This window comes from Canis aureus, chromosome 26, assembly GCF_053574225.1.
Source record: "Canis aureus isolate CA01 chromosome 26, VMU_Caureus_v.1.0, whole genome shotgun sequence".
Taxonomy (NCBI): Eukaryota; Metazoa; Chordata; class Mammalia; order Carnivora; family Canidae; genus Canis; species Canis aureus.
In genome coordinates, this window is record NC_135636.1 from 3,621,200 (window position 1) to 3,692,777 (window position 71,578).

The window sequence follows — 71,578 nt, forward strand, 5'->3', positions numbered from 1 at the left end:
ATAGGTCCTGCTGGGTCACTGTTAGTGAAGAGTGTAACCATATCCTGATGCTACCCAGGTGGGTACCAGAGACACCAGGTCCTGGTGAGGCCCAGGTGGGACCAGAGACTTGAGGTCCAGGTTAGGTCTCGATGGGAACCACAGTCACCAGGTCAGGTGTGGCCATGCTTAGGATCATAGTCACCAGTTACAGGTGAGGCCCAGGTGGAGCCAGAGTCACCTGGTAGAGAAGACGCCAAAGTCAGGACCACAGTTACAAGGATCAGTTCAGTCCCAGTGGGGCATAGAGTAACCATGTCCCGATGATGCCCAGGTAGAACCCGAGTCACCACGTCCAGATGAGTCGCAGGTGGGGAGTATATACACTAGGTCCCGGTGAGGCCCAGTTGAGGACCAGATCACCCGGTCTAGTTGAGGCCTAGATGGGTACCAGATTCACCTGGTCCAGGTGACATCCAGATGGAGACCAGAGTCACCAGGTCAGGGTTAGTCCCAGAGTGGTTCCAGAGTCATCATGTCCAGGTGAGGCTCAGGTGTGGAACAGAGTCACCAGGTACCAATGATGCCCAGGTGACCACCAGAGTCACCAGGTCTGGGTGACGAGCAGATAGGATCAGAGTCACCAGTTCCAGGTGAGGCCAAGAAAGAGTCCACAGCAATCAGGTCCAGGTGGGGAACAAAGTCACCAGGACTGGGTGAGGCCCAGATGGGGAACAGATTCATTCACCAGGACCAGGTGAGGCCCAGGTTGTGACCAGATTCCCCGGGTCTGGGAGAGGACCAGGTACGGAACAGATTCACCAGGTCCAAGTGAGGCCCACGTAGGGGCCTGTGTCACCAGGTATGGGTGAGGCCCAAGTGGCAACCCCACTCACCAGGTTCAGGTGAGGCCTACCTGCAGGCCAGAGTCACCAGATCCAGGTGAGGCCCTAGTGGGGACAGGAGTCACCAGGTAAATGTGAGTCTACAAGAACACCACAGTCACCAGTTCCAGGTGTGGTTCATGTGGGAACTTAGTCACCAGGTCCAGGTGAGACCCAGTGGGGACCACAGTCACCAGGTCCAAATTGAGTACAAGGTGGGGCGACCAGTGTCATCAGAACCAGTTGAGGCCAAACTGTGGAGCAACGTTATAATGTCCAGGTGAGGCCCAGGTGTGGAACAGAGTAACAACGTCCCATTGATCCCAGGTGAGAAAAGAGTCACAAGGTCCAGACGAGGCCTAAGTGAGGAGTAGATTCACCAGGTCCTGTTGAGACCCAGTTGAAGACCAGTGTCCCCAGGTCCGGGAGATCCCAGAGGGGGCGAGTCATCCGATACTGGTGATATCCAGGTGCGACCAGAGTCACCATGTCAGAGTGAGGCCCACAGGGGGTCGAGAATCACTAGGTCCAGGTGAGGCCCCGATGTATAACAAAGAAACCAGGTCCCATGATGCCCATAGGAGGACCTGAGTCACCAGGTCCAGTTGAGGTCCCTGTGGGAACCAGTCACCTCGTCCAGGTGAGGCCCAGGTGGGACCACAGTCACCAGGTCCAGGTGAGGCCCAGGTATATAAGAGAGTATCCAGGTCCCAATGATGCCCAGGTAAGGACCAGAGTCAACAGGTCTAGGAGAGGCCCAAATATGGATCAGAGTCATTGTGTTCCAGGTGAGGCCAGATGGAGACCACAGGAACCAGGTCCAGGAGAGCCCCATACGGGAACCAGAGCCACCAGATCCAGGTGAGGTCCAGGTGGGACCACAGTAACAAGGTCCAGGTGAGGCGCAGGTGGCAACAGGATTCACCAAGTCCAGGTGAGGCGGAGGTGGCGACCAGTCACCAGATCCAGGTGAGGACCAGCTAAGGACCAGATTCACCAGGCCCAGGTGAAGCCCAAGGGGTGACCAGCGTCACCAGGTAAGGGTGAGGCCCAGAGGGGGAACCAGAATAACCAGTTTAGTTTGAGGCCCAGAATGGGACCAGAGGTCCCTGGTCAAAGTGAGGCCCAGGTGTGGAATAGAGTATCAAGGTCCCAATGATGCCTGGGCGAGGACCAGAGTCACTAGGGCCATGCAGGCCCAGATGGGGAACAGAATCACTTGGTCCTGGTGAGGCATAGAATAAGACCACAGTCACCAGTATCAGGTGAGCCCCTTCTGGGAACCAGAGCCCCTCTATCCAGCTAAGTCCCAGGTCCATGTAAGGCCCACGTGAGGACCAGATTCATCAGATCGAATTGAGGCATAGCTTGGGACAAGAGTCACCAGGTCTGGGTGCGGCCTAGGTGGGGGAAGATTCAGCAGTTCTGAGTTAGGTCCAAGTAGGGACGAGAGACACCAGTTCCATGTGAGGCCAAACAGAGGACCAGAGTAAACAGATCCAGGTGAGGTCCATGTTGGAAAGAGAGTCACCAGGTCCAGGAGATGTCCAGGTGGGTACCAGAATCACCAGATCCAGGTGAAGTCCCGGTGGGGACCAGAGTCACCAGATCCAAGTGAAGCCCAGGTGGGGACCAGAGTCACTAGGTCCAGATGAGGCCAACCTGCAGGCCATGCAGTGGAACCAGGTCCCCATGATGCCCAGGTAGGGACCAGAGTAACCAGTTCCAAATGAGGCCAAGATGGAGCATATTCACTAGGTACAGCCGAGGCCCATTTGAGGACCAGAGACACCAGATCTGGTTGAGGCCTAGAGGGGTACCAGAATCACCTGGTGCAGGTTACATCCAGATGGGAACCAGAGTCACCAGGTCAGGGTGAGGCCCAGAGAGGTTCCAGAGTCATCATGTCCAGGTGAGACTCAGGTGTGGAACAGAGTCACCAGGTACCAATGATGCCCAGTTGAGGACCAGAGTCACCAGGTCTGAGTCACGCACAGAGAGGATAAGAGTCACCAGATCCAGGTGAGGCCAAGAAAGAGTCCAAAGCAATCAGGTCCAGGTGGGGAACAAAGTCAATAGGACTGGGTGAGGCCCAGAAGTGGAACAGGTGAGGCCAACCTGCAGGCACAGCCAGCAGATCCAGGTGAGGCCCTAGTGGGGACCGGTGTCACCAGGTAAATGTGAGTCTACAAGAACACCACAGTCACCAGGTCCAGGTGTGGTTCATGTGGGAACGAGAGTCACCAGGTCCAGGTGAGACCCAGGTGGGGACCACAGTCACCAGGTCCAGATTGAGGCCGAGTTGGGGGGACGAGAGTCATCAGGAGCATTTGAGGCCAATGTGTGGATCAAAGTTATCATTTTCAGGTGAGGCCCAGGTGGGGAACAGAGTAACCATGTCCCATTAATGCCAGGTGGGAAAAGAGTCACAAGGTCCAGACGAGGCCTAAGTGAGTAGTAGATTCACCAGGTCCTGTTGATGATCAGCCGAGGACCAGTGTCCCCAGCTCCGGGTGAGTCCCAGAGGGGGACCAGAGTCACCCGGTTCTGGTGATATCCAGGTGGGGACCAGAGTCACCACGTCAGGGTGAGGCCCAGAGGGGGACAAGAATCACTAGGTCCAGGTGATGCCCCGATGTGGAACTGAGAAACCAGGTCCCATGATGCCAATATGAGGACCTGAGTCACCAGGTCCAGGTGAGGTCCCTGTGGGAACCAGTCACCTCGTCCAGGTGAGGTCCAGGTGGGACCAGAGTCACAAGGTTCAGGTGAGGCGCAGTTGGCAACAGGATTCACCAAGTCCAGGTGAGGCCCAGGTGGCGACCAGTCACCAGATCCAGGTGCGGACCAGCTAAGGACCAGATTCTCCAGGCCCAAGTAGCCCAACGGGTGACCAGAGTCACCAGGTCAGGGTGAGGCCCAGAGGGGGAACCAGAGTAACCAGTTTAGTTTGAGGCCCAGAATGGGACCAGAGGTCCCTGGTCAAAGTGAGGCCCAGGTGTGGAATAGAGTATCCAGGTCCCAATGACCCTGGGTGAGGCCCAGAGTCACTAGGTCCATGCAGGCGCAGATGGGGAACAGAATCACTAGGTCCTGGTGAGGCATAGAATAAGACCACATTCAGCAGTGTCAGGTGAGCTCCTTGTGAGAACCAGAGCCACTCTATCCAGCTGAGTCCCAGGACCAGGTGAGGCCCACTTGAGGACCAGATTCTTCAGGTTGAATTGAGGCATAGCTGGGGACAAGCGTCACCAGGTCTGGGTGCGGCCTAGGTTGGGATAGATTCAGCAGTTCTGAGTTAGGTCAAAGTGGGGACGAGAGACACCAGGTACAGGTGAGGCCAAACTGAGGACCAGAGTCACCAGATACATGTGAAGCCCAGGTGGGGACCAGAGTCACTAGGTCCAGATGAGGCCCAGGTGAGGACCAGAGTTACCAGGTATACGTGAGGACCCGGTGGGGATCAGAGGCAACAGGTCCATGTGAGGCCGGCTTGGGGACCATGGTCAACAGGTCTACTTGAGGCCCAGGTGTGGAACACAGTAAGCAGGTCCAGGTGAGTCCCCCGTGGTGAGAAGAGTCACCACGTCCAGGTGTGGCCCAGGTCCGACCAGGATCACCAGGTCCAGGGAAGGCCCTTGAAAGAACCAGAGTTAACAGTTCGAGGTCAGGCGCAGGTGGCAACCAGGGTCAGCAGGTCCAAGTCAGGCCAAAGTGGGGTTCACAGTCACTAGGGCAAGGTGAGACCCAGAGTGGGACCAGAGTCACCTGGTCCAGGTGAGGTCCAGTTGTGGAACACAGTCACCGGGTCCCAATTTTGCCCAGTTGAGGACCATGGTCAACAGGGCCAGGTGAGGCCCAGATGGGGACCGGAGTCCCCAAATACAGGTGAAGCCCCGGTGGGGACCACAGTCACCAGTTCCAGGGTGGTCTCAGGTGCAGACCAGAATCACCAGGTCCATGTGAGGTGCAGGTGCCAACCACACTCACCCTGTCCCGGTGAGGCCCCGGTGGGGACCAGAGACACGAGGTACATGAGAAGCTAGAAACACTGCAGCCACCAGGTCCACATGATGTCCATGTGGGAACGAAAATCATCAGTTACAAGTGAGGACCTGGTGGGGATCCGACTCACCATGTCCAGGTGAGACCCAGGTGGGAACCAGTGTCACCATGTCCTGGTGTGCCCCAGGTGAAGGCCAGAGTTATTAGGTCCGGCTAGATGAGTGTTAGTGAACAGTGTAACCATATCCTGATGCTACCCAGGTGGGTACCAGAGACACCAGGTCCTGGTGAGGCCCAGGTGTAACCGGAGACATGAGGTCCAGGTGAGGTCCCGATGGGAACCACAGTCACTAGGTCAGGTGAGACCATGCTTAGGATCAGAGTCACCAGATACAGGTGAGGCCCAGGTGGAGCCAGAGACACCTGGTACAGAAGAGGCCAAAGTCAGGACCAGAGTTATCAGGATCAGGTCAGTCCCAGTGTGTAATACAGTAACTATGTCCCAATGATTCCCAGGTAGAACCAGAGTCACCAGGTCAAGCGAGGCGCAGGTGGGGAGAAAATTCACTAGGTCCAGGTGAGGCCCAGGTGAGGACCAGAGTCACCAGGTCTAGTTGACGCCTAGAGGGGTACCAGATTCACCTGGTCTAGGGGACATCCAGATGGGAACCAGAGTCACCATGTCAGGGTGAGGCCCAAGGGGATCGAGAGTCATCATGTCCAGGTGAGGTTCAGGTGTGGAACAGAGTATCCAGGTCATAATGGTCCACAGGTGAGGACCAGAGTCACCAGATCTGGGTGAGGCCCAGTTAGGAGCAGAGACACAATTTCCAGGTGAGGCCAAAAGGAGTCCACAGCAATCAGGTCCAGGTGGGGAACAAAGTCACCAGGACTGGGTGAGGCCTAGATGGGGTCCAGATTCACCAGGTCCAGGTGATTCCCAGGTGGTGACAAGGGTTACCAGTTCCGGTTGAGGACCAGGTAAGGACCAGATTCACCAGGTCCAAGTGAGGCCCACGTGAGACCTGTGACACCAGGTATGGGTGAGGCCCAGGTGCAAAGCCCACTCACCAGGTCCAGGTGAGGCCAACCTGCAGGCCATGCAGAGGAACCGTGTCCCGATGATGCCCACGTAGGGACCAGAGTTACCAGGTCAATAAGAGAGCAACCTGCACACCATTATGTGGAACCATGTCCCGATGTTGCCCACGTAGGGACCAGAGTCACCAGGTCAAAATGAAGTCCACATGGAGCATATTCACTAGGTCCAGGTGAGGCCCAGTTGAGGTCCAGAGTCACCAGATCTGGTTGAGGCCCAGAGGGGTACCATAATCCCCTGGTCCAGTTGAGATCCATATTGGGACCAGAGTCACCAGGTCAGGTTGATAGCCAGAGAGGTTCCAGAGTCATCATGTCCAGGGGAGCCTCAGGTGTGGAACAGTGTCACCAGGACCAATGATGCCCAGGTGACCAGAGTAACCAGGTACACGTGAGGCCCCGGTGGGGATCAGAGGCAACAGGTCCATGTGAGGCCGGCCTGGGGACCATGGTCAACAAGTCTATTGAGGCCCAGGTGTGGAACACAGTAAGCATGTCCAGGTGAGTCCCCAGTGGTGACAAGAGTCACGACGTCCAGGTGAGGCCCGGAGGGGACCAGGATCACCAGGTACAGGGGAAGCCCTTGAAAGAACCAGAGTCAACTGTTCGACGTCAGGCGCAGGTTCCAACCAGGGTCAGCAGGTCCAATTCTGTCCAAAGTGGGTTTCACAGTCACTAGGACACGGTGAGACCCAGTTGGGAACCAGAGTCACGTGGTCCAGGTGAGTTCCAGTAGTGGAACACAGTCACCGCGTCGCAATTTTGCCCAGTTGAGGACCATGGTCAACAGGGCCAGGTGAGGCCCAGATGGGGACCGGAGTCCCCAAATCCAGGTGAAGCCCAGGTGGGGACCACAGTCACTAGATCCAGGGTAGTCTCAGGTGCAGACCAGAATCACCAGGTCCAGGTGAGGTGCAGGTGGCAACCACACTCACCAGATCCCGGTGAGGCCCTGGTGGGGACCAGAGTCACGAGGTACATGAGAAGCTAGAAACACTGCAACCACCAGGTCCACATGATGTCCATGTGGAAACGACAATCATCAGTTACAGGTGAGGACCAGGTAGGGATCCGAGTCACCATGTCCAGGTGAAACCCAGGTGGGAACCAGTGTCACCATGTCCAGGTGTGGCCCAGGTGAAGACCAGAGTTAATAGGTCCGGCTGGGTCACTGTGAACAGTGTAACCATATCCTGATGCTACCCACGTGGGTACCAGAGACACCAGGCCCTGGTGAGGCCCAGGTGGGACCAGAGACATGAGGTCCAGCTGAGGTCCCGATGGGAACCACAGTCACCAGGTCAGGTGAGGCCATGCTTAGAATCAGAGTCACCAGTTACAGGTGAGGCCCAGTTAGAGCCAGAATCACCTGGTACATAGAGGCCAAAGTCAGGACCAGAGTTACCAGAATCAGGTCAGTCCCAGTGGGGAACAGTGTAACCATGTCCCGATGATGTCCAGATAGAACCAGCGTCACCATGTCCTGATGAGGCGCAGGTGGGGAGCATTTTCACTAGGTCCCGTTGAGGCCCTGTTGAGGACAGGAGTCACCAGGTGTAGTTGAGGCCTAGAGGGGTACCAGATTCACCTGATCTAGGTGACATCCAGATGGGGACCAGAGTCACCATGTCAGGCTGAGGCCCAGAGTGGATCCAGAGTCATCATGTCCAGGTGAGGCTCAGGTAGGTCAGAGTATCCAAGTCATAATGGTCCACAGGTGAGGACCAGAGTCACCAGATCTGGGTGAGGCCCAGTTAGGATCAGAGTCACCAGTTCCAGTTGAGGCCAAGAAGGATTCCAGAGCAATCAGGTCCAGGAGGGAACAAAGTCAACAGGACTGGGTGAGGCCCAGATGGGGACCAGATTCACCAGGCCTAGGTGATTCCCAGGTGGTGACCAGAGTTAGCAGTTCCGGGTGAGGACCAGGTAAGGACCAGATTCCCCAGGTCCAAGTGAGGCCCAAGTGGGCACCTGTGTCACCAGGTATGGATGAGTCCCAAGTGGCAACCCCACTCACCAGGTCCAGGTGAGGCCACCCTGCAGGCAATGCAGAGGAAGAGTGTCCCGATGATGCCCATGTAGGGACCTGAGTTACCAGGTCCAGGTGAGGCCAACCTGCAGGCCTTGCAGTGGAACCATGTCCCGATGATGCCCAGGGGGGTACCAGAATCACCAGGTCCAAATGAGGCCCAGATGGAGCATATTCACTAGGTCCAGGTGAGGCCCAGTTGAGGACCAGAGTCACCAGATCTGGTTGAGTCATAGAGGGGTACCAGAATCACCTGTTCCAGGTGATATCCAGATGGGGACCAGTGTCACCAGGTCAGTGTAGGCCCAAAGAGCTTCCAGAGACATCAGGTCCAGGTGAGGCTCAGGTGTGGAACAGAGTCACCAGGTACCAATGATGCCCAGATGAGGACCAGAGTCACCAGGTCTGGGTGAAGCGCAGATAGGATAAGAGTCACCAGTTCCAGGTGAGGCCAAGAAAGAGTCCACAGCAATCAGGTCCAGGTGGGGAACAAAGTCACCAGGCCTGGGGGAGGCCCAGAAGGGGACCAGATTCACCAGGTCCAGGTGAGGCCCAGGTGGTGACCAGAGTCCCCGGGTCTGGGAGAGGACCAGGTAAGGACCAGATTCACTAGGTCCAAGAGGCCCACGTGGGGACCTGAGGCACCAGGTATGGGTGAGGCCACGTGGCAACCCTAATCACCATGTCCATGTGAGACCAACCTGCAGGCCAGAGTCACCAGATCCATGTGAGGCCCTAGTGGGGACCGGAGTCACCAGGTAAATGTGAGTCCACAAGGATACCACAGTCACCAGGTCCAGGTATGGTTTATGTGGGAACGAGAGTCACCAGGTCCAGGTGAGAACCATGTGGGGACCACAGTCACCAGGTCAAGATTGAGGCCTAGTTGGGGGGACCAGAGTCAGCAGGACCAGTTGAGGCCAAAGTTTGGAGCAAAGTTATCATGTCCAGGTGAGGCCCAGGTGGGAACAGAGTAACCATGTCCCATTGATGCCAGGTGGGAAAAGATTCACAAGGTCCAGACGAGGCCTAAGTGAAGAGTAGATTCACCATGTCCTGTTGAGGTCCAGTTGAGGACCAGTGTACCCAGCGCCGGGTGAGTCCCAGAGGGGGACCAGAGACATCCGGTTCTGGTGATATCCAGGTGGGGACAAGAGTCACCACGTCAGGGTGAGGCCCAGAGTGGTATGAGAGTCACTAGTTCCAGGTGAGACCCCGATGTGGAACTGAGAAACCAGGTCCCAATATGCCCATATGAGGACCTGAGTCACAAGGTCCAGGTGAGGTCCCTGTGGGAACCAGTCACCTCGTCCAGGTGAGGCCCAGGTGGGGCCACAGTCACAAGGTCCAGGTGAGGCCCAAGTATATAAGAGAGTATCCAGGCCCCAATGATCCCCAGGTAAGGACCAGAGTCAACAGGTCCAGGAGAGGCACAAATATGGATCAGAGTCATTGTGATCCAGGTGAGGCCAGATGGAGACCACAGGAACCAGGTCCAGGGGAGCCCCATATGGGAACCAGAGCAACCAGATCCAGGTGAGGTCCAGGTGGGACCACAGTTACAAGGACCAGGTGAGGCGCAGGTGGCAACAGGATTCACCAATTCCAGGTGAGGCCCAGATGGCGACCAGTCACCATTCAGGTGCGGACCTGCTAAGGATCAGATTCACCAGGCCCAGGTGAAGCCCAAGGGGTGACCAGAGTCACCAGGTAAGGGTGAGGTTCAGAGGGGGAACCAGAGTAACCAGTTTAGTTTGAGGCCCAGAAAGGGACAGCGGTCCCTGGTCAAAGTGAGGCCCAGGTGTGGAATAGTGTATCCAGGTCCCAATGATGCCTGAGTGAAGACCAGATTCACTAAGGCCATGCAGGCCCAGATGGGGAACAGAATCACTAGGTCCTGGTGAGGCATAGAATAAGACCAGAGTCAGCAGTATCAGGTGAGCCCCTTGTGGGAACCAGAGCCACTCTTTCCAGCTGAGTCCCAGGTACATGTGAGGTCCATGTGAGGACCAGATTCATCAGGTTGAATTGAGGAATAGCTAGGGACAAGAGTCACCACGTCTGGGTGCGTAATAGGTGGGGCAAGATTCAGCAATTCTGAGTTAGGTCAAAGTGGGCAAGAGAGGGGTTCCCTAGGTGGCGCAGTGGTTTGGCGCCTGCCTTTGGCCCAGGGCGCGATCCTGGAGACCTGGGATCGAATCCCACATCAGGCTCCCGGTGCATGGAGCCTGCTTCTCCCTCTGCCTGTGTCTCTGCCTCTCTCTCTCTCTGTGACTATCATAAATAAAAAAAATTAAAAAAAAAAGTGGGCAAGAGAGACTCCAAGCCCAGGAGAGTTCCAATTTGGGACCAGAGTCACCAGATCCAGGTGAAGCCAAATGGGGACCAGAGTCACTAGGTCCAGATGAGGCCCAAATGAGGACCAGTGTTACCAGGTACACGTGATGCCCCGGTGGGAATCAGAGGCAACAGGTCCATATGAGGCCGGCTTCAGTACCATGGTCAACAGGTCTCCTTGAGGCCCAGGTGTGGAACACAGTAGCCAGGTCCAGGTGAGTCCCCGGTGGTGACAAGGGTCCCCACGTCCAGGTGAGTCCCAGGGGGGGACCAGGATCACCAGGTACAGGGGAAGCCCTTGAATGAACCAGAGTCAACAGTTCGAGGTCAGGCACAGGTGGCAACCAGGGTCAGCAGGTCCAAGTCAGGCCAAAGTGGGGTTCACAGTCACTAGGGCACGGTGAGACCCAGAGGGGGACCAGAGTCACCTGGTCCAGGTGAGGTCCAGTTGTGGAACACAGTCACCGGGTCCCAATTTTGCCAGTTTAGGACCATGGTTGACAGGGCCAGGTGAGCCCAGATTGGGGATCCTCAATCTGGATCATGGTAACCAGTTCCAGTTGAGGCTAAGAAGGAGTCCACAGCAATCAGGTCCAGATTGACGCCTAGGTCGGGGGAACAGTCATCAGGACCAGTTGAGTCCAAAGTGTGGAGCAAAGTTATCATGTCCAGGTGAGGCCCAGGTGGGGAACAGACTAACCATGTCCCATTGATGCCAGGTGGGAAAACAGTCACAAGGTCCAGACGAGGCCTAAGTGAGGAGTAGATTCACCAGGTCGTGTTGAGGCCCAGGTGAGGACCAGTGTCCCCAGCTCCGGGTGAGTCCCAGAGGGGGACCAGAGTCACCCGGTTCTGGTGATATCCAAGTGGGGACCAGAGTCACCACGTCAGGGTGAGAACCATAATGGGACGAGAATCACTAGGTCAAGGTGAGGCCCCGATGAGGAACTGAGAAACCACGTCCCATGATACCCATATGAGGACCTGAGTCACCAGGTCCAGGTGAGGTCCTTGTAGGAACCAGTCACCTCGTCCAGGTGAGCCCCAGGTGGGACTACAGTCACCAGGTCAAGGTTTGGACCAGGTATATAAGAGAGTATCCAGGTCCCAATGATGCCCAGGTAAGGACCAGAGTCAACAGGTCCAGGAGAGACCCAAATATGGATCAGAGTCATTGTGTTCCAGGTGAGGCCAGATGGAGACAACAGGAACCAGGTCCAGGAGAGCCCCATATGGGTACCAGCGCCACCAGATCCAGGTGAGGTCCAGGTGGGACCACAGTCACAAGGTCCAGGTGAGGCGCAGGTGGCAAGAGGATTCACCAAGTCCACGTGGGGCCCAGGTGACGACCAGTCAGCAGATCCAGGTGCGGACCAGCTAAGGACCAGATTCACCAGGCCCAACTGAAGCCCAAGGGGTGACCGGAGTCACCAGGTAAGGGTGAGGACCAGAGGGGGAACCAGAGTAACCAGTTTAGTTTGAGGACCAGAATGGGACCAGAGGTCCCTGGACAAAGTGAGGCCCAGTTGTAGAATAGAGTATCCTGGTCCCAATGATGCCTGGGTGAGGACCAGAGTCACTAGGGCCATGCAGGCCCAGATGGGGAACAGAATCACTAGGTCCTGGTGAGGCATAGAATAAGACCACAGTCAACAGTATCATGATAGCCCATTGTGGGAACCAAAGACACTCTATCCAGCTGAGTCCCAGGTCCATGTGAGGCCCACGTGAGGACCAGATTCATCAGGTCGAATTGAGGCATAGCTGGGGACAAGAGTCACCAGGTCTGGGTGCGGCCTAGGTGGGGCAAGATTCAGCAGTTCTGAGTTAGGTGAAAGTGGGGACGAGAGACACCAGGTCCAGGTGAAGCCAAATTGCGGACCAGAGTCACCAGATCCAGGTGAGGTCCAGATGGGGACCAGAGTCACCAGATCCAGGTGAAGCCCAGGTGGGGACCAGAGTCACTAGGTCCAGATGAGGCACAGGTGAGGACCAGAGTTACCAGGTACACGTGAGGCCCCGGTGGGGATCAGAGGCAACAGATGCATGTGAGGCTGGCTTGGGGACCATGGTCAACAGGTCTACTTGAGGCCCAGGTGTGGAACACAGTAAGCAGATACAGGTGAGTCCCCAGTGTTGACAAGGGTCACCACGTCCAGGTGAGGCCCAGTTGCGGACTAGGATCACCAGGTACAGGGGAGGCCCTTGAAAGAAACAGAGTCAACAGTTCGAGGTCAAGCGCAGGTGGCAACCAGGGTCAGCAGGTCCAAGTCAGGCGAAAGTGGGTTTCACATTCACTAGGGCATGGTGAGACGCAGAGGGGCACCAGAGTCATGTGGTACAGGTGAGGTCCAGTTGTGGAACACAGTAACCGCGTCCCAATTTTGCCCAGTTGAGGACCATGGTCAAAAGGGCCAGGTGAGGCCAAGATGGGGACCGGAGTCCCCAAATCCAGGGAAGCCCAGGTGGGGACCACAGTCACCAGATCCAGGGTAGTCTCAGGTGCAGACAAGAAACAGCAGGTCCAGGTGAGGTGCAGGTGGCAACCACACTCACCAGGTCCCGGTGAGGCCCTGGTGGGGACCAGAGACACGAGGTACATGAGAAGCTAGAAACACTGCAGCCACCAGGTCCACATGATGTCCATGTGGGAACGAGAATCACCAGTTACAGGTTAGGACCAGGTGGGGATCTGACTCACAATTTCCAGGTGAGACCCAGGTGGCAACGAGTGTCACCATGTCCAGGTGTGGCCCAAGTGAAGACCAGATTTAATAGGTCCGGCTGGGTCACTGTTAGTGAACAGTGTAACCATATCCTGATGCTACCCAGGTGGGTACCAGAGACACCAGGTCCTGGTGAGTCCCAGGTTGGACCAGAGACATGAGTTCCAGTGAGGTCCCGAAAGGAACCACAGTCACCAGGTCAGGTGAGGCCATCCTTAGGATCAGAGTCACCAGTTACAGGTGAGGTCCAGGTGGAGCCAGAGACACCTGGTACAGAAGAGGCCAAAGTCAGGACCAGAGTTACCAGGATCAGGTCAGTCCCAGTGGGGAACAGAGTAACCATGTTCCGATGATGCCCAGGTAGACCCAGCGTCACCAGGTCCAGATGAGGCGCAGGAGGGGAGCATATTCACTATGTCTCGGTGAGACCCAGTTGAGGACCAGTGTCACCAGGTATATTTGAGCCCTTGAGGGGTAACAGATTCACCTGGTCTAGGTGACATCCAGATGGGGACCAGAGTCACCATGTCAGGGTGAGGCCCCGAGGGGATCCAGAGTCATCATGTCCAGGTGAGGCTAGATGTGGAACAGAGTATCCAGGTCATAATGGTCCACAGGTGAGGACCAGAGTCACCAGATCTGAGTGAGGCCCAGTTAGGATCAGAGTCACGTGTTCCAGTTGAGGACAAGAAGGAGTCCACAGCAATCAGGTCCAGGTGGGGAACAAAGTCACAAGGACTGGGTGAGGCCCAGATGGGGCCAGATACACCAGGTCCAGGTGATTCCCAGGTGGTGACCAGGGTTACCAGCTCCGGGTGCGGACCAGGTAAGGACGAGATGCACCAGGGCATACTGGGGCCCACGTGGGGACCGGTGTCACCATGCATGGGTGAGGCCCTGGTGGCAACCCCACTCACCAGGTCCAGGTGAGTCCAACCTGCAGGCCATGCAGAGGAATCATGTCCCGAAGATACCCAGGTAGGGACCAGAGTTACGAGGTCCAGGTGAGGCCAACCTGCAGGCCATGCAGTGGAACCATGTCCCCATGATGCCCAGGTAGTTACAAGAGAAACCAGGTCCAAATGAGGCCTAAATGGAGCATATTCACTAGGTTCAGGTAAGGCCCAGTTGAGGATCAGTGTCACCAGATCTGGTTGAGGCCTAAAGGGGTACAAGAATCACCTGGTCCAGGTGACATCCAGATGGGGACCAGAGTCACCAGGTCAGAGTGAGGCCCAGAGAGGTTCCAGAGTCATCATGTCCAAGTGAGGCTCAGGTGTGGAACAGAGTCACCAGGTACCAATGATGCCCAGGTGAGGACCAGAGTCACCAGGTCTGGGTGACGCGCAGATAGGATCAGAGTCACCAGCTCCAGGGGAGGCCAAGAAAGTGTCCAGAGCACTCCAGTCCAGGTGGGGAACAAAGTCACCAGGACTGGGTGAGGCCCAGATGGGGACCAGATTCACCAGGTCCAGGTGAGGCCCAGGTGGTGACCAGAGTCCCCGGTTCTGGCAGAGGACCAGGTAAGGACCAGATTCACCAGGTCCAAGAGGCCCACGTGGGGACCTAAGTCAACAGGTATGGGTGAGGTCCTGGTGGCAACCCCACACACCAGGTTCAGTGAGGACAACCTGCAGGCCAGAGTCACCAGACACAGGTGAGACCTTAGTGGGGACCGGAGTCACAAGGTAAAAGTGAGTCTACAAGAACACCACAGTCACCAGGTCCAGGTGTGATTCATGTGCGAACGAGAGTCACCAGGTCCAGGTGAGACCCAGGTGGGGACCACAGTCACCAGGTCCAGATTGAGGCCTTGGTGGGGAGCTCAGGATCAGAGTCATCAGGACCATTTGAGGCCAAAGTGTGGAGCAAAGTTATCATGTCCAGCTGAGGCGCAGGTGGGGAACAGAGTAACCATGTCCCATTGATGCCAGGTGGGAAAAGAGTCACAAGGTCCAGACGAGGCCTAAGTGAGGAGTAGATACACCAGGTCCTGTTGAGGCCCAGTTGAGGACCAGTTTCACAATATCTGGTTCGGCTTAGAACGGTAGCAGAATCACCCGATCGAGGCGATATCCAGATGGGGACCAGAGTCACCATGTCAGGCTGACCCCAGAGGGGATCCATGGTCATCATGTCCAGGTGAGGCTGAGGTTTGGAACAAAGTATCCAGGTCATAATGGTCCACAGGTGAGGACCAGAGTCACCAGATCTGGGTGAGGCCCAGTTAGGTTCAGAGTCACCAGTTCCAGGTGAGGCCAAGAAGGAGTCCACAGCAATCAGGTCCAGGTGGGGAACAAAGTCACCAGGACTGGGTGAGGCCCAGATGGGGACCAGATTCACATGGTCCAGGTTATTCCCAGGTTTTGACCAGAGTTACCAGTTCCGGGTGAGGACAAGTTAAGGACGAGATTCACCAGGTCCAAGTGAGACCCACGTGGGTACCTGTGTCACAATGAATGTGTGAGGCCCAGATTACCACCCCACGCACCAGGTCCAGGTGAGACCAACCTGGAAGCCATGAAGAGGAACCATGTCCCGATGATGCCCAAGTAGGGAACAGAGTTACCAGGTCCAGGTGAGGACAACCTGCAGGCCATGCAGTGGAACCATGTCCCGATGATGCCCCAGTAGGGACCAGAGACACCAGGTCCCAATGAGGCCCAGATGGACCAAATTCCCTAGGTCCAGGTGAGGCCCTGTTGAGGACAGAGTCACCAGATTTGGTTGATGCCTAGAGGGGAACCAGAATCTCCTGGTCCAGGTGACATCCAGATGGGGACCAGAGTCACCAGGTCATGGAGAGGCCCAGAGGGGTTCCAGAGTCATGATGTCCAGGTTAGGCTCAGGTGAGGAACAGAGTCACCAGGTACCATGATGCCCAGGTGAGGACCAGAGTCACCAGATCTGGGTGAGGCCTAGTTAGGATCAGAGTCACAAGTTCCAGGTGAGGCCCAAAAGGAGTCCAAAGCAATCAGGTCCAGGTGGGGAACAAAGTCACCAGGACTCGGAGAGGCCCAGATGGGGACCAGATTCACCAGGTCCAGGTTAGGCCCAGGTGGAAACCAGAGTCCCAGGTCTGGGAGAGGAGCATGTAAGGACCAGATTCACCAGGTCCAAGAGACCCAAGTCAGGACCTGAGTCACCAGGTATGGGTGACGCCCAGGTGGCAACCCCACTCACCAGGTCGAGGTGAGCCCAACCTGCAGGCCAGAGTCACCAGATCCAGGTGAGGCCCTAGAGGGGACCGGAGTCACCAGGTAAATGTGAGTCTACAAGAACACCACATTCACCAGGTCCAGGTGTGGTTCATGTGGGAACAAGAGTCACCAGGTCCAGGTGAGACCCAGGTGGGTACCACAGTCACCAGGTCCAGATTGAGGCCTAGGTGGGGGGACCAGAGTCATCAGGACCAGGTGAGGCCAAAGTGTGGAGCAAAGTTATCATATCCAGGTGAGGCCCAGGTGGGGAACAGAGTAACCATGTCCCATTGATGCCAGGTGGGAAAAGAGTCACAAGGTCCAGACGAGGCCTATGTGAAGAGTAGATACATCAGGTCCTGTTGAGGCCCAGTTGAGGACCAGTGTCCACAGCTCCGGTGAGTCTCAGAGGGGTACCAGAGTCACCCGGTTCTGGTGATATCCACGTGGGGACCAGAGTCATCATGTCAGGGTGAGACCCAGAGGGGGACGAGAATCACTAGCTCCAGGTGAGGCCCGATGTGGAACTGAGAAACCAGGTCCCATGATGCCCATATGAGGATCTGAGTCACCAGGTCCAGGTGAGGTCCCTGAAGGAACCAGTCACCTCGTCCAGGTGAGGCCGAGGTGAGACCACAGTCACCAGTTCCAGGTGAGGCCCAGGTATATAAGAGAGTATCGAGGTCCCAATGATGTCCAGGTAAGGTCCAGAGTCAACAGGTCCAGGAGAGGCCCAAATACGGATCAGAGTCATTGTGTTCCAGGTGAGTCCAAATGGAGACCACAGGAACCAGGTCCAGGAGAGCCCCATATGGGAACCAGAGACACCAGATACAGGTGAGGTCCAGGTGGGAATACAGTCACAAGGTCCAGGTGAGGCGCAGGTGGCAACAGGATTCAGCAAGTCAAGGTGAGGCCCAGGTGGCGACTAGTCACAACATCCAGGTGCGGACCAGCTAAGGACCAGATTACCAAGCCTAAGTGAAGCCCAAGCAGTGACCCGAGTCACCAGGTAAGGGTGAGACCCAGAGGGGGAACCAGAGTAACCAGTTTAGTTTGAGGCCCAGAATGGGACCAGAGGTCCCTGGTCAAAGTGAGGCCCAGGTGTGGAATAGAGTATCCAGGGTGAGGATCATTGTGTCCATCACCCAATGATGCCTGGGTGAGGACCAGAGTCACTAGGGCCATATAGGCCCAGATGGGGAACAGAATCACTAGGTCCTGTTGAGGCATAGAATAAGACCACAGTCAGCAGTATCATTTGAGCCCCTTACCGGAACCAGAGCCACTCTATCCAGCTGAGTCCCAGGTCCATGTGAGACTCACTTCAGGACCAGATTCATAAGGTCCAATTGAGGCATAGCTGGGGACAAGAGTCACCAGGTCTGGGTGCAGCCTAGGTGGGGACCAAGATCACCAGGTCCAGGGAAGGCCCTTGAAAGAACCAGAGTCAACAGTTCGAGGTCAGGCGCAGTTGGCAACCAGGGTCAGCAGGTCCAAGGCAGGCCAAAGTGGGGTTCACAGGCACTAGGACACGGTGACACCCAGAGGGGGACCAGAGTCACTTGGTCCAGGTGAGGCCACTTGTGGAACACAGTCTCCGGGTCCCAATTTTGCCCAGTTGAGGACAACCCCACTCACCAGGTCCAGGTGAGGCCAAACTGAAGACCAGAGTCACCAGATGCAGGTTAGGTCCAGGTGGGGACCAGATTCACCAGATCCAGGTGAGGTCCAGGTGGGGTCCAGAGTCATCAGATCCAGGTGAAGCCAAGGTGGGGACCAGAGTCACTAGGTCCAGATGAGAAGAAGGTGAGGACCAGAGTTGCCAGGTACACGTGAAGCACCGGTGGGGATCAGAGGAAAACAGGTCCATGTGAGGCCGGCTTGGGGACCATGGTCAACAAGGCTACTTGAGGCCCAGGTGTGGAACACAGTATGCAGGTCCAGGTGAGTCCCCGGTGGTGACAAGTGTCACCACGTCTTGGTTTGGCCCAGGTGGGTACCATTATCACCAAGTACAGTGGAGGCCCTTGAAAGAACCAGAGTCAACAGTTCGAAGTCAGGCGCAGGTGGCAACCAGGGTCAGCAAGTCCAAATCCAGATGGGGACCAGAGTATCCAGGTCAGGGTGAGACCCAGAGAGGTTCCAGAGTCATCATGTCCAGGTGAGGCTCAGGTGTGGAACAGAGTCACCAGGTACCAATGATGTCCAGGTGAGGACCAGAGTCACCAGGTCTGGGTGACGCGCAGATAGAATCAGAGTCACCAGTTCCAGGTGAGGCCAAGAAGGAGTCCACAGCAATCAGGTCCAGGTTGGGAACAAAGTCACCAGGACTGGGTGAGTCCCAGATAGGGACCAGATTCACCAGGTCCAGGTGAGGCCCAGGTGGTGACCAGAGTCCCCGGGTCTGGGAGAGGACCAGGTAAGGTCCAGATTCACCAGGTCCAAGAGGTCCACGTGGGGACCTGAGTCACCAGGTATGGGTGAGGCCCTGGTGGCAAACCCTACTCACCAGGTCCAGGTGAGGCCAACCTGCAGGCCAGAGTCACTAGATTCAGGTGAGGCCCTAGTGGGGACCGGAGTCACCAGGTAAATATGAGTCTACAAGAACACCACAGTCACCAGGTCCAGGTGTGGTTCATGTGGGAAAGAGATTCACCAGGTCCGGGTGAGGCCCAGGTGGGGACCAGTGTCCCCGGGTCTGGGAGAGGACCAGGTAAGGTCCAGATTCACCAGGTCCAAGAGGCCAACGTGGGGACCTGAGTCACCAGGTATGGGTGAGGCCCTTGTGGCAAACCCTACTCACCAGGTCCAGGTGAGGCCAACCTGCAGGCCAGGTCACTAGATCCAGGTGAGTCCCTAGTGGGTACCGGAGTCACGAGGTAAATGTGAGTCTACAAGAACACCACAGTCACCAGGTCCAGGTGTGGTTCATGTGGGAACGAGAGTCACCAGGTCCAGGTGAGACCCAGGTGGGGACCACAGTCATCAAGTCCAGATTGAGGCCTAGGTGGCGGTACCAGAGTCATCAGGACCAGTTGAGGCCAAAGTGCGGAGCAAAGTCACCTCATCCAGGTGAGGCCCAGGTGGGACCACAGTCACCAGGTCCAGGTAAGGCCCAGGTATATAAGAGAGTATCCAGGTCCCAGTGATGCCCACGTAAGGACCAGAGTCAACAGGTCCAGGAGAGGCCCAAATATGGATCAGAGTCATTGTGTTCCAGGTGATGCCAGATGGAGACCACAGGAATCAGGTCCAGGAGAGTCCCATATGGGAACCAGAGCCACCAGATCCAGGTGAGGTCCAGGTGGGACCACAGTCACAAAGTTCAGGTGAGGCGCAGGTGGCAACAGGATTCACCAAGTCCAGGTGAGGCCCAGGTGGCGACCAATCCAGGTGCGGACCTGCTAAGGACCGGAATCACCAGGCCCAAGTGAAGCCCAAGAGGTGACCAGAGTCACCAGGTAAGGGTGAGGCCCAGAGGGGAACCAGAGTAAACAGTTCAGTTTCAGGTCCAGAATGGGACCAGAGGTCCCTGGTCAGAGTGAGGCCCAGGCGTGGAATAGAGTATCCAGCTCCCATGATGCCTGGGTGAGGACCAGAGTCACTAGGGCCATGCAGGCCCAGATCAGGAACAGAACATCTAGGTCCTAGTGAGGCATAGTATAAGACCACAGTCACCAGTATCAGGTGAGCCCTTTGTGGGAACCAGAGCCAGTATATCCAGATGAGTCCCAGGTGATGTGAGGCCCACGTGAGGACCAGATTCATCAGGTCGAATTGAAGCATAGCTGTGGACAAGAGTCACCTGGTCTGGGCGCGGCCTAAGTGGGGCAAGATTCAGCAGTTCTGAGTTAGGTCAAAGTGGGGAAGAAACACACCAGGAACAGGTGAGTCCTAACTGAGGACCAAAGTCACCAGATCCAAGTGAGGTCCATGTTGGAAAGTGAGTCACCAGGTCCAGGCGAGGTCCAGGGGGGACCAGAGTCACCAGATCCGGGTGAAGTCCAGGTTGGGACCAGAGTCACCAGATCCAGATGAGGCCCAGGTGAGGACCAGAGTTACCAGGTACACGTGAGGCCTCGGTGGGGATCAGAGGCAACAGTTCCATGTGAGGCCGGCTTGGGACCATGTTCAACAGGGCTAATTGAGGCCCAGGTATGGAACACAGCATGCAGGTCCAGGTGAGTCCCCGGTGGTGACAAGAGTCAGCATGTCCAGGTGAGGCCAACCTGCAGGCCAGAGTCACCAGATACAGGTGAGACCTTAGTGGGGACCCGAGTCACAAGGTAAAAGGGAGTCTACAAGAACACCACAGTCACCATGTCCAGGTGTGATTCATGTGGGAACGAGAGTCACCAGGTACAGGTGAGACCCAGGTGGGGACCACAGTCACCAGGTCCAGATTATGGCCTAGATGGGGAGCCAGAGTCATCAGGACCAGTTGAGGCCAAAGTGTGGAACAAAGTTATCATGTCCAGGTGAGGCGCAGGTGGGGAACAGAGTAACCATGTCCCATTGATGCCAGGTGGAAAAAGAGTCACAAGGTCCAGACGAGGTCTAAGTGAGGAGTAGATTCACCAGGTCCTGTTGAGGCCCAGTTGAGGAGCAGTGTCCCCAGCTCCGGGTGAGTCCCAGAGGGGGAACAGAGTCAACCGGTTCTGGTGATATCCAGCTGGAGTCCAGAGTCACCACGTCAGGGAGAGATCCAGAGTCGGACGAGAATCACTAGGTCCAGGTGAGGCCCCGATGTGGAACTGAGAAACCAGGTCCCATGATGACCATATGAGGACCTGTGTCACCACGTCCAGGTGAGGTCCCTGTGGGAACCAGTCACCTCGTCCAGGTGAGGCCCAGGTGGGACCACAATCACCAGGTCCAGGTGAGGCCCAGTTATATAAGAGAGTATCCAGGTCCCAATGATGCCCAGGTAAGGACCAGAGTCAGCAGGTCCAGGAGAGGCCCAAATATGGGTCAGAGTCATTGTGTTCCAGGTGAGGCCAGATGGAGACAACAGGAACCAGGTCCAGGAGAGCCCCATATGGGAACCAGAGTCACCAGATCCAGGTGAGGTCCAGGTGGGACCACAGTCAAAAGGTCTGGGTGAGGCGCAGGTGGCAACAGGATTCACCAAGACCAGGTGAGGCCCAGGTGGCGACCAGTCACCAGATCCAGGTGAGGAACAGCTAAGGACCAGATTCACCAGTCCCAAGTGAAACCCAAGGGGTGACCAGAGTCACCAGGTAAGTGTGAGGCCCAGAGGGGGAACCAGAGTAACCAGTTTAGTTTGAGGCCCAGAATGGGACCAGAGATCCCTGGTGAAAGTGAGGCCCAGGTGTGGAATAGAGTATCCAGGTCCCAATGATGCCTGGGTGAGGACCAGAGTCACTAAGCCATGCAGGCCCAGATGTGGAACATATTCACTAGGTCCTGGTGAGCCATAGATAAGACCACAGTCAGCAGTATCAGGTGAGCCCCTTGTGGGAACCAAGCCACTCTATCCAGCTGAGTCCCAGGTCCATGTGAGGCCCACCTGAGGACCAGATTCATCATGTCGAATTGAGGCATCGCTGGGGACAAGTGTCACCAGGTCTGGGAGCGGCCTAGGTGGGGCAAGATTCAGCAGTTCTGAGTTAGGTCAAAGTGGGTACGAGAGACACCAGGTCCAGGTGAGGCCAAACTGAGGACCAGAGTCACCAGATCCAGGGGAGGTCCATGTTGGAAAGAGAGTCTCGAGGTCCAAGAGTGGTCCAGGTGGGGATCAGAGTCACCAGTTCCAGGTGAGGCCAAGAAGGAGTCCACAGCAATCAGGTCCAGGTGGGGAACAAAGTCACCAAGTCTCGGTGAGGCCCAAATTGGGATCAGATTCACCAGATCCAGGTGATTCCCAGGTTGTGACCAGAGTTACCAGTTCCGGGTTAGGTCCAGGTAAGGACCAGATTCACACGGTCCAAGTGAGGCCCACGTGGGGACCTGTGTCACCAGGTATGGGTGAGGCACAGGTGGCAACCACACTCACCAGATCCAGGAGAGGCCATCCTTCGCGCCATGCAGAGGAACCGTGTCCCGATGATGCCCATGTAGGAACCAGATTTACCAGGTCCAGGTGATGCCAACCTGCAGTCCATGCAGTGGAACCATGTCCCGATGGTGCCCAGGGAGGGACCTGAGTCACCGGGTCCAAATGAGTCCCAGATGGAGCATATTCACTAGGTCCAGGTGAGGCCCAGTTGAGGACCAGAGTCACCAGATCTGGTGGAGGCCAGAGGGGTACCTAATCACCTGGTCAAGGTGACCTTAAGATGGGCACCAGAGTCACCAGGTCAGGGTGAGGCCCAGAGAGGTTCCAGAGTCATCATGTCCAGGTGAAGCTCAGGTGTGGAACAGAGTCACCAGGTACCAATGATGCCCAGATGAGGACCAGAGTCACCAGATCTGGGTGACGCGCAGACAGGATCAGAGTCACCAGTTCCAGGTGAGGCAAAGAAAGAGTCCACAGCAATCGGGTCCAGGTGGGGAACAAAGTAACCAGGACTGGGTGAGGCCCAGATGCGGACCAGATTCATCTTGTCCAGGTGAGGTCCAGGTGATGACCAGAGTCCCCAGGATGGGAGAGGACCAGGTAAGGACCAGAATCACCAGATCTGGGTGATGCGCAGATAGGATTAGAGTCACCATTTCCAGGTGAGGCCAAGAAAGAGTCCATAGAAATCAGGTCCAGGTGGGGAACAAAATCACCAGGACTGGGTGAGGCCCAGATGGGGACCTGATTCACCATGTCCAGGTGTGGCCCAGGTGATGACCAGCGTCCCCGGTTCTGGGAGAGGAGCAAATAAGGACCAGATTCACCAGGTCCAAGAGGCCCCCGTGGGGACCTCTGTCACTTGATACGGGTGAGGCCAAGGTGGCACCCCACTCACCACTTCCAGGTAAGGCAAACCAGCAGGCCAGATTCACCAATCCAGGTGAGGCCCTGGTGGGGACCGGAGTCACCAGGTAAATGTGAGTCTACAAGAACACCACAGTCACCAGGTCCAGGTGTGGGTCATGTGGGAACGAGAGTCACCACTTTCAGGTGAGACCCAGCTGAAGACCAGAGTTAATAGGTCCGGATGGGTCACTGTTAATGAACAGTGTAACCATATCCCGATGCTACCCAGGTGGGTACCAGAGACACCAGGTCCTGGTGAGGCGCAGGTGGGACCAGAGACATGAGGACCAGGTGAGTTCCCGATGGGTAACACAATCACCAGGTCAGGTGAGGCCATGCATAGGATCAGAGTCACCAGTTACACGTGAGGCCCAGTTGGAGCCCGAGTCACCTGTTACAGAAAAGGCCAACGTCAGGACCAGAGTTACCAGGATCAGGTCAGTCCCAGTGGGGAATAGAGTAACCATGTCCCGATGATGCCCAGGTAGAACCAGAGACACCAGGTCCAGATGAGGCGCAGGTGGGGAGCATATTCACTAGGTCCCGGTGAGGCCCAGGTGAGGACCAGAGTCACCAGGTCTAGTTGAGGCCTAGAGGGGTACCAGATTCACCTGGTCTAGGTGACATCCAAATGGGGACCAGAGTCACCATGTCAGGCTGAGGCCCAGACGTGATCCAGAGTCATCATGTCCAGGTGAGGCTCAGGTGTTGAACAGAGTATCCAGGTCATAATGGTCCACAGGTGAGGACCAGAGTCACCAGATCTGGGTGAGGCCCAGTTAGGATCAGACTCACCAGTTCCAGGTGAGGCCAAGAAGGAGTCCAGAGCAATCAGGTCCAGGTGGGGAACAAAGTCACCAGGACTGGCTGAGGAGGCCCAGATGGGGACCAGATTCACCAGGTCCAGGTGATTCCAAGGTGGTGTCCAGGGTAACCAGTTCCGGGTGAGGACCAGGTAAGGACCAGATTCACCAGGTCCAAGTGAGGCCCACGTGGGGACCTGTGTCACCAGGCATGGGTGAGGTCAGGTGTCAACCCCACTCACCAGGTCCAGGTGAGGGCAACCTGCAGGCCATGCAGAGGAACCATGTCCCGATGATGCCCAGGTAGGGACTAGAGTTACCAGGTCCAGGTGAGGCCAACCTGCAGGCCATGCAGTGGAACCATGTCCCGATGATGCCCAGGTAGGGAACAGAGTTACCAGGTCCAGGTGTGGCCAACCTGCAGGTTATTCAGTGGAGCCATGTCCCGATGATGCCCAGGAAGGGACAAGATTCACCAGGTCCAAATGAGGCCCAGGTGGACATATTCACTAGGTCCAGGTGAGGCCCAGTTGAGGACCAGAGTCACCAGATCTGGTTGAGGCCTAGAGGGGTACCAGAATCACCTGGTGCAGGTGACATCCAGATGGGGACCAGAGTCCCCAGGTCAGGGTGAGGCCCAGAGAGGCTCCAGAGTCATCATATCTAGGTGAGGCTCAGGTGTGGAACACAGTGTCCAGGTCATAGCGGTCCACAGGTGAGGACGACAGTGACCAGATCTGGGTGACGCGCAGATAGGATCAGAGTCACCAGTTCCAGGTGAGGCCAAGAAAGTGTCCACAGCAATCAGGTCCAGGTGGGGAACACAGTCACCAGGACTGGGTGAGGCCCAGATGGGGACAAGATTCAACAGGTCCAGGTGAGGCCCAGGTAGTGACCAGAGTCCCCGGGTCTGGGAGTGGACCAGGTAAGGACCAGATTCACCAGGTCCAAGAGGCCCACGTGGGGAACTGAGTCACCAGGTATGGGGTGACAACCCCACTCACCAAATCCAGGTGAGGCCAACCTTCATGCCAGAGTCACCTGATCCATGTGAGGCTCTAGTGGGGACCGGAGTCACCAGGTAAATGTGCGTCTACAAGAACACCACAGTCACCAAGTGCAGGTGTGGTTCACGTGGGAACGAGAGACACCAGGTCTAGGTGAGAACCAGGTGGGGGAACCAGAGTCATCAGGACCTGTTGAGGCCAAAGTGTGGAGCAAAGTTATCATTTTCAGGTGAGGCCCAGGTGTGGAACACAGTAACCATATCCCATTGATGCCAGGTGGGAAAAGAGTCACAAGGTCCCAGTGAGGCGCAGGTGGCAACAGGATTCACCAAGTCCAAGTGAGGCCCAGGTGGCGAAGAGCCACCAGATCGATGTGCGGACCAGCTAAGGACCAGATACACCAGGCCCAGTGAAGCCCAAGGGGTGACCAGATTTACCAGGTAATGGTGAGGCCCAGAGGGGGAACCAGAGTAACCAGTTTAGTTTGAGGTCCAGAATGGGACCAGCGGTCCCTGGTCAAAGAGAGGCCCAGGTGTGGAATAGAGTATCCAGGTCCCAATGATGCCTGGGTCAGGACCAGAGGCACTAGGGCCATGCAGGCCCAGATGGGGAACAGAATCACTAGGTCCTGGTGAGGCATAGAAAAGACCACAGTCACCAGTATCAGGTGAGCCCCTTGTGGGAAGCAGAGCCACTCTATTCAGCTGAGTCCCAGGTCCATGTGAAGCCCACGTGAGTACCAGATTCATCAGGTGGAATTGAGGCATAGCTGGGGACAAGAGTCACCAGGTCTGGGTGCGGCCTAGGTGGGGCAAGATTCAGCAGTTCTGAGTTAGGTCAAAGTGGGGACGAGAGACACCAGGTCCAGGTGAGGCCAAACTAGGTGCCAGAGTCACCAGATCCAGGTGAGGTCCATGGTGGAAAGAGAGTCACCAGGTCCAGGAGAGGTCCAGGTGGGGACAATAGTCACCAGATTCAGGTGAAGCCCAGGTGGGGACCAGAGTCACTAGGTCCAGATGAGGCCCAGTTGAGGACCAGAGTTACAAGTTACACGTGAGGATCTGGTGGGGATCAGAGGCAACAGGTCCATGTGAGGCCGGCTTGGGGACCATGGTCAACAGGTCCACTTGAGACCCAGGTGTGGAACACAGTAAGCAGGTCCAGGTGAGTCCCCCGTGGTGACAAGAGTCACCACGTCCAGGTGAGGCCCAGGTGGGGACCAGGATCACCAGGTACAGGGGAGGCCCTTGAAAGAACCAGAGTCAACAGTTCGAGTTCAGGCGCAGGTGGCAACCAGGGTCAGCAGGTCCAAGTCAAGCCAAAGTGGACTTCACAGTCACTAGGGCACGGTGAGACCCAGAGGGGGAGCATAGTCACCTGGTCCAGGTGAGGTCCAGTTGTGGAACACAGTCACCTGGTCCAAATTTTGCCCAGTTGAGGACCATGGTCAACAGGGCCAGGTGAGGCCCAGATGGGGACCGGAGTCCCGAAATCCAGGTGAAGCCCAGGTGGGGACCACAGTCACCAGATCCAGGGTAGTCTCAGGTGCAGACCAGAATCACCAGGTCCAGGTGTGGTGCAGGTGGCAACCAAACTCACCAGGATCCGGTAAGGCACGGGTGGGGACCAGAGTCACGAGGTACATGAGAAGCTAGAAACACTTGGGATCCCTGGGTGGCGCAGCGGTCTGGCGCCTGCCTTTGGCCCTGGGTGCGATCCTGGAGACCCGGGATCGAATCCCACGTTGGGCTCCCGGTGCATGGAGCCTGCTTCTCCCTCTGCCTGTGTCTCTGCCTCACTCTCTCTCTGTGACTATCATAAATAAATAAAAATTAAAAAAAAAAGTTGCTAGAAACACTGCGGCCAACAGGTCAACATGATGTCCATGTGGGAACGAGAATCACCAGTTACAGGGGAGGACCAGTTGTGGATCCGACTCACCATGTCCAGGTGAGACCCAGGTGGGAACCAGTGTCAACATGTCCAGGTGTGGCCCAGGTGAAGACCAGAGTTAATAGGTCCGGCTGTTAGTGAACAGTGTAACCGTATCCTGATGCTACCAAGGTGGGTACCAGAGACACCAGGTCCTGGTGAGGCCCAGTTGGGACCAGAGACATGAGGTCCAGGTGAGGTCCCGATGGGAACCACAGTCACCAGGTCAGGTGAGGACATGTTTAGGATCAGAGTAACCAGTTATCGGTGAACCCAAGGCGGATCCAGAGTCACCTGGTACAGAAGAGGCCAAAGTCAGGACCAGAGTTACCAGGATCAGGTGAGTCCCAGTGGGGAATAGAGTAACCATGTCCCGATGATGCCCACGTAGAAGCAGAGTCACCATGTCCAGCTGAGGCGCAGGTGGGGAGCATATTCACTAGGTCCCGGTGAGGCCCAGTTGAGGACCAGAGTCACCAGGTCTAGTTGAGGCCTAGACGGGTACCAGATTCACCTGGTCTCGGTGACATCCAGATGGGGACCAGAGTCACCATGTCAGTCTGAGGCCCAGAGGGGATCCAGAGTTATCATGTCCAGGTGATGCTCAGGTGTGGAACAGAGTATCCAGGTCATAATGATCCACAGGTGAGGACCAGAGTCACCTGATCTGGGTGAGGCTCAGTTAGGATCAGAGTCACCAGTTCCAGGTGAGGCCAAGAAGGAGTCCAGAGCAATCAGGTCCAGGTGGGGAACAAAGTCACCAGGACTGGGTGAGGAGGCCCAGATGGGGAAGATTCACCAGGCCCAGGTGATTCCCAGGTGGTGACCAGGTTACCAGTTCCGGGTGAGGACCAGGTAAGGACCAGATTCACCAAGTCCAAGTGAGGCCCACGTGGGGACCTGTGTCACCAGGTATGGGTGAGGCCCAGGTGGCAACCCCTCTCACCAGGCCCAGGTGAGGCCAACCTGCAAGCCATGCAGAGGAAACATGTCCCGATGATGCCAGGTAGGGATGAGAGATACCAGGTCCAGCTGAGGCCAACCTGCAGGCCATGCAGTGGAACCATGTCCCGATGATGCCCAGGTAGGGACCAGAGTCACAGGTCCAAATGAGGCCCAGATGGAGCATATTCACTAGGTCCAGGTGAGGCCCAGTTGAGGACCAGAGTCACCAGATCTGGTCGAGGCCTAGAGGGGTACCAGAATCACCTGGTGCAGGTTACATCCAGATGGGTCCAGAGTCACCAGGTCAGGGTGAGGCCCAGAGAGGTTCCAGAGTCATCATGTCCAGGTGAGGCTCAGGTGAGGAACAGAGTCACCAAGTACCAAAGATGCCCAGGTGAGGACCAGAGTCACCAGATCTGGGTGACGCGCAGATAGGATCATAGTCACCAGTTACAGGTGAGGCCAAGAAAGAGTCCACAGCAATAAGGTCCAGGTGGGGAACAAAGGCACCAGGACTGGGTGAGGGCCAGATGGGGACCAGATTCACCAGGTCAAGGTGAGGCCGAGGTGGTGACCAGAGTCTCCGGGTCTGGGAGAGGACCAAGTAAGGACCAGATTCACCAGGTCCAAGAGGCCCACGTGGGGACCTGAGTCACCAGGTATGGGTGAGGCCCAGGTGGCTGCCCCACTCACCAGATCCAGGAGAGGGCAACCTGCAGGACAGAGTCACCAGATCCACGTGAGGCCCTAGTGGGCACCGGAGTCACCAGGTAAATGTGAGTCTACAAGAACACCACAGTCACCAGGTCCAGGTGTGGTTCATGTGGGAACGAGAGTCACCAGGTCCAACTGAGACCCAGTTAGGGACGACAGTCCCCAGGTCCAGATTGAGGCCTAGGTGGGGGGACCAGAATCATCAGGATCAGTTGAGGCCAAAGTGTGGAGCAAAGTTATCATGTCCAGGTGAGGCCCAGGTGGGGAACAGAGTAACCATGTCCCATTGATGCCAGGTGGGAAAAGAGTCACAAGTTCCAGACGAGGCCTAAGTGAGGAGTAGATTCACCAGGTCCTGTTGAGGCCCAGTTGAGGACCAGTGTCCCCAGCTCCGGGTGTGTCACCCGGTTCTGGTGATATCCAGGTGGGGACCAGAGTCACCAGTCAGGATGAGGCCCAGAGGGGGACGAGAATCACTTAGGTCCAGGTGAGGCCCCGATGTGGAACTGAGAAACCCGGTCCCATAATGCCCATATGAGGACCTGAGTCACCAGGTCCAGGAGAGGTCCCTGTGGGAACCAGTCACCTCGTCCAGGTGAGGCCCAGGTGGGACCACTATCACCAGGTCCAGGTGAGGCCCAGGTATATAAGAGAGTATCCAGGTCCCAATGATGCCCAGGTAAGGACCAGAGTCAACAGGTCCAGGAGAGGCCCAAATATGGATCACGGTCATTGTGTTCCAGGTGAGGCCAGATGGAGACCACAGAAACCAGGTCCAGGAGAGCCCCATATGGGAACCAGAGCCACCAGATCCAGGTGAGGTCCAGGACGGACCACAGTCACAAGGTCCAGGTGAGGCGCAGGTGGCAGCAGGATTCACCAAGTCCAGGTGAGGCCCAGGGGGCGACCAGTCATCAGATTAAGGTGCGGACCAGCGAAGGACCAGATTCGCCAGGCCCAAGTGAAGCCCAAGGCGTGACCAGATCCCCAGGTAAGGGTGAGGCCCAGAGGGGAACCAGAGTAACCAGTTTAGTTTGAGGCCCAGAATGGGACCAGAGGTCCCTGGTCAAAGTGAAGCCCAGGTGTGGAATAGAGTATCCAGGTCCCAATGATGCCTGGGTGAGGACCAGAGTCACTAGGGCCATGGAGGCCCAGATGGGGAACAGAATCACTAGGTCCTGGTGAGGCATAGAAAAGACCACAGTCACCAGTATCAGGTGAGCCCCTTGTGGGAAGCAGAGCCACTCTATTCAGCTGAGTCCCAGGTCCATGTGAAGCCCACGTGAGTACCAGATTCATCAGGTCGAATTGAGGCATAGCTGGGGACAAGAGTCACCAGGTCTGGGTGCGGCCTAGGTGGGGCAAGATTCAGCAGTTCTGAGTTAGGTCAAAGTGGAGACGAGAGACACCAGGTCCAGGTGAGGCCAAACTGAGGACCAGAGTCACTAGATACAGGTGAGGTCCATGTTGGAAAGAGAGTCACCAGGTCCAGGAGAGGTCCACCTCAGGACCAGAGTCACCAGATCCAGGTGAGTTCCATGTTGGAAAGAGAGTCACTAGGTCCAGGAGAGGTCCAGGTCTGGACCAGAGTCACCAGATCCAGGTGAAATCCTGGTGGGGACCAGAGTCACCAGATCGAGGTGAAGCCCAGGTGGGGGCCAGAGTCACTAGGTCCAGATGAGACCAGGTGAGGTCCTGAGTTACCAGGTACACAGGAGGCCCCGGTGGAGATCAGAGGCAACAGGTCCATGTGAGGCCAGCTTGGGGACCATGGTCAACAGGTCTAATTTAGGCCCAGGTGTAGAGCACAGTAAGGAGGTCCAGGTGAGTGCCCGGTGGTGGCAAGAGTCACCACATCCAGGTGAGGCCCAGGTGGGGACCAGGATCAACAGTTCCAGTGGAGGCCCTTGAACGAACCAGAGTCAACAGTTCGAGGTCAGGCGCAGTTGGCAACCTGGGTCTGCAGCTCCAAGTCAGGCCAAAGTGGGGTACAAGGTCACTAGGGTACGGTGAGACCCAGAGGGGGACCAGAGTCACCTGGTCCAGGTGAGGTCCAGTTTTGGAACACAGTCACCGGGTCCCATATTGCCCTGTTGAGGACCACGGTCAACAGGGGCAGGTGAGGCCCAGATGGGGACCGGACTCCCCAAATCCAGGGGAAGCCCAGGTGGCTACCACAGTCACCAGACCCAGGTTAGTCTCAGGGGCAGACCAGAATCACCAGGTACAGGTGAGGTGCAGAGGGCAACCACACTCACCAGGTCGCGGTCAGGCCCTGGCGGGGACCAGAGTCACGAGGTACATGAGAAGCTAGAAACAGTGCAGCCACCAGGTCCACATGATGTCCATGTGGGCCGGAGAATCAGCAGTTACACGTGAGGAACAGGTGGGATCTGAATCACCATGTCCAGGTGAGACCCTGGTGGGAACCAGTGTCACCATGTCCAGGTGTGGCCCAGGTGAAGACTAGAGTTAATAAGTCTGGCTGGGTCACTGTGAGTGAACAGTGTAACCATATCTTGATGGTACCCAGGTGGGTACCAGAGACACCAGGTCCTGGCGAGGCCCAGGTGGGACCAGAGACATGAGGTCCAGGTGAGGTCCTGATGGGAACCACAGTCACCAGGTCAGGTGAGGCCATGCTTAGGATCAGAGTCACCAGTTCCAGGTGAGGCCCAGGTGGAGCCAGAGTCACCTGGTACAGAAGAGGCCAAAGTCAGGACCAGAGTTACCAGGATCAGGTCAGTCCCATTCGGGAACAGAGCAACCATGTCCCGATGATGCCCAGGTAGAACCAGAGTCACCAGGTCCAGATGAGGTGCAGGTGGGGAGCATATTCACTAGGTCCCGGTGAGGCCCAGTTGAGGACCAGAGTCACCAGGTCTAGTTGAGGCCTAGAGAGGAACCAGATTCACCTGCTCTAGGTGACATTCAGATTGGGACCAGAGTCACCATGTCAGGGTGTGGCCCAGAGGGGATCCACAGTCACCATATCCTGGTGAGTCTCAGGTGTGGAAGAGAGTATCCATGTCAAAATCTTCCACAGGTGAGGAGCAGAGTCACCAGATCTGGGTGAGGCCCAGTTAGGATCAGAGTCACCAGTTCCAGGTTAGTCCAAGAAGGAGTCCACAGCAATCAGGTCCAGGTGGGGAACAAAGTCACCAGGACTGGGTGAGGCCCAGATGGGGACCAGATTCACCCGGTCCAGGTGATTCCCCGGGTGGTGACCAGAGTTACCCGTTCCGGGTGAGGACCAGGTATGGACCAGATTCACCAGGTCCAAGTGAGGCCCACGTGGGGACCTGTGTCACCAGGTATGGGTGAGGCCCAGTTGGCACCACGACTCACCAGGTCCAGGTGAGTCCAACCTGCGGGCCATGCAGAGGAACCGTGTCCCGATGATTCCCAGTTAGGGACCAGAGTTACCAGGTCCACATGAAGCCAACCTGCAGGCCATGCAGTGGAACCATGTCCCGATGATGCCCAGGAAGAGACCAGAGTCACCAGGTCCAAATGATGCCCAGATGGAGCATATTCACTAGGTCCAGGTGAGGCCCAGTTGAGGACCAGAGTCACCAGATCTGTTGAGGCCTAGAGGGGTGCCTGAATCAGCTGGTCCCGGTGACATCCAGATGGGTCCAGATTAACCAGGTTCATGTGATTCCCAGGTGGTGACCCGAGTTAGGAGTTCCGGGTGAGGACCAGGTAAGGACCAGATTCACCAGGTCCAAGTGAGGCCCACGTGGGGACCTGTGTCACCAGGAATGTGTGAGGCCAAGGTGACAACGCCACTCACCAGGTCCAGGTGAGGCCCACCTGCAGGCCATGCAGAGGAACCATGTCCAGATGATGCCCATGTAGGGACTAGAATTACCAGGTCCATGTGAGGCCAACCTGCAGGCCATGTGTGGAACCATGTCCCGATGATGCCCAGGTAGAGACCAGAGTTACCAAGTCCAAGTGAGGCCAACCTGCAGGCCATGCAGTGGAACCATGTCCCGATGATGCCCAGGTAGGGACCAGAGTCACCAGGTCCAAATGAGGCCCAGATGGAGCATATTCACTAGGTCCAGGTGAGGCCCAGTTGAGGACCAGAGTCACCCGAACTGGTTGAGGCCGAGAGGGGTACCAGAATCACCTGGTCCAGGTGACATCCAGATGGACACCAGAGTCACCAGGTCAGGGTTAGGCCCAGAGTGGTTCGAAAGTCCAGATTCTCATGTCCAGGTGAGGCTAGGTGTGGAACAGAGTCACCAGGTACCAATGACGCCCAGGTGAGGACCAGAGTCACCAGGTCTGGGTGACACGCAGATAGGATCAGAGTCACCAGGTCCAGGTGAGGCCATGAAAGAGTCCACAGCATTCAGGTCAAGGTGGGGAACAAAGTAACCAGGACTGAGTGAGGACCAGATGGGGACCGGATTCACCAGGTCCAGGTGAGGCCCAGGTGGTGACCAGAGTCCCCGGGTCTGGGAGAGGACCAAGTAAGGACCAGATTCACCAGGTCCAAGAGGCCCACGTGGAGACCTTAGTCACCAGGTATGGGTGAGGCCCAAGTGGCATCCCCACTAACCAGGTCCATGTGAGGCCAACCTGCAGGCCAAGTCACCCGATTCACATGAGGTCCTAGTGGGGACTGGAGTCAACAGTTAAAAGTGATTCTACAAGAAAAACTCAGTCACCAGGACCTGGTGTGGTTCATGTGGGAACGAGAGTCACCAGGTCCAACTGAGACCCAGGTTGGGACGAGAGTCTCCAGGTCCAGATTCAGGCCTAGGTGGGGGGACCAGAGTCATCAGGACCAGTTGAGGCCAAAATGCGGAGCAAAGTTATCAAGTCCATGTGAGGCCCAGGTGCGGAACAGTGTAACCATGTCCCATTGATGCCAGGTGGGAAAAGAGTCACAAGATCCAGACGAGGTCTAAGTGAGGAGTAGATTCACCAGGTCCTGTTGAGGCCCAGTTGAGGACCAGTGTCCCCAGCTCCGGGTGTGTCACCCAGTTCTGGTGATATTCAGGTGGGGACCAGAGTCACCACGTCAGGGTGAGGCCCAGAGGGGGGACGAGAATCACTAGATCCAGGTGAGGCCCCGATGTGGAACTGAGAAACCAGGTCCCATGATGCCCATATGAGGACCTGAGTCACCAGGTCCAGGTGAGGTCCCTGTGGGAACCAGTCACCTCGTCCCGGGGAGGCCCAGGTGGGACCACAGTCACCAGTTCCTGGTGAGGCCCAGGTATATAAGAGAGTATCCAGGTCCCAATGATGCCCAGGTAAGGACCAGAGTCAACAGGTCCAGGAGAGGCCCAAATATGGATCAGAGTCATTGTGTTCCAGGTGAGGCAAGATGGAGACCAGAGGAACGAGGTCCAGGAGAGCCCCTTATGGGAACCAGAGCCGCCAGATCCAGGTGAGTTCCAGGTGGGTCACAGTCATAGATCCAGGTGAGGCGCAGGTGGCAACAGGATTCACCAAGTCCAGGTGAGGCCCAGGTTGCGACCAGTCACCATCCATGTGCGGACCAGCTAAGGACCAGACTCACCAGGCCCAGGTGAAGCCCAAGGGTCGAGCAGAGTCTCCAGGTAAGGGTGAGGTTCAGAGGCGAACCAGAGTAACCAGTTTAGTTTGTGGCCCAGAATGGGACCAGAGGTCCGTGGTCAAAGTGAGGCCCAGCTGTGATATAGAGTATCCAGGTCCCAATGATGCCTGAGTGAGGACCAGAGTCACTAGGACCATGCAGGCCCAGATGGGGAACAGAATCACTATGTCCTGTTGAGGCATAGAATAAGACCACAGTCACCAGTATCAGGTGAGCCCCTTGTGGGAACCAGAGCCACTCTATCCAGCTGAGTCCCAGGTCCATGTGAGGCCCACGTGAGGACCAGATTCATCAGGTCGAATTGAGGCATAGCTGGGGAGAAGAGTCACCAGGTCTGGGTGCGTATTATGTGGGGTTAGATTCAGCAGTTCTGCGTTAGGTCAAAGTGGGCCCGAGAGACACCAGGTCCAGGAGAGGTCTAGGTGGGGACCAGAGTCACCAGATCCAGGTGAAGCCCAGGTGGGGACCAGAGTCCTAGGTCCAGATGAGGCCCAGGTGAGGACAAGAGTTACCAGGTACACGTGAGGCCCCGGTGGGGATCAGAGGCAACAGGTCCATGTGAGGCCGGCTTGGGAACCATGGTCAACAGGTCCACTAGAAGCCCAGGTGTGGAACACAGTAAGCAGGTCCAGCTGAGTCCCCAGTGGTGACAAGAGTCACCACGTCCAGTTGAGGCCCAGTTGCGAACCAGGATCACCATGTACAGGGGAGGCCCTTGAAAGAACCAGAGTCAACAGTTCGAGGTCAGGCGCAGGTGGCAACCAGGGTCAGCAGGTCCAAGTCAGGCCAAAGTGGGGTTCACAGTCACTAGGGCATGGTGACACCCAGAGGGAGACCAGAGTCACGTGGTCCAGGTGAGGTCCAGTTGTGGAACACAGTCACCGTGTACCAATTTTGCCCAGTTGAGGACCATGGTCAACAGGGCCAGGTGAGGCCAAGATGGGGACCGGAGTCCCCAAATCCAGGTGAAGCCCAGGTGGGGACCACAGTTACCAGATCCAGGATAGTCTCAGGTACAGACCAGAATGACCAGGTCCAGGTGAGGTGCAGGTGGCAACCACACTCACCAGGTCCCGGTGAGGCCCTGGTGAGGTCCAGAGTCACGAGGTACATGACAAACTAGAAACACTACAGCCACCAGGTCGACATGATGTCCATGTGGGAACGAGAATCACCAGTTACAGGTTAGACCAGGTGGGGATCTGACTCACAATTTCCAGGTGAGACCCAGGTGGGAAGGAGTGTCACCATGTCCAGGTGTGGCCCAGGTGAAGACCAGAGTTAATACGGCCGGCTGGGTCACTGTTAGTGAACAGTGTAACCATATTCTGATGCTACCCAGGTGGGTACCAGAGACACCAGGTCCTGGTGAGGTCCAGGTGGGACCACAGTCACAAGGTCCAGGTGAGGCGCAGGTGGCAACAGGATTCACCAAGTCCAGGTGAGGGTCAAGTGGCGACCAGTCACCAGATCCAAGTGTGGACCTGCTAGAGACCAGATTCACCAGGCCCAATGAAGCCCAAGGGGTGACCAGAATCACCAGGTAAGGGTGAGGCCCAGAGGGGGAACCAGAGTAACCAGTTTAGTTTGAGGCCCAGAATGGGACCAGAGGTCCCTGGTCAAAGTGAGTCCCAGGTGTGGAATAGAGTATCCAGGTCCCAGTGATGCCTGGGTGAGGACCAGAGTCAATAGGGCCATGCAGGCCCAGATGGGGAACAGAATCACTAGTTCCTGGTGAAGCACAGAATAAGACCACAGTCAGCAGTGTCAGATGAGCCCCTTGGGGGAACCAGAGCCACTCGATCCAACTGAGTCCCAGGTCCATGTGAGGCCCACGTGAGGACCAGATTCATCAGGTCGAATTGAGGTATAGCTGAGGAGAAGAGTCACCAGGTCTGGGTGCGGCATATGTGGGGCAAAATTCAGCAGTTCTGAGGTAGGTCAAAGTGGGGACGAGAGACACAAGGTCCAGGTGAGGCCAAACTGAGGACCAGAGTCACCAGATCCAGGTGAGGTCCATCTTGGAAAGAGAGTCACCAGGTCCAGGAGAGGTCCAAGTGGGGACCAGAGTCACCAGATCGAGGTGAAGCCCAGGTGGGGACCAGAGTCACTAGCTCCAGATGAGGCCCAGGTGAGGACCAGAGTTACCAGGTACACGTGAAGCCCCGGTAGGGATCAGAGGCAACAGGTCCATGTGAGGCCGGCTTGGGGACCATGGTCAACAGGTTTACTTGAGGCCCAGGTGTGGAACACAGGAACCAGGTCCAGGTGAGTCCCCGGTGGTGACAAAGGTCACCACGTACAGATGAGGCCAGGTGGGGACCAGGATCACCAGGTACAGGGGAGGCCCTAAAAAGAACAGGAGTCAATAGTTTGAGGAAAGGCGAAGGTGGCAACCAGGGTCAGCAGGTCCAAGTCAGTCCAAAGTGGGGTTCACAGTCACTAGGGTACGGTGAGACACAGAGGGGGACCAGAGTCACCTGGTCCAGGTGAGGTCCAGTTGTGGAACACAGTCACCGGTTCCCAAATTTGCCCAGTTGCGGACCATGGTCAACAGGGCCAGGTGAGGCCAAGATGGGGACCGGAGTCCCCAAATCGAGGTGAAGCCTTGGTGGGGACCACAGTCACCAGATCCAGGGTAGTCTCAGGTGCAGACCAGAATCACCAGGTCCAGGTGAGGTGCAGGTGGCAACCACACTCACCAGGTCCCGGTGAGGCCCTAGTAGGGACCAGAGTCACGAGGTACATGAGAATCTAGAAACACTGCAGCCACCAGGTCCACATGATGTCCATGTGGGAATGAGAATCACCAGTTACAGGTGAGGACCAGGTGGGGATCTGACTCACCATGTCCAGGTGAGACCCAGGTGGGAACCAGTGTCACCATGTCCAGGTGTGGCCCAGGTGAAGGCCAGAGTAAATAGGTTCGGATGGGTCACTGTTACTGAACAGTGTAACCATATCCTGATGCTACCCAGGTGGATACCAGAGACACCAGGTGCTGGTGAGGCCCAGGTGGGACCGGAGACATGAGGTCCAGGTGAGGTCCCGATGGGAACCACAGTCACCAGGTCAGGTGAGGCCATGCATAAGATCAGAGTCACCAGTTACAGGTGAGGCCCAGGTGGAGCCAGAATCACCTGGTTCAGAATAGGCCAAAGTCAGGACCAGAGTTACCAGGATCAGGTCAGTCCCATTGGGGAGTAGAGTAAACATGTACCGATGATGCCCAGGTAGAACCAGAGTCACCAGGTGCAAATGACGCGCAGGTGTGGAGCATGTTCACTAGGTCCCAGTGAGGCCCAGTTGAGGACCAGAGTCACCAGGTCAAGTTGAGGCCTAGAGGGGTACCATTATCACCTGGTTCAGGTGACATCCAGATGGGGACCAGAGTCACCAGGTCAGGGTGAGCCCCAGAGAGGTTCCTGAATCATAATGTCGAGGGGAGCCTCTGGTGTGGAACATTGTATCCAGGTCATAATGATCCACAGGTGAGGACCAAAGTGACCACATCTTGGTGACGCGCAGATGGGATCAGAGTCACCAGTTCCAGGTGAGGCCAAAAAAGGGTCCACAGCAATCAGGTCCAGGTGGGGAACAAAGTCACCAGGAATGGGTGAGGCCCAGATGGGGACCAGATTCACCAGGTCCACGTGATTCCCAGGTGGTGACCAGACTTACCATTTCCGGGTGAGGACCATGTAAGGACCAGATTCACCAGGTCCAAATGAGGCCCACGTGGGGACCTGTGTCACCATGCCTGGGTGAGGCCCAGGTGGCAACCCCACTCCCCAAGTACAGGTAAGGCCAACCTGCAGGCCATGCAGAGGGACCATGTCCTGATAATGCCCACGTAGAGCCTAGAGTTTCCAGGTCCCGGTGAGTCCAACCTGCTGGCCATGCAGTCGAACTATGTCCCGATGATGCCCAGGTAGGGACCAGAGTCACCAGGTCCAAATGAGGCCCAGATGGAGCATATTCACTAGGTCCAGCTGAGGCCCAGTTGAGGACCAGTGTCACCAGATCTGGTTGAGGCCTAGATGGGTACCAGAATCACCTGGTCTAGGTGTCAGCAAGATGGAGACCAGAGTCACCAAGACAGCGTGAGGCCCAGAGAGGTTCCAGAGTCATCATGTCCAGGTGAGGCTCAGGTTTTGAACAGAGTCACCAGGTACCAATGATGCCCAGGTGAGGAATAGAGTCACCAGGTCTGTGTGACGCGCAGATAGGATCAGAGTCACCAGTTCCAGGTGAGGCCAAGTAAGAGTCCACAGCAATCGGGTCCAGGTGGGGAACAAAGTCACCAGGACTGGGTGAGGCCCAGATGGGGATCAGAGTCACCAGGTCCAGGTGAGGCCCAGGTGGTGACCAGAGTCCCCGGGTCTGGGAGACGACCAGGTAAGGACCAGATTCACCAGGTCCAAGAGGCCCACGTGGGGACCTGAGTCACCAGGTATGGGTGAGTCTGAGGTGGAAACCCCACTCACCAGGTCCAGGTGAGACCAGCCTGCAGGCCAGAGTCACCAGATCCAGGTGAGGCCCTAGTGGGGACGGGAGTCACAAGGTAAATGTGAGTCTACTAGAACACCACAGTCACCAGGTCCAGGTGTGGTTGATGTGGGAACGGGAGTCACCAGGTCCAGCTGAGACCCAGTTGGGGACGACAGTCACCAGGTCCAGATTGAGGCCTAGGTTGGAGGACGAGAGTCATCAGGACCAGTTAAGGCCAAAGTGTGCAGCAAAGTTATCATGTCCATGTGAGGCCCAAGTGGGAACAGAGTAACCATGTCCCATTGATGCCAGGTGGGAAAAGAGTCACAAGGTCCAGACGAAGCCTAAGTTTGGAGCAGATTCACCAGGTCCTGTTGAGGCCCAGGTGAGGACCAGTGTCCCCAGCTTCAGGTGCGTCACCCGGTTCTGGTGATATCCAGGTGGGGACCAGAGTCAGCACGTCAGGGTGAGGCCCAGAGGGGGACGAGAATCACTAGGTCCAGGTGAGGCCCCGATGTGGAACTGAGAAACCAGGTCCCAAGATGCCCATATGAGGACCTGAGTCACCAGGTCCAGGTGATGTCCCTGTGGGAACCAGTCACCCCGTCCAGGTGAGGCCCAGGTGGGACCACAGTCACCAGGTCCAGGTGAGGCCCAGGTGTGACCACAGTCAACAGGTCCAGGTGAGGCCCAGGGATATAAGAGAGTATCCAGGTCCCAATGATGCCCATTTACTTACCAGAGACAACAGGTCCTGGAGAGGCCCAAATATGGATCAAAGTCATTGTGTTCCAGGTGAGGCCAGATGGAGACCACAGGACCCAGGTCCCGGAGAGCCCCATATGGGAACCAGAGCCACCAGATCCAGGTGAGGTCCAGGTGGGACCACAGTCTCAAGGTCCAGGTGAGGCGCAGGTGGCAACAGGATTCACCAGTTACAGGTGAGGCCCAGGTGGAGCCAGAGTCACCTGGTACAGAAGAGGCCAAAGTCAGGACCAGAGTTACCAGCATCAGGTCAGTCCCAATGTGTAATAGAGTAACCATGTCCCGATGATGCCCAGGTAGAACCAGAGTCACCAGGTCCAGATGAGGTGCAGGTGGGGAGCATATTCACTAGGTCCCGGTTAGGTCAAGATGAGGACCAGAGTCACCAGGTCTAGTTGAGGCCTAGAGGGGTACCAGATTCACCTGGTCTAGGTGACATCCAGATGGGGACCAGAGTCACCATGTCAGGCTGAGGCCCAAAGGGGATCCAGATTCATCATGTCCAGGTGAGGCTCACGTGTGGAACAGAGTATCCAGGTCATAATGGTCCATAGGTGAGGACCAGAGTCACCAGATCTGGGTGAGGCCCAGTTAGGATCAGAGTCACTAGTTCCTGGTGAGGTCCAAGAAGGAGTACACAGAAATCAGGTCCAGGTGGGAACAAAGTCACCTGGACTGGATGAGGCCCAATGGGGACCAGAATCACAATGTCCAGGTGATTCCCAGGTGATGACCAGAGTTACCAGTTCCGGGTGAGGACAAGGGAAGGACCAGATTCACCACGTCCAAGTGAGGCCCACGTGGGTACCTGTGTCACCAGCTATTGGTGAGCCCCAGGTGGCAACGCCACTCACTAGGTCCAGGTGAGGCCAACCTGGAGGCCATGCAGTGGAACCGTGTCCCGATGATGCCCAGGTAGGGACGAGAGTTACCAGGTCCAGCTGAGGCCAACCTACAGGCCATGCAGTGGATCCATGTCCCGATGATGCCCAGGTAGGGACCAGAGTCACCAGGTCCAAATGAGGTCCAGATGGAGCATATTCAATAGGTCCAGGTGAGGCCCAGTTGAGGACCAGAGTCACCAGAACTGGTTGAGGCCGAGAGGGGTACCAGAATCACCTGGTCCAGGTGACATCCAGATGGAGACCAGAGTCACCAGGTCAGGGTTAGGCCCAGAGTGGTTCGAGAGTCCAGAGCCTCATGTCCAGGTGAGGCTCAGGTGTGGAACTGAGTCACCAGGTACCAATGATGCCGAGGTGACGACCAGAGTCACCAGGTCTGGGTGACACGCAGATAGGATCAGAGTCACCAGGTCCAGGTGAGGCCATGAAAGAGTCACAGCAATCAGGTCAAGGTGGGGAACAAAGTAACCAGGACTGAGTGAGGCCCAGATGGGGAACGGATTCAGCAGGTCCAGGTGAGGCCCAGGTGGTGACCAGAGTCCCCGGGTCTGGGAGAGGTCCAGGTAAGGACCAGATTCACCAGGTCCAAGAGGCCCACGTAGAGACCTGAGTCACCAAGTATGGGGGAGGCCCAAGTGGCATCCCCACTAACCAGGTCCATGTGAGGCCAACCTGCAGGCCAAGTCACCCGATTCACCTGAGGCCCTAGTGGGGACTGGAGTCACCAGTTAAAAGTGATTCTACAAGAACAACACAGTCACCAGATCCAGGTGAGGTCCATGTTGGAAAGAGAGTCACCAGGTCCACGAGAGGTCCAGGTGGGCACCAGAGTCACCAGATCCAGGTGACGCCCAGGTGGGGACCAGAGTCACTAGGTCCAGTTGAGGCCCAGGTGAGGATCAGAGTTACCAGATACACGTGAGGCCCCGGCGGGGATCAGAGCCAAAAAGTCCACGTGAGGACGGCTTAGGACCATGGTCAAGAGGTGTACTTGAGGCCCAGGTGTGGAATACAGTAATCATGTCCAGGTGAGTCCCCAGTGGTGACAAGAGTCACCACGTCCAGTTGAGGCCCAATTGGGGACCAGGATTACCAGGTACAGGGGAGGCCCTTGAGAGAACCAGAGTCAACAGTTCTTGGTCAGGCGCAGGTGGCCACCAGGGTCAGCAGTTCCAAGTCAGGCCAAAGTGGGGTTCACAGTCACTAGGGCACAGTGAGACCCAGAGGGGGCCAGAGTCATGTGGTCCAGGTGAGGTCCAGTTGTGGAACACAGTCACCGGGTCCCAATTTTGCCCAGTGAGGACCATGGTCAACAGGGCCTGGTGAGACCCAGATGGGGACCAGAGTCCCCAAATCCAGGTGAATCCCAGGTGGGGACCAGAGTCACCAGATCCAGGTGAAGCCCAGGTGGGGACCACAGTCACCAGATCCAGGGTAGTCTCAGGTGCAGACCAGAATCACCAGGTCCAGGTGAGGTGCAGGTGGCAACCACACTCACCAGGTCCCGGTGAGGTCCTGGTGGGGACCAGAGTCACCAGATCCTGGTGAAGTACAGGTGGGGAACAGAGTCACCAGATCCAGGTGAAGCCCAGGTGGGGAACAGTGTCACTAGGTCCAGATGAGGCCCAGGTGAGGGCCAGAGTTACCAGGTACACGTGAGGCGCCGGCGGGGATCAGAGGCAACAGGTCCATGTGAGGCCGGCTATGGACCATGGTCAACAAGTCTACTTGAGGCCCAGATGTGTAACACAGTAAGTAGGTCCAGGTGAGTACTCTGTTGTGACAAGAGTCACCACGTCCAGGTGAGTCCCAGGTGGGGACCAGGATCACCAGGTACAGGGTAGGCCATTGAAAGTACCAGAGTCAACAGTTCGAGGTCAGGCGCAGGTGGCAACCAGGGTCAGCAGGTCCAAGTCAGGCCAAAGTTGGGTTCACAGTCACTAGGGCACGGTAAGACCCAGAGGGAGACAAGAATCACCAGGTCCATGTGAAGTCCAGTTGTGGAACACAGTCAGCGGGTCCCAATTTTGCCCAGTTGATGACCATGGTCTTCAGGGCCAGGTGAGGCCCAGATGGAGACCGCAGTCCCCAAAGCAGGTGAAGCCCAGGTGGGGACCACAGTCACCAGATCCAGGGTAGTCTCAGGTGCAGACCAGAATCACCAGGTCCAGGTGAGGTGCAGGTGGCAACCACACTCACCATGTCCCTGTGAGGACCTGGTGGGGACCAGAGTAACGAGGTACATGAGAAACTAGAAACACTGCAGCCACCAGTCTTCATGATGTCCATGTGGGAACGAAAATCACCAGTTACAGGTGAGGACCACGGGGGGATCCGACTCACCATGTCCAGGTGAGACCCAGGTGGGAACCAGTGTCACAATGTCCAGGTGTGGCCCAGGTGAAGACCAGAGTTAATAGGTCCGGCTGGGTCACTGTTAGTGAACAGTGTAACCATATCCTGATGCTACCCAGGTGGGTACCAGAGACACCAGGTCCTGGTGAGGCCCATGTGGGACCAGAGACATGAGGTCCAGGTGAGGTCCCGATGGGAACCACAGTCACCAGGTCAGGTGAGGCCATGCTTAGGATCAGAGTCACCAGTTACAGGTGAGGCCCAGGTGGAGCCATAGTTACCTGGTAGAAAAGTGGCCACAGTCAGGACCAGAGTTACCAGCATCAGGTCAGTCCAGGTGGGGAATAGATTAAGCATGTCCCGATGATGCCCAGGTAGAACCAGAGTCACAAGGTGAAGATGAGGCGCAGGTGGGGAGCATGTTCACTAGGTCCCGGTGAGGCCCAGTTGAGGACCAGAGTAACCAGGTCAAGTTGAGGCCTAGAGTGGCACCAGATTCACCTGTCTAGGTGACATCCAGATGGGGACCAGAGTCACCATGTCAGGCTGAGGCCCACAGGGGATCCAGAGTCATCATGTCCAGGTGAGGCTCAGGTGTGGAACAGAGTATCCAGGTCATAATGGTCCACAGGTGAGGACCAGAGTCACCAGATCTGGGTGAGGCCCAGTTAGGATCAGAGTCACCAGATCCAGGTGAGGCCAAGAAGGAGTCCACAGCAATCAGATCCAGGTGTGGTGACAAATTCACTAGGACTGGATGAGGAACAGATGGGGACCAGATTAACCAGGTTCATGTGATTCCCAGGTCGTGACCCGAGTTAGGAGTTCCGGGTGAGGACCAGGTAAGGACCAGATTCACCAGGCCCAAGTGAGGCCCACGTGGGGTCCTTTGTCACCAGGCATGTGTGAGGCCAAGGTGACAACGCCACTCACCAGGTCCAGGTGAGTCCAACCTGCAGGCCATGCAGAGGAAACATGTCCCGATGATGCCCAGGTTGGGACTAGAATTACCAGGTCCATGTGAGGCCAACCTGCGGGCCATGTGTGGAACCATGTCCCGATGATGCCCAGGTAGAGACCAGAGTTACCAGGTCCAGGTGAGTCCAATCTGCAGGCCATGCAGTGGAACCATGTCCTGATGATGCCCAGGTAGGGACCAGAGTCACCAGGTCCAAATGAGGCCCAGATGGAGCATATTCACTAGGTCCAGGTGAGGCCCAGTTGAGGACCAGAGTCACCCGATCTGGTTGAGGCCGAGAGGGGTACCAGAATCACCTGGTCCAGGTGACTTCCAGTGGAGACCAGAGTCACCAGGTCAGGATTAGGCCCAGAGTGGTTCGAGAGTCCAGAGTCTCATGTCCAGGTGAGGCTAGGTGTGGAACAGAGTCACCAGGTACCAATGATGCCAAGGTGAGGACCAGAGTCACCAGGTCTGGGTACCACGCAAATAGGATCAGAGTCACCAGGTCCAGGTGATGCCATGAAAGATTCCACAGCAATCAGGTCAAGGTGGGGAACAAAGTCACCAGGACTGAGTGAGGACCAGATGGGGACCGGATTCACCAGGTCCAGGAGAGGCCCAGGTGGTGACCAGAGTCCCCGGGTCTGGAAGAGGACCAGGTAAGGACCAGATTCACCAGGTCCAAGAGGCCCACGTGGAGACCTGAGTCACCAGGTATGGGTGAGGCCCAAGTGGCATACCCACTAACAAGGTCCATGTGAGGCCGACCTGCAGGCCAAGTCACCCGATACACGTGAGGCCCTAGTGGGGACTGGAGTCAAGAGTTAAAAGTGATTCTACAAGAACAACACAGTTACCAGGACCTGGTGTGGTTCATGTGGGAACGAGAGGCACCAGGTCCAGGTGAGACCCAGGTGGTGACCACAGTCACCAGGTGCAGTTTGTGGCTTAGGCGGGGGGACCAGAGTCATCAGGACCATTTGAGGCCAAAGTGTGTAGCAAAGTTATCATGTCCAAGTGAGGCCCAGGTGGGAAACAGAGTCACCATGTCCCATTGATGCCAGGTGGGAAAAGAGTCACAAGGTCCAGATGAGGCCCAAGTGAGGAATAGATTCACCAGGTCCTGTTGAGGCCCAGTTGAGGCCCAGTGTCCCCAGCTCCGGGTGAGTCCTAGAGGGGGACCAGAGTCACCCGGTTCTGATGATATCCAGCTGGGGACCAGAGTCACCACGTCAGGGTGAGGCCCAGAATGGGACGAGAATCACTAGGTCCAGGTGAGGCCCCGATGTGGAACTGAGAAACCAGGTCCCATGATGCCCATTTGAGGACCTGAGTCACCAGGTCCATGTGAGGTCGCTGTGGGAACCAGTGACCTCATCCAAGTGAGGCCCAGGTGGGACCACAGTCACCAGGTCCAGGTGAGGCCCAGGTATATAAGAGAGTATCCAGGTCCCAATGATGCCCAGGTAAGGACCAGAGACAACAGGTCCAGGAGAGGCCCAAATATGGATCAGAGTCATTGTGTTCCAGGTGAGGCCAGATGGAGACCACAGGAACCAGGTCCAGGAGAGCCCCATATGGGAACCAGAGCCACCAGATCCAGGTGAGGTCCACTTGTGATCACAGTTACAAGGTCCAGGTGAGGCGCTGGTGGCAACAGGGATCACCTAGTCCAGGTGAGGCCCAGGTGGCTACCAGTCACCAGATACAGGTGCGGACCAGCTAAGGACCAGATTCACCAGGCCCAAGTGAAGCCCAAGGGGTGACCAGAGTCACCAGGTAAGGGTGAGGCCAGACGGGGAACCAGAGTAACCAGTTTAGTTTGCGGCCCAGAATGGGACCAGAGGTCCGTGTTCAAACTGAGGCCCAGGTGTGGAATAGAGTATCCAGGTCCCAATGATGCCTGGGTTAGGACCAGAGTCACTAGGTCCATGCAGGCCCAGATGGGGAACAGAATCACTAGGTCCTGGTGAGGCATAGAATAAGACCACAGTCACCAGTATCAGGTGAGCCCCTTGTGGGAACTAGAGCCACTCTATCCAGCTGAGTCCCAGGTCCATGTGAGGCCCACGTGAGGACCAGATTCATCAGGTCGAACTGAGGCATAGATGGGTACAAGAGTCACCAGGTCTGGGTGCGGCCTAGGTGGGGCAAGATTCAGCAGTTCTGAGTTAGATCAAAGTGGATACGAGTCACACGAGGTCCAAGTGAGGCCAAAATGAGGATTAGAGTCACCAGATCCAAGTGAGTTCCATGTTGGAAAGAGAGTCACCAGGTCCAGGAGAGGTCCAGGTGTGGACCAGAGTCACCACTTCCAGGTGAAATCCAGGTGGGGACCAGAGCCAGCAGTTCCAGGTGAAGCCCAGGTGGGGACCAGAGTTACCAGGTACACGTGACGCCCCGGTGGGGATCAGAGGCAACAGGTCCATGTGAGGCCGGCTTGGGGACCATGGTTAACAGGTCTACTTGAGGCCCAGGTGTGGAACACAGTAAGCAGGTCAAGGAGCGTCCGTGGTGGTGACAAGAGTCACCTCGTCCGGTGAGGCCGAGGTGGGGACCAGGATCACCAGGTCCAGGGGAGGCCCTTGAAAGAACCAGAGTCAACAGTTCGAGGTCGGCGCAGGTGGCAACCAGGGTTAGCAGGTCCAAGTCAGGCCAAGTGGGGTTCACATTCCCTAGAGCACGGTGAGTCCCAGAGGGGGACCAGAGTCACCTGGTCCAGGTGAGGTCCAGTTGTGGAACACATTCACCGGGTCCCAATTTTGTCCAGATCAGGACCATGTTCAACAAGGCCAGGTGAGGCCCAGATGGGGACCGGAGTCCCCAAATCCAGGTGAAGCCCATGTAGGGACCACAGTCACTGGATCCAGGGTAGTCTCAGGTGCAGACCAGAATCACCAGGTCCTGGTGAGTTGCAGGTGGCAACCACACTCACCAGGTCCCGGTGAGGCCCTGGTGGGGACCAGAGTCTCGAGGTACATGAGAAGCTAGAAACACTGCAGCCACCAGATCCACATGATGTCCATGTGGAAATGAATATCACCAGTTACAGGTGAGGACCAGGTGGGGATCTGACTCACCATGTCCAGGTGAGACCCAGGTGGGAACCAGTATCACCATGACCAGGTGTGGCCCAGGTGAAGACCAGAGTTAATAGGTCCCGCTGGGTCAATGCTATTGAACAGTGTAACCATATCCTGATGCTACCCAGGTGGGTACAGAGACAGAAGATCCTGGTGAGGCCCAGGTGTGACCAGAGACATGAGGTCCAGGTGAGGTCCCGATGGGAACCACAGAGACCAGGTCAGGTGAGGCCGTGCATAGGATCAGGTCACAGGTTACAGGTGAGGCCCAGGTGGAGGCAGAGTCACCTGGTACAGAAGAGGCCAAAGTCAGTACCAGAGTTACCAGGATCAGGTCAGTCCCAGTGGGGAATAGAGTAACCATGTCCCGATGATGCCCAGGTAGAATCAGAGTCACCAGGTCCAGATGAGGCGCAGGTGGGGAGCATGTTCACTAGGTCCCGGTGAGGCCCAGTTGAGGACCAGTGTCACCAGGTGTAGTTGAGTCCTAGAGGGGTACCAGATTCACCTGGTCTAGGTGACATCCAGGTGGGGACCAGCGTCACCATGTCAGGGTGAGGCCCAGAGGGGATCCAGAGTCATCATGTCCAGGTGAGTCTCAGGTGTGGAACAGAGTATCCAGGTCATAATTGTCCACAGGTGAGGACCAGATTCACCAGATCTGGGTGAGGCCCAGTTAGGATCGGAGTCACCAGTTCCAGGTGAGGCCAAGAAGGAGTCCACAGCAATCAGGTCCAGGTGGGGAACAAAGTCACCAGGACTGGGTGAGGCCCAGATGAGGACCAGATTCACCAGGTCCAGGTGAAGCCAGGTGGTGACCAGAGTTACGAGTTCCACGTAAGGACAAGGTAAGGACCAGATTCACCAGGTCCAAGTGAGGCCCACGTGGGGACCTGTGTCACCAGGTATGGGTGAGCCCCAGGTGGCAACCCCACTCACCAGGTCCAGGTGAGCCCAACCTGCAGGCCATGCAGAGGAAGCGAGTCCCGATGATGCCCAGGTAGGGACCAGAGTTACTAGGTCCAGCTGAGGCCAACCTGCAGGCCATGTAGTGGATCAATATCCCGATGATGCCCACGTAGGGACCAGAGTCACCAGGTCCAAAAGACGCCCAGATGGATCATAATCACTAGGTCCAGGTGAGGCCCAGTTGAGGACCAGAGTCACCAGAACTGGTTGAGTTCCAGACGGGTACCAGAATCCCCTGGTCCAGGTGACATCCAGTTGGGGACCAGAGTCACCAGTTAAGGGTGAGGCCCAGAGTGGTTCGAGAGTCCAGAGCCTCATGTCCAGATGAGGCTCATGTGTTGAACAGAGTCACCAGGTACCAATGATGCCCAGGTGAGGACCAGAGTGACCAGGTCTGGGTGACACGCAGATAGGATCAGAGTCACCAGGTCCAGGTGAGGCAATGAAAGAGTCCACATCAATGAGGTCAAGGTGGGGAACAAAGTCACCAGGACTGAGTGAGGCCCAGATGGGGACCAGATTCACCAGGTCCAGGGGAGGCCCAGGTGGTGACCAGAGTCCCCGGGTCTGGGAGAGGACAAGGTAAGGACCAGATTGACCATGTCCAAGAGGCCCACGTGGAGACCTGAGTCACCAGGTATGGGTGAGGCCCAAGTGGCATCCCCACTAACCAGTCCATGTGAGGCCAACCTGCAGGCCAAGTCACCCGATTCACGTGAGGCCCTAGTGGGGACTGGAGACACCAGTTAAAAGTGATTCTACAAGAACAACACAGTCACCAGGTCCTGGTGTGGTTCATGTGGGAACGAGAGTCACCAGGTCCAGGTGAGGGAAACCTGAACGCCATGCAGAGGAACCATGTCCCGATGATGCCCAGGTAGGGACTAGAGTTACCAGGTGCAGGTGAGGTCAACCCGCAGGCCATGCAGTGGAACCATATTCCGATGATGCCCAGGTAGGGACGACAGTCACCAGGACCAAATGATGCCCAGATGGAGCATATTCACTAGGTCCAGGTGAGGCCCAGTTGAAAACCAGAGTCACCAGATCTGGTTGAGGCCTAGAGGGGTACCAGAATCACCTGGTCCAGGTTACATCCTAATGGGGACCAGAGTCACCAGGTCAGGGTGAGGCCCAGAGAGGATCCAGAGTCATCATCCAGGGGAGGCTCAGGTGTGGAACAGAGTAACCAGGTACCAAGGATGCCCCGGAGAGAACCAGAGTCACCAGGTCTGGGTGACGCGCGGATAGGTCAAAGTCACCAGTTCCAGGTGAGTCCAAGAAAGAGTCCACAGCAATCAGGCCCAGGTGGGGAACAAAGTCACCAGGACTGTGTGAGACCCAGAATGGGACCAGATTCACCAGGTCCAGGTGAGGCCCAGGTTGTGTCCAGAGTCCCCGGGTCTGGGAGAGGACCAGGTAAGGACCAGATTCACCAGGTCCACGAGGCCCACGTGGGGACCTGAGTCACCAGGTATGGGTGAGGCCCAGGTGGCAACCACACTCACCAGGTCCAGGTGAGACCAACTTTCAGGCCAGAATCACCAGATCCAGGTGAGGCCCAAGTGGGGACCGGAGTCACCAGGTAAATGTGATTCTACAAGAACCCCACAGTCACCAGGTTCAGGTGTGGTTCATGTGGGAACGAGAGTCACCAGATCCAGGTGAGACCCAGGTGGGGATCACAGTCAGCAGGTCCAGATTGAGGCCTAGGTGGGGGGACCAGAGTCATCAGGACCAGTTGAGGCCAAAGTGCGGAGCAAAGTTTTCATGTCCATGTGAGGCCCAGGTGGGGAACAGAGTCACCATGTCCCATTGATGCCAGGTTGGAAAACAGTCACAAGGTCCACACGAGGCCTAAGTGAGGAGTAGATTCACCAGGTCCTGTTGAGCCCCAGTGTAGGGTCAGTGCCCCAGCTCCGGGTGAGTCCCAGAGGGGGACCAGAGGCACCCGGATAGGGTGATATCCAGGTGGGGACTAGAGTCCGCACGTCAGGGTGAGGCCCAGAGCGGGACGAGAATCACTAGGTCCAGGTGAGGCCCCGATGTGGAACTGAGAAACCAGGTCCCATGATGCCCATATGAGGACCTGAGTCACCAGGTCCAGGTGAGGTCCCTGTGGGAACCAGTCACCTCGTCCAGGTGAGGCCCAGGTGGGACCACAGTCACCAGGTCCAGGTGAGGCCCACGTATATAAGAGAGTATCCAGGTCCCAATGATGCCCAGGTAAGGACCAGAATCAACAGGTCCAGGAGAGGCCCAAATATGGATCAGAGTCATTGTGTTCCAGGTAAGGCCAGATGGAGACCACAGGAACCAGGTCCAGGAGAGCACCATATGGGAACCAGGGCCACAAGATCCAGGTGAGGTCCAGGTGGGACACAGTCACAAAGTCCAGGTGAGGCGCAGGTGGCAACAAGATTCACGAAGTCCAGGTGAGGCCCAGGTGGCGACCTGTCACCAGATCCAGGTGTGGACCAGCTAAGGACCAGATTCACCAGGCCCAAGTGAACCCCAAAGGGTGACCAGAGTCACCAGGTAAGGGTGAGGCCCAGAAGGGGAACCAGAGTAACCAGTTTAGTTTGAGGCCCAGAATGGGACCAGAGGTCCCTGGTCAGAGTGACGCCCTGGTGTGGAATAGAGTGTCCAGGTCCCAATGATGCCTGGGTGAGGACCAGAGTCACTAGGGTCATGCAGGCGCAGATGGGGAACAGAACCTCTAGGTCCTGGTGAGGCATAGAATAAGACCACAGTCACCAGTATCGGGTGAGCCCCTTGTGGGAACCAGAGCCATTCTATCCAGCTGAGTCCCAGGTCCATGTGAGGCCCACGTGAGGACCAGATTCATCAGGTCGAATTGAGGCATAGCTGGGGTCAAGAGTCACCAGGTCTGGGTGCGGCCTAGGTGGGGCAAGATTCAGTAGTTCTGAGTTAGGTCAAAGTGGGGACGAGAGACACCAGGTCCAGGTGAGGCCAAACGGAGGACCAGAGTCACCAGGTCCAGGAGAGGTCCAGGTGGGAACCAGAGACACCAGTTCCAGGTGAAGTCCAGGTGGGGACCAGAGTCACCAGATCCAGGTGAAGTCCAGGTGGGGACCAGAGTCACCAGATCCAGGTGAAGCCCAGGTGGGGAGCTGATTCACTAGGTCCAGATTAGGCCCAGGTGAGGACCAGAGTTACCAGGTACACCTGAGACACCGATTGGGATCAGAGGCAACAGGTCCATGTGAGGCCGGCTTGGGGACATGGTCAACAGGTGTACTTGAGGCCCAGGTGTGGAACACAGTTAGCAGGTCCAGGTGAGTCCCCGGTGGTGAGAAGAGTCACCACATCCAGGTGAGGCCCAGGTGGGGACCAGGATCACCAGGTAAAAGGGAGGCCCTTGAAAGAACGAGAGACAACTGTTCGAGTTCAGGCGCAGGTGGCAACCAGGGTCAGCAGGTCCAAGTCAGGCCAAAGTGAGTTTCACAGTCACTAGGGCACGGTGAGACCCAGACAGGGAGCAGAGTCATCTGGTCCAGGTGAGGTCCAGTTGTGGAACACAGTCACCGGGTCCCAATTTTGCCCAGTTGAGGACCATGGTCAACAGGGCCAGGTGAGGCCAAGATGGGGATGGAGTCTCCAAATCCTGGTGAAGCTCAGGTGGGGACCACAGTCACCAGATCCAGAGTAGTCTCAGGTGCAGACCAGAATCACCAGGTCCAGGTGAGGTGCAGGTGGCAACCACATTCACCAGGAACCGGTGGGGCCCTGGTGAGGACCAGAGTCACGAGGTACATGCAAACCTAGAAACACTGTAGCCACCAGGTCCACATGATGTCCATGTGGGAACGAGAATCACCAGTTACAGGTGAGGACCATGTGGTGATCCGACTCACCATGCCCAGGTGAGACCCAGGTGGGAGCCAGTGTCACCATGACCAGGTGTGGCCCAAGTGAAGACTAGAGTTAATAGGTCCGGCTGGGTCACTGTTAGTGAACAGTGTAACGATATCCTGATGCTACTCAGGTGGGTACCAGAGACACCAGGTCCTGGTGACCCCGAGATGGGACCAGAGACCTGAGGTCCAGTTGAAGTCCCCATTGGAACCACAGTCACCATGTCAGGTGAGGCCATGCTTAGAATCAGAGTCACCAGTTACTGGTGAGGCCCAGGTGGAGCCAGAGTCACCTGGTATAGAAGAGGCCAAAGACAGGACCAGAGTTACAAGGATCAGGGCAGTCCCAGTGGGGAATAGAGTAACCATGTCCCAATGATTCCCAGGAAGAAACAGAGTCGCCAGGTCCAGATGAGGCGCAGGTGGGGAGCATAATCACTAAGTCCCGGTGAGGCCCAGTTGAGGACCAGAGTCACCAGGTCTAGTTGAGACGTAGAGGCGTATCAGATTCACCTGATCAAGGTGACATCCAGATGGGGATTAGAGTCACCATGTCAGGGTGAGGGCCAGAGGGGATCCAGAGTCATCATGTCCAGGTGAGGCTCAGGTGTGGAACAGAGTATCCAGGTCATAATGGTCCACAGGTGAGGATCAGAGTCACCAGATCTGGGTGAGGCTCAGTAAGGATCAGAGTCAGCAGTTCCAGGTGAGGCCAAGTAGGAGTCCACAGCAATCAGGTCCAGGTGGGGAGCAAAGTAACCAAGCCTGGGTGAGGCCCAGATGGGGACCAGATTCACCAGACCCAGGTGATTCCCACGTGGTGACCAGAGTTAGCAGTTCCGGGTGAGGACCAGGTAAGGACCAGATTCACCAGGTCCAAGTGAGACCCACGTGGGGCCTATGTCACCAGGTATGAGTGAGGCCCAGGTGGCAACCACACTGACCAGGTCCAGCTGAAGCCAACCTGCAGGCCATTCAAAGGAACCATGTCCCGATGATGACCAGGTAGGTACCAGAGTTACCAGGTCCAGGTGAGGCCAACCTGCAGGCCATGCAGTGGAACCATGTCCCGATGATGCCCAGGTAGGGACCAGAGTCACCAGGTCCACATGAGGCCCAGATGGAGCATATTAACTAGAACCAGGTGAGGCCCAGTTGAGGACCAGAGTCACCAGATCTGGTTGAGACCTAGAGTGGTACAAGAATCACCAGGTCCAGGTGACATCCAGATGGGGACCAGGGTAACGAGGTCAGGGTGAGGCCCAGAGAGGTTCCAGAGTCATTAAGTCCAGGTGAGGCTCAGGTGTGGAACAGAGTCACCACTTACCAATGATGCCCAGGTGAGGACCAGAGTCACCAGGTCTGGGTGATGCGCAGATAGATTAGAGTCACCAGTTCCAGGTGAGGCCAGGAAAGTGTCCACAGCAATCAGGTCCAGGTGGTGAACAAAGTCACCATGACTAGGTGAGGCCCAGATGGGGACCAGATTCACCAGGTCCAGGTGAGGCCCAGGTGGTGACCAGAGTTACCAATTCCGGGTGAGGTCTATGTAAGGACCAGTTTCACCAGGTCCAAGTGAGACCCACGTGGGGACCTGTGTCACCAGGCATGGGTGAGGCCCAGGTGTCAACCCCACTCACCAGGTCCAGGTGAGGGCAACCTGCAGGCCATTGAGAGGAACCATGTCCCGATGATGCCCAGGTAGGGACAAGAGTTACCAGGTCCAGGTGAGGCCAACCTGCAGGTCATCCAGTGGAGCCATGTCCCGATGATGCCCAGGAAATGACAAGAGTCACCAGGTCCAAATGAGGCCCAGATGGAGCATATTCACTAGCTCCAGGTGAGGCCCAGTTGAGACCAGAGTCACCAGATCTGGTTGAGGCCCAGAGGGGTACCATAATCCCCTGGTCCAGGTGACATCCATATGGGGACGAGAGTCACCAGGTCAGGTTGATTGCCAGAGAGTTTCCAGAGTCATCATGTCCAGGAGAGCCTCAGGTGTGGAACAGAGTCACTAGGTCCAGATGAGGCCCTGGAGAGGACCAGAGTTACCAAGTACACGTGAGTCCCCGGTGGGAATCAGCGGCAACAGGGCCATGTGAGGCGGGCTTGGGGACCATGGTCAAGAGGTGTACTTGAGGCCCAGGTGTGGAAAACAGTAAGAAGGTCCAGGTGAGTCCCGGGGGTGACAAGAGTCACCACGTCCAGGAGAGGCCCAGGTGGGGACCAGGATCACCAGGTTCAGGGGAGGCCTTTGAAAGAACCAGAGTCAACAGTTCGAGGTCAGGATCAGGTGGCAACCAGGATCAGCAGGTCCAAGTCAGGCCAAAGTGGGGTTCACAGGCACTAGGGCACGGTGAGACCCAGAGTGGGACCAGAGTCACCTGGTCCAGGTGAGGTCCAGTTGTGGAACACAGTCACCGAGTCTCAATTTTGCCCAGTTGAGGACCATGGTCAACAGGGCCAGGTGAGGCCCAGATGGGGACCGGACAACCAAATCCAAGTCAAGACAAGATTGGGACCACAGTCACCAGATCCAGGGTATTCTCAGGTGCAGACCAGAATCACCAGATCCAGGTGAAGTGCACGTGGCAACCACACTCACCAGGTCCTGGTGAGGCCCTGGTGGGGACCAGAGTCAAGAGGTACATGAGAAGCTAGAAACACTGCAGCAACGAGGTCCACATGATGTACATGTGGGAACGAGAATACCCAGTTACAGGTGAGGACCAGGTGAGGATCCGACTCACCATGTCCTGGTGAGACCAAGGTGGGAACCAGTGTCACCATGTCCATGTGTGGCCCAGGTGAAGACCAGAGTTAATAGGTCTGGCTGGGTCACTGTTAGTGAACAGTGTAACCATATCCTGATGCTACCCAGGTGGGTACCAGAGACACCAGGCCCTGGTGAGGCCCAGGTGGACCAGAGACATGAGGTCCAGGTGACGTCCCGATGGGAACCACAGTCACCAGGTCAGGTGAGGCCATGCTTAGGATCAGAGTCACCAGTTACAGGTGAGGCCCAGGTGGAGCCAGAATCACCTGGTACAGAGAGGCCAATGTCATGGCCAGAGTTACAAGGATCAGGTCAGTCCCAGTGGGAACAGAGTAACCATGTCCCGATGATGCCCAGATAGAACCAGCGTCACAGGTCCAGATGAGGCGCAATGGGGAGCATATTCACTAGGTCCCGGTGAGGCCCAGTTGAGGACCAGAGCCACCAAGTCTAGTTGAGGCCGAGAAGGGTACCAGATTCACCTTGTCTAGGTGACATCCAGACGGGGACGAGAGTCACCATGTCAGGGTGAGGCCCAGAGGGGATCCAGAGTCAGCATGTCCAGGTGAGGCTCAGGTGTGGAACAAAGTATCCAGCTGATAATGGTCCACAGGTGAGTACCAGAGTCACCAGATCTGGGTGACGAGCAGATAGGATCAGAGTCACCAGGTCCAGGTGAGGCCAAGAAAGAGTCCACAGCAATCAGGTCCCGGTGGGGAACAAAGCCACCAGGACTGGGTGAGGCCCAGATGGGGACCAGATTCACCAGGTCCAGGTGAGGCCCAGGTGGTGACCAGCGTCCCCGGGTCTGGGAGAGGACCAAGTAAGGACCAGATTCAGCAGATCCAAGAGGCCCACGTGGGGACAGAGTCCCCAGGTATGGGTGAGAACCTGGAAGCAACCCCACTCACCAGGTCCAGGTGAGGCCAGCTTGCAGGTCAGAGTCACCAGATCCAGGTGAGGCCCTAGTGGGGACAGGAGTCACCAGGTAAATGTGAGTCTACAAAAACACCACAGTCACCAGGTCCAGGTGTGGTTCATGTGGGAACGAGAGTCACCAGGTCCAGGGGAGACCCAGGTGGGGACCACAGTCACCAGGTCCAGATCGAGGCCTAGGTGGGGGGACCAGAGTCATCAGGACCAGTTGAGGCCAAAATGTGGAGCAAAGTTATCATGTCCAGGTGAGGCCCAGGTGGGAACAGAGTAACCATGTCCCATTAATGCCAGTTGCTAAAAGAGTCACAAGGTCCAGACGAGGCCTAAGTGAGGAGTAGATTCACCAGGTCCTGTTTAGGCCCAGGTGATGACCAGTGTCCCCAGCTCCGGGTGAGTCCCGGAGTGGGACCAGCGTCACCCGGTTCAAGTGATATCCAGGTGGGGACCAGAGTCCGCACGTCATGGTGAGACCCAGAGTCGGACGAGAATCACTAGGTCCAAGTGAGGCCCCGATGTGGAACTGAGAAAGCAGGTCCCATGATTCCCATATGTGGACCTGAGTCACAAGGTCCAGGTGAAGTCCAGGTGGGGACCAGAGTCACCAGATCCAGGGAGGTCTCAGGTGCAGACCAGAATCACTAGGTCCAGGTGAGGTGCAGGTGGCAACCACACTCACCAGGTCCCGGTGAGGCCCTGGTGGGGACCAGAGTCACGAGGTACATGAGAAGCTAGAAACACTGCACCCACCAGGTCCACATGATATCCATGTGGGAAAGACAATCACCAGTTACAGGTGAGGACTAGGTGGAGCCAGAGTCACATGGTACAGAAGAGGCCAAAGTCAGAACCACAGTTACCAGGATCAGGGCAGTCCCAGTGGGGAATAGAGTAACCATGTCCCAATGATTCCCAGGTAGAACCAGAGTCACCAGTTCCAGATGAGGCGGAGTTGGGGAGCAATTTCACTAGGTCCCGGTGAGGCCCAGTTGAGGACCAGAGTCACCCGGTCAAGTTGAGTCCTAGAGGCGTACCAGATTCACCTGGTCTTGGTGACATCCAGATGGGGCCCATGTCACCATGTCAGGCTGAGGCCGAGAGGGGATCCAGAGTCATCATGTCCAGCTGAGGCTCAGGTGTGGAACAGAGTATGCAGGTCATAATGGTCCACAGGTGAGGACCAGAGTCACCAGATCTGGGTGAGGCCCAGTAAGGATCAGAGTCAGCAGTTCCAGGTGAGGCCAAGAAAGAGTCCATAGCAATCAGATCCAGGTGGGGAACAAAGTCACCAGGACTGGGTGATGTCCAGATGGGGACCAGATTCACCAGGTCCTGGTGAGGCCCAGGTGGTGACCAGAGACCCCGGGGCTGGGAGACCACCCGGTAAGGACCAGATTCACCAGGTCCAAGAGGCCCAAGCGGGGACCTGTGTCCCCAGGTACGGGTGAGGCACAGGTGGCAACCAAACTCAACAGGTCCAGGAGAGGCCATCCTTCGCGCCATGCAGAGGAACCGTGTCCCGATGATGTACATGTAGGAAAAAGAGTTACCAGGTCCAGGTGATGCCAACCTGCAGGCCATGCAGTGGAACCATGTCCCGATGATGCCCAGGTAGGGACCAGAGTCACCAGGTCCAAATCAGGCCCAGATGGAGCATATGCACTAGGTCCAGGTGAGGCCCAGTTGAGGACCAGAGTCACCAGATCTGGTTGAGGCTCAGAGGGGTACCAGAATCACCCGGTCAAGGTGACATCCAGATGGGGACCAGAGTCACCAGGACAGGGTGAGGCCCAGAGGGGTTCCAGAGTCATCATGTCCAGGTGAGGTTCAGGTGTGGAACTGAGTCACCAGGTACCAATGATGCCCAGATGAGGACCAGAGTCACCAGATCTGGGTGACGCGCAGATAGGATCAGAGTCACCAGTTCCAGGTGAGGCAAAGAAAGAGTCCACAGCAATCAGTTCCAGGTGGGGAACAAAGTAACCAGGACTGGGTGAGGCCCAGATGGGGACCAGTTCACCTTGTCCAAGTGAGGCCCAGGTGATGACCAGAGTCCCCAGGTTGGGAGAAGACGAGGTAAGGACCTGATTCACCAGGTCCAAGAGGCCCACGTGGGGACCTGAGTCACCAGGTATGGGTTAGCCACAGGTGGCAATCCCACTCACCAGGTCCAGGTGAGGCCAACCTGCAGGCCATGTGCGGAAAAATGTCCCGATGATGCCCAGGTAGGGACGACAGTCACCAGGTCCAAATAAGGCCCAGATGGAGCATATTCACTAGGTCCAGGTGAAGCCCAATTGAGGTCCAGAGTCACCAGATCTGGTTGAGGCCTAGAGGGGTACCAGAATCACCTGGTCAACGTTACATCCTAATGGGGACCAGAGTCATGAAGTCAGGTGAGGCCATGCTTAGGATCAGAGTCACCAGTTACAGGTGAGGCCCAGGTGGAGCCAGAGTCACCTGGTACAGAAAATGCCAAAGTCAGACCAGTGTTACAAGGATCAGGTCACTCCCAGTGGGGAATAGAGTAACCATGTCCCGATGATGCCCACGTAGAACCAGAGTCATCATGTCCAGATGAGGCGCAGTTGGGGAGCATATTCACTAGGTCCCGGTGAGACCCAGTTGAGGACTAGAGTCACCAGGTTTGGTTGAGGCCTAGAGGGGTACCAGATTCAACTGGTTAGGTGACATCCAGATGGGGACCAGAGTAACCATGTCAGGGTGAGGCCCAGAGGGGATCCAGAGTCATCATGTCCAGGTGAGGCTCAGGTGTGGAACAGAGTATCCAGGTCATAATGGTCCACAGGTGAGGACCAGAGTCACCAGATCTGGGAGAGGCCCAGTTAGGGTCAGAGTTACCACTTCCAGGTCAGGCCAAGAAGGTATCCACAGAAATCAGGTCCCGGTGGGGAACAAAGTCACCAGGACTAGGTGATGCCCAGGTGGTGACCGGATTTACCAGTTCCGGATGAGGACTAGGTAAGGACCACATTCACCAGGTCCAAGGGAGGCCCACGTGGGGACCTGAGTCACCAGGCATGGGTAAGACCCACATGGGAACCCCACTCACCAGGTCAAGATGCGGCTAACCTGCAGCCATGCAGAGGAACCATGTCCCGATGATGCCTAGGTAGGGACCAGAGTTACCAGGTCCAGATGAGGGCAACCAGCAGGCCATGCAGTGGAACCATTTCCCGATGATGTCCAGTGAGTGACCAGAGTCACCAGGTCCAAATGAGGCCCAGATGGAGCATATTCACTAGGTCCAGGTGAGGCCCAGTTGAGGACAAGAGTCACCAGATCTGGTTGAGGCCTAGAGGGGTACCAGAATCACCTAGTCCAGATGACATCCAGATGTGGATCAGATCACCAGGTCAGGGTGAGACCCAGAGAGGTCCCAGAGACATCATGTCCAGGTGAGGCTCAGGTGTGGAACAGAGTAACCAGGTACCAATGATGCCCAGGAGAGGACCAGAGTCAACAGGTCTGGGTGACGCACAGATAGGATCAGAGTCACCAGTTCCAGGTGAGGCCAAGAAAGAGTCCAGAGCAATCAGGTCCAGGTGGGGAACATAGTCACCAGGACTGGGTTAGGCCCAGATGGGGGCCAGATTCACCAGGTCCAGGTGACGCCCAGGTTGTGACCAGATTCCCCGGTACTGGGAGAAGACCAGGTAAGGACCAGATTCACCAGGTCCAATAGGCCCACGTGAAGACCTGAGTCACCAGGTATGGGTAAGGCCCACGTGGCATCCCACTAACCAAGTCCAGGTGAGGTCAACCAGCAGGCCAGAGTCACCAGATCCAGGTGAGGCCCTAGTGGAGACCGGAGTCACCAGGTAAATGTGAGTCTACAAGTACACCACAGTCACCAGGTCCAGGTGTGGTTCATGTGGGAACGAGAGTCACAAGGTCCAGGTGAGACACAGGTGTGGATGACAGTCTCCAGGTCCACATTGAGGCCTAGGTGGGGGGACCAGAGTCATCGGGACGAGTTGAGGCCCAAGTATGGAGCAAAGTTATCATGTCCAAGTGAGGCCCAGGTGGGGAACAGAGTAAACATGTCCCATTGATGCCAGGTGGGAAAAGAGACACAAGGTCCAGACGAGGCCTAAGTGAGGAGTAGATTCACCAGGTCCTGTTGAGGCCCCGTTGAGGACCAGTGTCCCCAGCTCTGGGTGATTCCCAGAGGGGAACCAGAGTCACCCGGTTCTGGTGTGATTCAGGTGGGGACCAGAGTCACCACGTCAGGATGAGGCCCAGAGGGAGACGAGAATCACTAGGTCCAGGTGAGGCCCCGATGTGGAACTGAGGAAACAGGTTCATGTTAGGCGGGCTTGTGGACCATGGTCAAGAGGTGTCCTTGAGGCCCAGGTTTGGAGCACAGTAAGCAGGTCCAGGTGAGTCCCCGGTGGTGACAAGAGTCACCACGTCCAGGTGAGGCCCAGGTGGGCACAGGATCACCAGGTACAGGGGAGGCCCTTGAAAGAACCAGAGTCAACAGTTCGAGGTCAGGCGCAGGTGGCAACCAGGGTCAGCAGGTCGAAGCAAGGCCAAAGTGGGGTTCACATTCACTAGGGCACGGTGAGAACCAGAGGGGGACCAGAGTCACCTGGTCCAGGTGAGGTCCAGTTGTGGAACACAGTCACAGGGTCCCAATTTTGCCCAGTTGAGGATCATGGTCAACAGGGTCAGGTGAGGCCCAATGGGGACTGGAGTCCCCAAATCCAGGTGAAGCCCAGGTGGGGACCACAGTCACCAGATCCAGGGTAGTCTCAGGTGCAGACCAGAATCACCAGGTCCAGATGAGGTGCAGGTGGCAACCACACTCACCAGGTCCCGGTGAGGCCCTGGTGGGGACCAGAGTCACGAGGTACATGAGAAACTAGAAACACTGCAGCAACCAGGTCCACATGATGTCCATGTGGGAACGAGAATCACCAGTTACAGGTGAGGACCAGGTGGGGATCGGACTCACCATGTCCAGGTGAGACCCAGGTGGGAACCAGTGTCACCATGTCCAGGTGTGGCCCAGGTGAAGACCAGAGTTAATAGGTCCGGCTGGGTCACTGTTAGTGAACAGGGTCACCATATCCTGATGTTACCCAGGTGGGTACCACAGACACCAGGTCCTGGTCAGGCCCAGGTGGGACCAGAGACATGAGGTCCAGGTGAGGTCCCGATGGGAACCACAGTCACCAGGTCAGGTGAGGACATGCTTAGGATCACAGTCACCAGTTACAGGTGAGGGCCAGGTGGAGCCAGAATCACCTGGTACAGAAGAGGCCAAAGTCAGGACCTGAGTTACCCGTATCAGGTCAGTCCCAGTGGGGAATAGAGTAACCATGTCCCGATGATGCCCAGGTAGAACCAGAGTCATCAGGTCCAGATGAGGCGCTGGTGCGGAGCATATTCACTAGGTCCCGGTGAGGCCCAGTTGAGGACCAGAGTCACCAGGTCTAGTTGAGGCCTAGAGGGGTACCAGATTCACCTGGTCTAGGTGACATCCAGTTGGGGACCAGAGTCACCATGTCAGGGTGAGGCCCACAGAGGATCCAGAGTCCTCATGTCCAGATGAGGATCAGGTGTGGAACAGAGTATCCAGATCATAATGGTCCACAGGTGAGGACCAGAGTCACCAGATCTGGGTGGGGCCCAGTTAGGATCAGAGTCACCAGTTCCAGGTGAGGCCAAGAAGGAGTCCACAGCAATCAGGTCCAGGTGGGGAACAAAGTCACCAGGACTGAGTGAGGACAAGATGGGGACCAGATTCACCAGGTCCAGGTGATTCCCAGGTGGTGACCAGAGTTACCAGTTCCGGGTGAAGACCAGGCAAGGACTAGATTCACCAGGTCCAAGTGAGGCCCACGTGGGGACCTGTGTCACCAGGCATGGGTGAGGCCCAGGTGGCAAGCCCACTGACCAGGTCCAGGTGAGGCCAACCTGCAGGCCATTCAGAGGAACCATGTCCCGATGATGACCAGGTAGGGACCTGACTTACCAGTCCAAATGAGTCCAACCTGCAGGCCATGCTGTGGAACCATGTCGAGATGATGCCCAGGTAGGGACCAGAGTCACCAGGTCCAAATGAGGCCCAGATGGTGCATATTCACTAGGTCCAGGTGGGCCCAGTTGAGGACCAGAGTCACCAGATTTGGTTGAGGCCTAGAGGGGTACCAGAATCACCTGGTCCACGTGACATCCAGATGGGGACCAGAGTCACCAGGTCAGGGTGAGACCCAGAGTGTTCCAGAGTCATCATGTCCAGGTGAGGCTCAGGTGTGCAACAGAGTCAGCAGGTACCAATGATGCCCAGGTGAGGACCAGAGTCACCAGGTCTGGTTGACGCGCAGATAGGATCAGAGTCACCAGTTCTAGGTGAGGCCAAGAAGGAGTCCACCGAATTCAGGTCCTGGTGGGGAACAAAGTCACCAGGACTGGGTGAGGCCCAGATGGGGACCAGATTCACCAGGTCCAGGGGAGGCCCAGGTAGTGACCAGAGTCCCTTGGTCTAGGAGAGGACCAAGAAAGGATCAGATTCACCAGGTTCAAGAGCCCCACGTGGGGACCTGAGTCACAAGGTATGGGTGAGGCCCAGGTGGCAACCCCACTCACCAGGTCCAGGTGAGGCCAACCTGCAGGCCATGCAGAGGAACCATGTCCGGATGATGCCCAGGTAGGGACCAGAGTTACCAGGTCCAGGTGAGTGCAACCTGCAGGCCATGTTGTGGAACCATGACCCGATGATGCCGAGGTAGTGACCAGAGATACCAGGTCCTTTTGAGGCCCAGATGGAGCATATTCACTAGGTCCAGGTGAGGCCCAGTTGAGGACCAGAGTCACCAGATCTGGTTGAGGCCTAGAGGAGTACCAGTAACACCTGGTCCAGGTGACATCCAGATGGGGACCAGAGTCACAAGGTCAGTGTGAGTCCCAGAGTGGTCCAGAGTCATCATGTCCAGGTGAGGTTCAGGTGTGGAACAGAGTCACCAGGTACCAATAACTCCCAGGTGAGGACCATAGTCAGCAGATCTGGGAGACTCGCATATAGGATCAGAGTCACCAGTTCCAGGTGAGGCCAAGAAAGGGTCCACAGCAATCTGGTCCAGGTGGGGAACAAAGTCACCAGGACTGGGTGAGGCCCAGATGGGGACCAGATGCACCAGGTCCAGGTGAGGCCCAGGTGGGACCACAGTCATCAGGTCCAGGTGAGGCCCAGGTATATAAGATAGTATCCAGGTCCCAATGATGCCCAGGTAGAACCAGAGTCACCAGGTCCAGATGAGGCGCAAGAGGGGAGCATATCCACTAGGTCCCGGTGAGGCCCAGTTGAGGATCACATTCACCAGGTCTAGTTGAGGCCTAGAGGGGTACCAGATTCACCTGGTCTAGGTGACATCCACATGGGGACCAGAGTCACCGTGTCAGGTTGAGGTCCAGAGGGGATCCGGCGTAATCATGTCCAGGTTAGGCTCAGGTGTGGAACAGAGTATCCAGATCATAATGGTCCACAGGTGAAGACCAGTGTCACCAGATCTGGGTGAGGCCCAGTTAGGATCAGAGTCACCAGTTCCAGGTGAGGCCAAGAAGGAGTCCACAGCAAACAGGTCCAGGTGGGGAACAAAGTCACCAGGACCGGGTGAGGCACAGATGGGGACCAGATTCATCAGGTCCAGGTTATTCACAGGTGGTGAACAGACTTAACAGTTCCGGGTGACGACCAGCTAAGGACCAGATTCAACAGGTCCAAATGAGGCCCACGTGGGGACCTGAGTCACCAGGTATTGGTGAGGCCAGGTGGCAAGGCACTACCCAGGTCCAGGTGAGGCCAACCTGCAGGCCATGCAGAGGAACCATGTCCCGATGATACCCAGGTAAGGACGAGAGTTACCACATTCAGATGAGGCCAACCTGCAGGCCATGCAGTGGAACCATGTCCCGATGATGCCCAGGTAGGGACTAGAGACACCAGGTCAGGGAGAGGCCCAGAGAGGTTCCAGAGTCATCATGTCCAGGTGAGGTTCAGGTGAGGAACAGAGTCACCAGGTACCAATGATGCCCAAGTGAGGACCAGAGTCACCAGATCTGGGTGACGCACAGATAGGTTCAGAGTCACCAGTTCCAGGTGAGGCCAAGAAAATGTCCACAGCAATCAGGTCCAGGTGGGGAACAAAGTCAACAGGACTGGGTGAGGCCCAGATGGGGACCAGATTCACCAGGTCCTGTTGAGGCCCAGTTGAGGACCAGAGTCCCCAGCACCGGGTGGGTCCCAGAGGGGGACCAGAGTCACTGATTCTGGTGATATCCAGGTGGGGACCAGAGTCACCACGTCAGGGTGAGGCCGAGAGGGGGACGAGAATCACTAGGTCCAGGTGAGGCCCCGATGTGTAACTGAGAAACCAGGTCCCTTGATGCCCATATGAGGACCTGAGTCACCAGGTCCAGGTGAGTTCCCTGTGGGAACCAGTCTCCTCGTCAAGGTGAGGCCCAGGTGGGACCACAGTCAACAGGTCCAGGTGAGGCCCAGATATATAAGAGACTATCCAGGTACCAATGATGCCCATGTAAGGACCAGAGACAACAGGTCCAGGAGAGGCCCAAATATGGATCAGAGTCATTGTGTTCCAGGTGAGGCCAGAGGGATACCACAGGAACCAGGTCCAGGAGAGCACCATATGGTAACCAGAGCCCCCGGAACCAGGTGAGGTCCAGGTGGGACCACAGTCACAAAGTCCAGGTGAGGCGCAAGTGGCAACAGGATTCACCAAGTCCAGGTGAGGCCCAGGTGTTGAGCGGTCACGAGATACAGGTGCGGACAACCGAAGTTCCAGATTCACCAGGGCCATATAGAGCAAAGGGGGTGACCAGAGTCACCAGATAAGGGTGAGGCCCAGAGGGGGAACCAGATTAACCAGTTTAGTTTGGGGCCCAGAATGGGACCAGAAGTCGCATGTCAAAGTGAGGCCTAGGTATGTAATAGAGTATCCAGGTCCCAATGATGCCTGGGTGAGGACCAGATTCACTAGGGCCATGCAGGCCCAGATGGGGAACAGAATCACTAGGTCCTGGTGAGGCATATAATAAGACCACAGTCAGCAGTATCAGGTGAGCCCATTGTGGGAACCAGAGCCACTCTACCCTGCTGAGTCCCAGGTCCATGTGAGGCCCACGTGAAGACCAGATCCATCAGGTCGAATTGAGGCATAGCTGGGGACAAGAGTCACCAGGTCTAGGTGCGGCCTATGTGGAGCCAGATTCAGCGTTCTGAGTTAGGTTAAAGTGGGGACGAGAGACGCCAGGTCCAGGTGAGGCCAAACTGAGGACGAGTGTCACCAGATCCAGGTGAGGTCCATGTTGGAAAGAGAGTCACCAGGTCCAGGAGAGTTCCAGGTGGGGACCAGAGTCACCAGATCCAGGTGAAGTCCAGGTGGGGACCAGAGTCACCAGATCCAGGTGAAGCCCAGGTGGGTACCAGAGTCACTACATCCAGATGAGCCCCAGGTGAGGACCAGAGTTACAAGTTACACGTGAGGCCCCGGTGGGGGTCAGCGGCAACAGGTCCATGTGAAACCGGCTTTGGGTCCATGGTCAACAGATCTACTTGAGGCCCAGGTGTGGAACACAGTAACCAAGTCCATGTGAGTCCCCGGTCGTGACAAGGTCACCACGTCCAGGTGAGACCAAGGTGGGCACCAGGATCACCAGGTACAAGGGAGGCCATTGAAAGAACCAGAGTCAACACTTCGAGGTCAGGCGCAGGTGGCAACCAGGGTCAGCAGGTCTACTTCAGGCCAAATTGGGGTTCACAGTCACTAGGGCACGGTGACATCCAGAGGGGGACGAGCGTCACCTGGTCCAGGACAGGTCCAGTTGTGGAACACAGTTCATGGGTCCCAATTTTGCCCAGTTTAGGACCATGGTCAACAGGGCGAGGTGAGGCCTAGATGGGGACCGGAGTCCCCAAATCCAGGTGAAGCCCAGGTGGGGACCACAGTCACCAGATCAAGGGTAGTCTCAGGTGCAGACCAGAATCACCATGTCCAGGTGTGGCCCAGGTGAAGAGCAGAGTTAATAGGTCCGGCTGGGTCACTGTTAGTGAACAGTGTAACCATATCCTGATGCTATCCAGGTGGGTACCAGAGACACAAGGTCCTGGTGAGGCCCAGTTTGGCCCGGAGACATGAGGTCCAGGTGAGGTCCCGATGGGAACCACAGTCACCAGGTCAGGTGAGGCCATGCTTAGGATCAGAGTCACCAGTTACAGATGAGACCCAGGTGGAGCCAGAGTCACCTGGTACAGAAGAGGCCAAAGTCAGGACCAGAGTTACCAGGATCAGGTCAGTCCCAGTGGGGAATAGAGTAACCATGTCCCGATGATGCCCAGGTAGAACCAGAGTCACCAGGTCCAGATGAGGCACAGGTCGGGAGCATGTTCACTAGGTCCCGGTGAGGCCCAGTTGAGGACCAGAGTCGCAAGGTCAAGTTGAGGCCTAGAGTGGTACCAGATTCACCTGGTCTAGGTGACATCAAGATGGGGACCAGAGTCACCATGTCAGGCTGAGGCCCAGAGGGGTTCCATAGTCATCATGTCCAGGTGAGGCTGAGGTTTGGAACACAGTATCCAGGTCATAATGGTCCACAGGAGAGGACCAGAGTCACCAGATCTGGGTGAGGCCCAGTTAGGTTCAGAGTCACAAGTTCAAGGTGAGGCCAAGAAGGAGTCCACAGCAATCATGTCCAGGTGAGGAACAAAGTCACCAGGACTGGGTGAAGACCAGATGGGGACCAGATTCACCAGGCCCATGTGATTCCCAGTTGGTGACCAGAGATACCAGTTCCGGTTGAGGACCAGGTAAGGACCAGATTCACCAGGTCCAAGTGAGGCCCACGTGGGGATCTGTGTCACCAGGTATGGGTGAGGCCCAGTTGGCAACCCCGCTCACCGGGTCCAGGTGAGGCCAAAATGCAGGCCATGCTGTGGAACCATATCCCGATGATGCCCAAGTAGGGACCAGAGTCACCAGGTCCAAATGAGGCCCAGATGGAGCATGTTCACTAGGTCCAGGTGAGGCCCAGTTGAGGACCATAGTCACCAGATCTTGGTGAGGCGTAGAGGGATACCAGAATCACCTGGTCCAGGTGACATCCAGATGGGGACCAGAGTCACTAGTTCAGGGTGAGGCCCAGAGTGGTTCAAGAGTCATCATGTTCAAGTGAGGCTCAGGTGTGGAACAGAGTCACCAGGTACCAAGGATGCCCAGGTGAGGACCAGAATCACCAGGTCTGGGTGACGCCCAGATAGGATCAGAGTCACCAGTTCCAGGTGAGGCCAAGAAAGAGTCCACAGCAATCAGGTCCACGTATGGAACGAAGTCACCAGGATTGGGTGAGGCCCAGATGGGGACCAGATTCACCAGGTCCAGGTGAGGCCCAGGTGGTGACCAGAGTCCCCGGGTATGGGAGAGGACCAGGTAAGGACCAGATTCACCAGGTCTAAGTGAGGCCCACGTCGGGACCTGTGTCACCAGGTATGGGTGAGGCCCAGGTGGCAAATTCACTCACCAGGGCCAGGTGAGGCATACGTGCAGGCCATGCAGAAGAACCGTGTCCCGATGATGCCCAGGGAGGGTCCAGAGTTACCAGGTCTAGGTGAGTCCAACCTGCCTGCCATGCAGTGGAATCATGTCCCGATGTTGCCCAGGTAGTGACCAGAGTCACCAGATCCAAATGAGGCCCAGATGAAGCATATTCACTAGGTCCAGGTGAGGCCCAGTTGAGGACCAGGTTCCCAGAACTTGTTGAGGCCTAGAGGGGTACCAGAATCACCTGGTCCAGGTGACATCCAGATGGGGACCAGAGTCACCAGGTCAGGGTGAGGCCCAGAGGGGATCCAGAGTCATCATGTCCAGGTGAGGCCCAGGTGTTGACCAGAGTCCCCGGGTCTGGGAGAGGACCAGGTAAGGACCAGATTCACCACGCGCAGTGAAGCCCAAGGGGTGACCAGAGTCACCAGGTAAGTGTGAGGCCCAGAGGAGGAATTAGAGTAACCAGTTCAGTTTGAGGCCCAGAGGGGACCAGAGGTCCCTGGTCAGAGTGAGGCCCAGGCGTGGAATAGATTATCCAGGTCCCATGATGCCTGGGTGAAGACCAGAGTCACTAGGGCCATGCAGGCCCAGATGGGGAACAGAATCACTAGGTCCTGGTGAGGCATAGAATAAGACCACAGTCAGCAGTATCAGGTGAGCCCCTTGTGGGAACCAGAGCCACTCTATCCAGCTTAGTCCCAAGTCCATGTGAGGCCCACGTGAGAACCAGGTTCATCAGGTCGAATTGAGGCATAGCTGGGGTCAAGAGTCACCAGGTCTCGGTGCGGCCTAGGTGGGGCAAGATTCAGCAGTTCTGCGTTAGGTCAAAGTGTGACGAGAGACACCAGGTTCAGGTGTGGCCAAACTGAGGACCAGAGTCACCAGATCCAGGTGAGGTCCAGGTGGGGACCAGAGTCAACAGATCCAGGTGAAGCCCAGGTGGGGACCAGACTCACTAGTTCCAGATGAGGCCCAGGTGAGGACCAGAGTTACCAGGTACACGTTACGCCCCGGTGGGGATCAGAGGCAACATGTCTATGTGAGGCCGTCTTGGGAACGATGGTAAACAGGTCTACTTGAGGTCCAGGTGTGGAACACAGTAAGCATGTCCAGGTAATTCCCCGGTGGTGACAAGTGTAACCACGTCCTGGTTTGGCCCAGTTGGGGACCAGAATCACCAGGTACAGTGGAGGCCTTTGAAAGAACCAGAGTCAACAGTTTGAGGTCAGGCGCAGGTGGCAACCAGGGTCAGCAGGTCCAAGTCAGGCCAAAGTGGGGTTCAGAGTCACTAGGGCACGTGAGACTCAGAGGGGGACCAGAGTGACCTGGTCCAGGTGAGGTCCAGTTGTGGAACACAGTCACCGGGTCCCAATTTTGCCCAGTTGAGGACCATGGTCAACAGGGCCAGGTGAGGCCCAGATGGGGACCGGAGTCCCGAAATCCAGGTGAATCCCAGGTGGGGACCACAGTCACCAGATCCAGGGTAGTCTCAGGTGCAGACCAGAATCACCAGGTCCAGGTGAGGTGCAGGTGAAACCAAACTCACCAGGACTCGGTGAGACCCTGGTGCGGACCAGAGTCACGAGGTACATGAGAAGCTAGAAACACTGCAGCCACCAAGTCTATATGATGTCCATGTGGGAACGAGAATCACCAGTTACAGGTGAGAGCAGGTGGGGCTCTGACTCACCAATTCCAAGTGATACCCAGGTGGGAACCAGTGTCAACATGTCCAGGTGTGGCCCAGGTGAAGTCCAGAGTAAATAGGTCCAGCTGGGTCACTGTTATTGAACAGTGTAACCATATCCTGATGCTACCGAGGTGGGTACCGAGAACCAGGTCCTGTTGAGGTTCAGTTGGGACCAGAGACATGAGGTCCAGGTGAGCTCCCGATGGGAAGCACAGTCACAAGCTCAGGTGAGGCCATGCTTAGGATCAGAGTCAGAGGTTACAGGTGAGGCCCAGGTGGAGCCAGAGTCACCTGGTACAAAAAAGGCCAAATTCAGGAGCAGTGTTACCAGGATCAGGTTAGTCCCAGTGGGGAATAAAGTAACCATGTCCCGATGATGCCCACGTAGAACCAGAGTCACCATGTCCAGATGAGGCGCAGGTGGGGAGCATATTCACTAGGTCCCGGTGAGGCCCAGTTGAGGACCAGAGTCACCAGGTCTAGTTGAGGCCTAGACGGGTACCAGATTCACCTGGTCTAGGTGACATCCAGATGGGGACCAGAGTCACCATGTCAGGGTGAGGCCCAGAGGGGATCCAGAGTCATCGTGTCCAGGTGATGCTCAGGTGTGGAACAGAGTATCCAGGTCATAATGATCCACAGGTGAGGACCAGAGTCACCAGATCTGGGTGAGGCCCAGTTAGGATCAGAGTCAACAGGTCCAGGTGAGGTCAAGAAGGAGTCCACAGCAATCAGGTCCAGGTGGGGAACACAGTCACCAGGACTGGGTGAGGCCCAGATGGGGAAGATTCACCAGGCCCAGGTGATTCCCAGGTGGTGACCAGGTTACCAGTACCGGGTGATCACCAGGTAAGGACCAGATTCACCAGGTCCAACTTAGGCCCACGTGGGGACCTGTGTCACCAGCTATGGGTGAGGCCCAGGTGGCAACCCCACTCACCAGGTCCAGGTGAGTCCAACCTGTAGGCCTTGCAGAGGAATCGTGTCCCGATGATGCCCAGGTAGGGACCAGAGTTACCAGGTCCAGGTGAGGACAACCTGCAGGCCATGCAGTGGAAACATGTCCCAATGGTGCCCAGGTAGGACCCAGAGTAACCACGTCCTGGTGAGTCGAACCTGCAGGCCATGCCGTGAAACCATGTCCCGATAATGCCCAGGTAGGGAACAGAATTACCAGATCCAGGTGAGGCCAACCTGCAGTTCATGCAGTGGAACCATGTCCCGATGATGCCCAGGTGAGAAACAGAGTAACCAGGTCTAGGGGGTGCGCAGATAAGATCAGAGTCACCATTTCCAGGTGAGGCCAAGAAAGAGTCCACAGCAAGCAGGTCCAGGTGGGGAACAAAGGCACCAGGACTGGGTGAGGCCCAGATGGGGACCAGATTCACCAGGTCCAGGTGAGGCCGAGGTGGTGACCAGAGTCCCTGGGTCTGGGAGAGGACCAAGTAAGGACCAGATTCACCAGGTCCAAGAGGCCCACGTGGGGATCTGAGTCACCAGGTATGGGTGAGACCCAGGTGGCTTCCCCACTCACCAGGTCCAGGTGAGGCCAACCTGCAGGCCAGAGTCACCAGATCAACGTGAGGCCCTAGAGGGCACCGGAGTCACCAGGTAAATGTGAGTCTACAAGAACACCACAGTCACCAGGTCCAGGTGTGGTTCATGTGGGAACGAGAGTCACCAGGTCCAGCTGAGACCCAGTTGGGGACGACAGTCACCAGGTCCAGATTGAGGCCTAGGTGGGGGGACCAGAGTCATCAGGACCAGTTGAGGCCAAACTGTGGAGCAAAGTTATCATGTCCAGGTGAGACCCAGGTGGGGGACAGAGTAACCATGTCCCATTGATGCCAGGTGGGAATAGAGTCACAAAGTCCAGACGAGGCCTAAGTGAGGAGTAGATTCACCAGGTCCTGTTGAGGCCCAGTTGAGGACCAGTGTCCCCAGCTCCGGGTGTGTCACCCGGATCTGGTGATATCCAGGTGGGGACCAGAGTCACCAGTCAGGGTGAGGCCCAGAGGGGGACGAGAATCACTAGGTCCAGGTGAGGCCCCAATGTGGAACTGAGAAACCCGGTCCCATGATGCCCATATGAGGACCTGAGTCACCAGGTCCAGGTGAGGTCCCTGTGGGAACCAGTCACCTCGTCCAGGTGAGGCCCACGTGGGACCACAGTCACCAGGTCCAGGTGAGGCCCAGGTATATAAGAAACTATCCAGGTCCCAATGATGCCCAGGTAAAGACCAGAGTCAACAGGTCCAGGAGAGGCCCAAATATGGATCAGAGTCATTGTGATCGAAGTGAGGCCAGATGGAGACCACAGGAACCAGGTCCAGGAGAGCCCCATATGGGAACCAGAGCCACCAGATCCAGGTGAGGTCCAGGAGGGACCACAGTCACAAGGTCCAGGTGAGGCGCAGGTGGCAACAGGATTCACCAAGTGCAGGTGAGGCCCAGGTGGCGACCAGTCACCAGATCCAGGTGAGGACCAGCTAAGGACCAGATTCACCAGGCCCAAGTGAAGCCCAAGGGGTGATCAGATCACCAGGTAAGGGTGAGGCCCAGAGGGGGAACCAGAGTAACCAGTTTAGTTTGAGGCCGAGAATGGGACCAGAGGTCCCTGATGAAAGTGAGGCCCAGGTGTGGAATAGAGTATCCAGGTCCCAATGATGCCTGGGTGAGGACCAGAGTCACTAGGTACATGCAGGCCCAGATGGGGAACAGAATCACTAGGTCCTGGTGAGGCATAGAATAAGACCACAGTCAGCAGTATCAGCTGAGCCCCTTCTGGGAACCAGAGCCACTCTATCCAGCTGAGTCCCAGGTCCATGTTAGGCCCACGTGAGAACCAGATTCATCAGGTCGAATTGAGGCATAGCTGGGGACAAGAGTCACCAGGTCTGGGTGCGGCCTAGGTGGGGCAAGATTCAGCAGTTCTGAGTTAGGTCAACGTGGGGACGAGAGACAGCAGGTCCAGGTGAGGCCAAACTGAAGACCAGAG